This window comes from Watersipora subatra, chromosome 11 (assembly GCF_963576615.1).
Source record: "Watersipora subatra chromosome 11, tzWatSuba1.1, whole genome shotgun sequence".
In the NCBI taxonomy this organism is placed as follows: domain Eukaryota; kingdom Metazoa; phylum Bryozoa; class Gymnolaemata; order Cheilostomatida; family Watersiporidae; genus Watersipora; species Watersipora subatra.
Window position 1 is genome coordinate 6,440,088 of NC_088718.1, and position 72,089 is coordinate 6,512,176.

Here is a 72,089-nt window from a genome sequence, read left to right on the forward strand (position 1 = left end):
CTTTTTTTCTGTCTTAATTTATTTCAACTACACAAAAGATCTCTCTCATGATATGTAGTTTAAAATGTAAGATATGAAAATATATCAAAGAAGAAGAGAAGAACAATTTATTCTCAACTTAATAATTCAATGATGCTGAACTAATTTTGTCAGTCCTAGTGATTGCGGGCGATAGGCATTAATTTGAGAACCGTTATCTCGTTATAGCAAAATTGTGATAAAATTTCCAGTAAAGCCACTCATTTACACAACTTCTGCAATTTATTCATATTAACAGTCATTGCTGACATGCATTGCTATAAACTCAGTCTAAAATGAACAATCTCATCATGTGTCTGGCTTCAAAGTTTATTCTCAAAACCAATGTTATGATACATTGGTCTGTAAAGTGTGGTCGTGCCATTTTGTGTCTAAAAGATAAGACGTATATTTTGGTTAACCTTGTGTGTCACATATACCAAGATGTGTTTGGCAATTTTTATGTTTTGATAACAGTCCCGTGCCATCATAGTTCTTATATAAAATAGCACTCTTAGCTATAGAGAGTCAGTATTTTACATGTGATTGCTAAATGTACAGTGTACATTTCTCAAATATATTATCTTGCTTGAAGTTTAAAGTGAAAGTCTAATTTGAATGAGACTTTACGTCGAACCCATAAGTGTGAGGTCAGCACACTCATACATTTTGATGTCAGAAGTTGCAGAAATAATTGGAAAAGAAAGTGCTAGTCATCGAGGAAGAGAAAATTAGAAGACATGGCAGATCATGACAAGCAAAGAGCTGATAAGAGATGCGAATATGACGCGGAAATCCAGATTATGCTGAGTGAAGTGGAAGCTGAGGTTTTTGTACCATTTGCTACTTTGTGTATATATATATTTTATTATTATTTTCAGTAGTAATACTCTCGCATTTTATCTTGTATTTTATTCCTTTTAAAAATCTTATTTCCAAAGTTTAATATTCGATTTTAATCATAATCAATTATATTTTATAGTTGTTGGCTCTCTTTTTACTCTCTACTAATGCTCTTGGTGGGTGGGCTAAAACCGGCCCTAAAACATAAAAAACATAAACTAATATATAGCGAGAAAATATCCGAAACTGAGCTATTCAATGGTACCAAGGAAATTAAAATTTAACCAACGGTCCCCGAGTTACGAACGTTTGAAGATCGCCATTTTAACTCTATATACTAGTTACTCATGGGTAACCGCGTTGTGTACTTGTTACTAACCAAAAGCGCCACCTATATTTCCTGTTTAAGTATTAACTGTATCTTGTTTTGAGCCTTTTCTTGATTGGCTGTTTTTAGAAACACTGGACTCTGATTAGTCAATCCTGCATCTGTTTTCTTTTTTTCTCAGTGGTTATCGTTTGATGATGTAGTCCAGCCAACCAGAGTAAAATGAGATGTATATAAGCAGCTGCTCTTTTAAGATAGAATCAGAATATGTGTGAACCTCATACAATTGAAAATCTCTCACTACTTAGTAGGTTAAATTGAATTGGCTTTGCACTGCTCTATGTACATGGTCTAGAGTTTAACCAAACATAGACCCTAAATTATTATAGGTTTAGGTTAGTAAAAGTACTGGCCAGGATCTAGGCAAAACTCCTGCAGTAGGAATAACTTGATGAGCAGTGGATGGATTGTCCCCCTCATCCTGGACGCTAGTTTTATTTAGCCATGGGCGGGCACGCCTCACTCAATAATTGGAAAACCGCGGCTGGATATGCCCATTTACTATAGCGCTTAGTGCTAGACTCTCGCTGGAGTAGCCCATCTAGTAACCAGTATAGTAAGCAGGATCTAGCCCCTTGCTTGTAAGCAAAAACTCTGGCAAAACTGGATTAGGTCTATCAAGAGACTGTTGTTAAGTAAGCAAGAGATAAAGTTACAAATTTAGCTGAAGACCAAGACTCTGCTCAAACTCCCATATACATATTTTACCTGTTGTGAACGAGTCTGTGATTCATAACATTTTGGTGGCAGCAGTGTGATTACATCACAACCAGCAATTAATATTGAACTAGAGAACTAGAGAACAACATCTAGAGTTAGAAGCTTTATCTCCTACACCAACCAGTCAGCCACCGGGGAGTCAACCAGAACCCGTTCATCTACCAACCCCAGCAATGACTATGGCAGACCTCATCCTGGCTCTCCAGAACTTACAGACTAAGTCTCGCTTACGTATTGATCCCTCTACTTTTAATGGCTTTGAGGATGAATAACTCTTCTTACTGCAATTTGGTGATGTTGCCAGAAATAACCAATAGGAAACGAAATAAACTCTGCTCAACCTTAGGCTCAGTTTAGTTAAGAGAGAAAACTACAGACTGTAACAGAGGCTCCTCTATCAATGACATCAATTGCACTCTAAGACTCAGGTTTGGTCTTGACCCCAGACAAGCCCGTGAGAAGCTCAGACATTTGAAAAAGACTGCTAAACAAACTGTGTACAAATTTGGCATGGAAGTTCAAAGATTAACTCATTTAGCATATCCAGATTTGCGATAACAAGATAAGGAAGACATGGCCTTAGAGAGTTTCTCGCAAACTTTGGACAACAGAGCTATCAAGAGACACCTCTTAGCCAATCCAGCCTACAGTGCTGCTGAAGCAGTCATCAAAGCGAATGAGTATCTACAGATTGAAGAACCCAGCTCCACCAAAGTTGCCTCTATTATCGAAGATGAAGACTTTTCTCCAGCAAATCAGCCTTGGCTAGAAGCCATGAAAAATACACATATACTCCTGGAAGGACTAACAAAACTTTTTAAAAAGTTACCGAAATAAAGTCATTTAAGTGTTATATGTGTAATAGGCCACACCCCCCAGAAGTTCTGTCCGAAACTTAAGGAATAAAAGGAAGACAACTTCATAGCTCAGGAATACGAACAAGGTCCAGCTGCTCCTAGGGCTTAGGGACTGCTGAATCTCAGCCACCCCAAAAGCCCCTAACAGAAAACCACCAAATATAGAAACTCTAGCACCAGGTGGGACCCCGTCTGCAGATAATTACTTGCGTTACATCAGCAACCATCCAATGTGTCTATATACTCCTGGAAAATTAGAAGGCAGGATTACACTATTCTTCTTAGATTCTGGTAGTTCAGAAAATTTTATTCCCAAACGTCACTTTGACCATCTACCCCAGATAATCCGAGATCAACTCTAGCCCCAGGATGAAGATGCACACCTTGCTGATGGTTCTTGCCTGATTATCTATGAAACTCTGAGTTTTGAATGCAGAATACATACCCTACCCAAAGATATTGACTTCAAAGTAGCTAATGCAGCTGATAATACAGTCTTAAGAATGCGATTTTTCCAAGAGAATGAAGCCTCACTTCACCTCACTCAGGGTACTTTGGAAGTTAATGAACAGATTATACCATGTTTTGATCGAATGGGCCGCAACGTTGCGTCAAAAGTTCAGATCCTCCACACTTCTACACACCCTAGCGGACAAGAAGCCTTGGTGACCTGCCGCATTACCACTCCCACTGCTTACTCTACAAGGTTAATTGAGCAATTCTTTAGAACTGAAAATGAGATTGCCTTTGCAGCCTCTCTTGCCACGGTAGACTCTAGACTCTCAAAACGAAATTACTGTCAGTTGTTTGAATACTCAGCCCAGACTCGTCACTACTAGAGCATGAACAGTGGTTGATCTATACACGCCGGTAAGCAATGAGAACGTCTGTGATGGAACAGCCTCTGATACAGTTAGAACAGACTCTACACATACTTCTACAGTCTAAGAAGATATCTTACCACGGTACCAGAAAGCTAGACTCAGCTGTGAAGGACAGATACAGAAAAGAAGAGTGGCAGATTGGTTGAAAAAGTATGAAGATGTCTTTAGCCAATACCACTCTGATGTAGGGAGAACTGATATAGTGCAGCATAAAATTCCAACAGAACAGGAACGCAGCCCGTCAGACAACCTTCCAGGAGACTAAGATCAAGAAAATCTGTTGAAGTACAAAGGCAAGTTGATGAGCTAGTAGCTAAGAGCAATGATAGAGCCTGCTTCCAGTGCCTGGATCTCACCAGTTGTACTCGTAAAGAAGAAGGATGATAGTTAGAGATTGTACGTGAACTATCGCCGTCTTAATACCGTCACCAGAAAAGACACTTACCCTCTTCCAAGACTAGATGACAGTCTAGATGTATTGGCAGGTAGCGTGTACTTCAGCACTCTACACCTGATCTCAAGGTACTGTCAGGTACTCTTAAGTAAGGATGCACAAGAAAAAGCTGCATTCTTACCATTTGGACTCACTTCAGCTCCAGCAACATTTGAAAGACTTATGGAACAAGTATTGCGTAGATTACATTGGAAAAGCTTATTGCTTTACTTAGACGATGTAATCGTATTTTCACCAATGTTTGACTCTCATCTGGGAAGACTCTCCACAGTATTGCAAAAATTCAGAGACGGTAACCTAAAGCTGAAACAAGGAAAATGTGCTTTATTACAAAAAAAGTCAACTTCCTTGGGTATGTGGTCATCTCTCAAGGAATCTCTATGGATCCAAAGAAAGTAAGTGTTGTCAAGGTGTGGACAGCTCCTAAATGCCAAAAGGAACTCAGAACCTTTCTTGTATCCCTAGGCTATTACAGAAAGTTCTGTCTAGATTACGCTACCATGGCTAAACCCTTGACTCACCTTACTGCTAAAGATGTGCCATTTATATGTATATAGAGACCAGAAAAACAGCAAGCTTTCCAGGAAATGAAAGACTCTATGACTAGTGCACCAGTTTTTGCCTATCCAGATCCACAGCACGACTTCATTATGGATACAGATGCCAGTCTGGACGAAGATGGAGCGGTCTTCTCTCAAATTCAAAATGGTAAAGAATGTGTTGTCGCATACTACAGTAAAACCTTTAGCTCGACAGAGAGGAATTACTGCATCACCAGAAGAGAGCTCCTAGCTACCATCTTGGCAAGCAAACACTTCCATCCATCTACATGGTAAATGTTTTACAGTGAGAACTGATCATGCCTCTCTGCAATGGCTATACAGACGTCAGAATCCCTCTCAACACATAGCAAGATGGCTAGAGTCTTTAGCTGAATACCATTTCATATTGGTGCACTATTCAGGACTAAAACACAGTAATACAAATAGCTTGAGCAGGGTCTGCTCAGATCGTAAGCAATGCTCAAGAATTACAGAAAGAGATGGAGTACTGGATTAAGAAAATCTTCCCATTGTAGAATCTATAGAAATTAAACAACAGTGTCTTAAAAGTCAAGAATCAGAGCCGGTACAGATAGATAGAATCCAAATAAGTTATAACTTAGAAAAAGATCTGCAAAGCCTCCAGGATAATGAAAATATCCAGAGACTTAGAAAAGCACTATTAGATGATGACTTCAAATTGCAAAAAGCTCTAAACCAGGCAGACTAGAACTACACAGACTTCTCAATATGTTGGACTACTCAGAAATTCAGAAAGATGTCTTGAAAGCCAAAATGACATTGAACCAGACGTCTATCGGGGTGACAGTCTGTCCTCTAGCTCTTAAATCAGTGGCTATAGCTTAGATTCACATTCAACATCATGCTGGTATTAACATAACATATCAGAGATTAAGAAGACAAGGTTACTGGCCTGGGGTGGCAGCTGATACTAGAAATGCAATTACTAGGTGTGAAGTATGTCAAGCTGCAAAGGCTCATCATCCACAGCAACCCAAGACAACATCTCCATGCAGGATGCCCTTAGCAAGTACTCTCACTGGATCTAGTGGGGCCCTTCCAGAAAATGCCTCGTGGAAATACCGTGAGATTGGTATTAAGTGATCATTTTACTCGCTGGAGAGACGCTATTGCCGTTCCAGATGGCACCATTCAGAGTATTGTAACAGCACTAGAGACAAGTATTTTGCTATTTTGGAATCCCAGAAAGCATACATACTGACCAAGGCGCTCTATTTGAAGGACAAAATATGACAGAACTTTGTTAACTATGGGGCATACAGAAGACAAAGACTACACCTTACCATCCTTAGAGTAACGGCGTTGTGGAAAAGGGAAATGGAATTCTGTGAGACGCCCTTAGAACCAGACTCATCGACCAAGAAGATACTGACTTGAATCTGGTACTACCTCAGATTATGCGCTCCCTGCAAGCCACACTTAGTTCTGGCATGGGAGAAACTGCCAATTATCTCTTCTCAAGCAGAAAACTGAGACTCCCAGATTCCCTAGTCTCCGGACCCCAATTTCTTCTCACCAGCAGGCATCAGTATGTCTACTACTTCAGAACATCATAGACATCAGTATGTCTATGATGTTCAAGACAGAATGAGAAGTTCATAATAAATTAAGAAAAAAACAGCAGAATATCAGAGATTAAGAGCCATAGACCTATTAACTATACTAGACTGGGCAATGCCAAGCTACGGTGTCCTACTTCAATAGCCACATTCTTTACGACGTAACGTCAACGCTTTGTTCACTTGCAGCTGGTCAGGCAAGTGAGTCGTTATTGTTTACATTGAAAGAATGGCAGAGACAGCTTTGTTGCTACATGTAATTTGACATAACTACTAAAGTACACAAGATATTGGTTTAAAATTTTAGATGCAAAGCTTATACACTATGCATTTCCTACCCTGCAAATTTGTAAACATAAAATTGAACATTTCATATGTAAAGTGCCAGTAAAAATGTATATTGATCTATTCAAAAAATATTGCAAAATTATCAATGTTGCCCTATGCTATGGGCTAACATGTCCGATAGCTAGGTGTACAAATTGATTTCAAAGGCATACACACTGGTACATCGTACACTGATCGCAGTTGCCATGAACATAAATGTTGGGTCTTAGGTGTTATGCAAACAGCATCAGAAAAATCATAGAAAACAAACGACAAATGGTACACTTTCCTAAACATATTGTGACAGGCTACACATGACTAAAGACGACCAGTCGGCTGAGCTTTGATCTAAGATTACTCTTGTTAGCTGCTACCTTTGTAGCCTCATAGTGAATTCTAATTCTGACATATCTGGATGTGATAGTTTTAATAACCGCTGCTCTGTGACTTGAGCATGGAAATTCCTGATGCAAATTGCTTTGTAAAACCAATGAAAGAGTCTTCGTGACTACCAGCTTGTGTATGTCTGCAGTGATTCCTTGTAAGTTGACACACTGCCATATGATCTGTTCTGAGCCTAGACATATCTTTGTGATGACAGGATGAGGTCTAAACAGACCACCTCCATATTTTACACTGATTAGTATCGCATCATCCCTGGTGCGTAAATCTGGACCGAAGGCTATAAAGCTGGTGCAATCATTGCAGTTGAGTTTTAAGCTCCGTACCACATAACCTGCTAAATAAATATCATATGTTAATATTATTATAAAAAGTGTATGTATCAACCGCAAAATAAATTTACCTACATCTCACTGATTTGCTGCAGTATTATTTCAAGCCACTCTGCTACCTGTATATCTGTTCTATACACTAACAATAAGTGAAAGTAGCTAATACCAAAATACAAGTACATACCTAAATCATGTACCACAATATGGGCAGTCATGCAGTTTAGCACATGCAGCAAGGCAGCAATGTGTGCCAGATCTCTTGTTTTGTAAAAAATTTGGAGGAATTGGTTGTATTTACCTACCGATGTACTCCACTATGTCCGAGACAGATTTTGACAGATCAATTTCCAGCCATTTACTTGATTCCAAATAATCATGGAAGTTATCGTCACTTTCTACATGAATTTTTCTTCGTTTAGATGAGAGAAGTAGGGAGCAGGAGCCATCTGAGCTATCACAATCAAGACAGTTAGCACTCTGCTAGGTGTGATGTCTGTTTTCACTAGTCGAGCTTTCAGTGCAGATTTGAAGCTACAGACATCTGGATTATTGTTGAAACCTCCCTTGGCCCAAATCTTTGAGGGCAGTGTTTCTATATGCTCCTGTCCAAGCTTGTACAGAAGTAGATACTTGGCCTCGCTAAATGTTTAAAAAATTTAATTCCCTATTCCAAGGTACGAGGTACGCTTATGTAGAGGGTCGGGAATGATCTCTTCAGATTGCTTGGCGGCTGTTGGCTCTTCATAGCAAAGTGAAGGTTCCAGGACTGGCTCATCTCGGTCTGGTGGAGATGATTTAAATAGTGTTGGTCGGCATAATAGTCAGCTATGCTTTAGTTGAGTCGGTTGTAAATATTTTGGCAGAGAATCAAATCCCCTTGGTACAGCAGTAGGCTTTAGTATGGCAGCCATCGTCAGACCAAGAGGTCTGCAGGAGATCACTGCCGAGCGCAGAGTATTTGGAAGGCATCCAGTCCTTACATTTCACGGCGTCTATCCACTTGTTACATATGTCGCGGTGTTTTTCTTCCGATGGAAAGGTGTGGAAACTGAGTTAACTGTCTTTTGCTGGAGTATTAGAACAACCAAATGCACAGCAACAATTTTTACTCTTGTCCTGCAAAATAATCAGTAAATAATTGCATTCTTATACTCATAATCATATTATGAGTATATTATCATATACTCATAACTCATATATTCATAATCATATTATGAGTATATTATCATATACTCATAACTCATATATTCATAATCATATTATGAGTATATTATCATATACTCATAACTCATATATTCATAATCATATTATGAGACCATCATAAAGTAAAAATCTTTTCATTGGGTTTAACTACACTTCTAAATATAGCACAGCCATCACCATACTCATTTACTAGCCTATGTCCACCTGCCATGGTGATGAAAAACTTCATGAAATGGGAAACACTTCGTCTACTTCGCGGTTGGCACCTCTTTGTGCAAAGCAACTTTTCAAATATTAGTGCCAGCAATGAACTATAAGAAAACATTTTGGAAAAAACTATTATTTGTATGCATATCTCGGAAAAATCCGCAAGATTTCTTGCTCTTCATATCTAGGTACCTCTCACAACCACACTTGATAACAATTGGAGTAAAATTTACCTTCGAATCATTTTCAGTGCTGGTAGTTGCTCCACTCTCCATGGCTTCCTACTTGAAACTATGGCCTGAACTAGGCAAAGTGAACAAAGCAACAAAGTGAACATAAACATATTTTCTGATGCTGTTTGCATAACACCTAAGACCCAACATTTATATTCATGGCAGACTGCAATCAGTGTACGATGTACCAGTGTGTATGCCTTTGAAATCAATTTGTACACCTAGCTATCTGACATGTTAGCCCATAGCATAGGGCGACATTGATAATTTTGCAATATTTTTTGAATAGGTCAATATACATTTTTACTGGCACTTTACAAATGAAATATTCCACTTTATGTTTACAAATTTGCAGGGTAGGAAATGCATAGTGTATAAGCTTTGCATCTAAAATTTTAAACCAATATCTTGTGTACTTTAGTAGTTATGTCAAATTACATGTAGCAACAAAGCTGTCTCTGTCATTTTTTCAATGTAAACAATGATGACTCGCTTGCCTGACCAGCTGCAAGTGAACAAAGCGTTGACGTTACGTCGTGAAGAATGTGGCTATTTAAGTAGGACACAATGCTGAGCCGTGATGCATTGGATTGCCCAGTCTAGTATAGTTAATAGGTCTATGTTAAGAGCAGACAGAACCATTACTATATTGTTGCTAGTAAAATAGTCTGGATAAAATCAAGCAGGGAGAAGAAAGTTACTACACAGAAGTTACAAAGTAAAGTTGTACGACATACAAAATTGAAAATGTATATAACAACCATACCTATGATATCGGGAAAGGTGACAAACTGGTTAGAGAACATGAAACAAAGCTGAAAAGACATACATCTAGCTCCAGTAATTGTAGTAAAACCGGAAACATATTAGAGCCAACAGAACAGCCCTCTAGAACTGGTTATAAATGACCAGAAAAAAGAGTAAAAGAGTTGCTTCCTCAGAAAAGACAACTCCCCAAACTTCTTGATAAGCGCAATAGTGAAACCCCTATTTCCAGTGATACTGTTGAAGAAACTAAGGCTACAGAAATTGCCAAGAATCTGCGGCCAAAACGATCTACTAGGATGCCCCCTAGGCTACAAAACTATGTGATTGGGCAAATGCTAAACAATGAGAAGCCAGAGATATCCATGAATTCTATTCACTGAAATACAATCAGTGGCTTCTTAGCGGCCTCTCAGTACTAGCCAAACACCTTTACGGATACTAACAAATAAACATAATACTCCTCCCATCTATTTTACCAAAGAGTACAAACGTTTAAGAGAGAACCCTCACAACAATCCGTAAGCTCCTTTAAAGAGGAGTACTATGTTAGTAGTATGGCGCTTTACAGTGCCTCGCGTTGCGTGTTCACAACTCGAGTTGTACAACTCGAGTTGCACAACTCAAGTTGTAAACACGCAACGCGAGGCATTGTAAGGTGCCATATTTAACAGCAACTCGAGTTCAACAACTTGGCTTGAGAACATCTCATATGGCGCCTTACAGTGCCTTGCGTTGCGCGTTCACAACTCGAGTTGTACAACTCAAGTTGTGACCCCGCAGCGCGACTTTGTAAAAGTAAGGTGCAATATATTGGTGTTACGGTAGCATAATCGTTGACCTGATTATACTAACAATGGTACATCAATAGGCACCCATTAGCTAATAGAAATTAAAGTATGTATGTATGTACTGTAAAACTAGAGCTAATGGCGAATTATAGTGTGCCGAGTTTGCAACTCGAGTTGCGCAACTTGAGTTATATTTACCAACTCGAGTTTGTAAATATAACTCGAGTTGTACAACTTGAGTTACACAACTCGAGTTCATCAAAAATCCAGGCCGAGTTCTTTTGACAGCAACTCGAGTTCAACAACTCGGCTTGAGAACATCTCATCATTTCTTTTTCTTTAGCTATATTTTCTATATATGGAATTTATTTTGGTGCATCATTAAACGCCGTTGAAATAATTTCTATGTTCATTTTCGGTGTTCATTCTGGTGTGTAATCGTGTTTTGAGGTCTTATGTAGCCTAGCGATGTCTAAGGCAATGGTGAGACAAGTCAAGGTAAGTGATGCTTTTGCCATGGTATTAAAGCTATCAGATTAACAGCTTTATTGGCTTCTCGGTGCTATGACATACAAGCTATACGGCAACTAACGGATCAGCTCATTCTACAGTGTCGTATCAAGGTATGTACCTGCACGTTATTTAACATGGCGTCGTAGGCAGGATTCGAACCTGCGCGGGGAAACCCTCGCGCTAGGTGTGTTGGAGGTGGTTTTTGTTATAGTTGTGTGCTAATTTGGCTGCTAGACAATTAGATGTTAGTGTTTTCCCTAAGCTGAGGCTAGATAGTGGAAATGTCTCTAGTTCTTTTAAATCTTGGCTTAGTGAGTTTGAAATTGCGTGTGAGCTTACTTCGTTTCGTATGGATAATACTGAAGGTGGTGCCCCACTCTTTGCGGGAAGGACTAAGCTATTAGCTTTATTGAGCGCTATTGGTAGTGAAGGAATGGAGTTGCTGAGAAGCTTAGGGTTTCATCTTGCCAGCCAGGCAGTTGATCTTTACCAAACAGCTTTAAATCTTTTGAGAGGTCATTATGAGAGAGAGGAGAGTGTGTTTGTGAGAACGATGAAGTTTGTTACTGTCTTACAAGCTTTAGGGGAAGAAGAGAGAGAGTACTTGGTGAGAGTGGAAAAGTTGAGTAGAGATATGAATTTTGGTGATGGTAATGATGATTTGAGGCAGCGCTTCTGTGTAGCTTTAGCAGTGAATAGTTTGTGGGATTCCAGCGCTAGGAAAGAGTTAATGCAGGAGACTGACATAACTTGGAAGCAATTATCTAACAGATTGAAAGCTAGACATTTAGCTAGAAAATCAGAATCTTTTATCAGTGGTGCTAAGAGAGATATCAAGGTGGAATCTAGTGACAGTAGTTCTGTTGCACCTGTTTGCTGAGTTTTTAGGAAGAGTGAAAAATCTAATGGGGAGCGTTCTAGTTATAGGCTGCCTAGGAGAGATAGTTCAGGTAGTGATAGATCTGACACCTTTTCACCTGGGTGGAGAGGTAGGCAAAGTCATAAAAGGTCATCATATAATTCTCCTGCTAGAAGTATTATTTGCTTTGCTTGTAACAGGGAAGAACATCATGTTAGGGATTGCTCGAGTGCTAGGTGCTATGTTTGTTCAAAGAGAGGTTACATTTCTAAGGATTGTCCTCGCAGCAAGTGTATTGAAAGACAAAAGTCTAGACGTGATTGTAAGAGATATAGCAGCAGTGGTAGTAGTAGAAGCTCATCAGGGTATAGGTACAAGTCTAGTAGACGAAGTAGGAGTTTTAGCAAAAGTCCACATAGAGTGAGATTCACCAAAAGCAATAAAGATGGGCTATGTAGTAGTGACATTAAACAAGTGTTAAAAGTAAATGGGAAAAATGTTGAGTTTACACTCGATACAGGAGCAGAAGTTTTTGCGGTAACAGAAGAGACTAGTAAAATGCTTGGTCTGAGTTTGAGTAAACCTGAACGTAGTATATATAGCGCAGATAAATCTTCTCTATCTGTAGCTGGACTTTGTGAAGTTGAAATTAGAAGCACTTTTAGGTCAGTCGACACTTCTGTGTATGTTTTAACAGGTTCTAGAAAAAACCTTTTAGGATTACATGAGTTACATCAGCTAAAATTTCTTGACATTAATAGTGTGTGCAAAAATGATTTTGACCAAAGGGAGTTTCCTGACGTTTTTCAGGGTTTTAAATAAACTTGAAGGAAAATATGGAACCTAAGTGTTTATTAACACCCAAACCAATGGTGTCTGGTCTTAAGGATCAAGCTAAAAGAAAATTAGACATAATGTCAGCTAGTGAATCAATTTTTCGATCTGGTGCTAGTTATGCCGGTGTAACAAAGAACAGTGGAAAAGTTCAGAAAGTCTCTATATTGAACAAAGTTAATGAGTTTTTAGACGAAATAGAAAGCGACAGCTTTTTGGATGAGAATAAATTTGAGGAGAAAAGGAAAAATATTAGGTTAAAAAGAGAGAGGTTACAGCGCAGGTTTGAGGAGCAGGTTAGAGAGTTAAAGAAGGAAGAAATGGAATTGAGTGAGGAGTATGAGAGCTCTGTCGCCCTCCAAGGGGTCTTAGCTGAAATGGCCAAGATGAAAGCCCGTTTGTCCGCTAGGTTTGCAAAGGCTAGGCCCGTGGTGAACAGCGTTTCTGCCGGCGCCCATGCTTAAGCAGAGAAGGCTGCTGGACCTGGCTCTTGTAATCCAAGCCTGGAGGGTGATTCAGGGAGGAAAGCTTGAGTGCGGAGAAGGCCAGAGTGGAAACTGTAGGCATTGCTAAAAGCTCCCTGGAGGAGTCTTTTGAGACCCCTGGGTTGTATAAAAGCAGCAAGCTTGTCAGTACCCCAGATGCCTGCACTGGTCAAGAGGAGTCCAAGACCTTTGACCTAGCTGCAGATGAAGAGTCCTTGGGAAGCGAAAAAGATGATAGAGTATTCAGGATAAAATGAAAATTGTAGTTTTAATTTTGGAAGTTTGTAACTTGATTGGAAATGACAATATATAAAATTAGGATCTTCTGAGGTGGCCTTTTCCTAAGAGAGAGGGCATGGTGTGTAATCGTGTTTTGAGGTCTTATATAGCCTAACAATGTCTAAGGCAATGGTGAGACAAGTCGAGGTGAGTGATGCTTTTGCCATGGTATTAAAGCTATCAGAATAACAGCTTTATTGGTTTCTCGGTGCTATGACATATAAGCTATACGGCAACTCACGGATCAGCTCATTCTACAGTGTCGTATCAAGGTATGTACCTGCACGTTATTTAACACATTCAGTTTCTTGTCAGGTTCTAGAGAGATGACTCTTTTTTCATTTGAAAAAGAAGTGGCCCATCTCCCACATACATTGTTTTTTAGTTTGCTTTTTACGTTCTACAGTTGTTTTTGTCTCGTTATACTTATAGAAATAAATATGCGCAAATATCGCCAATATATATAATTTAAATGTACATATATATTTAATTTATTATTATAAAATTTCTGTAAATGAGGCATCCCACTTACTCACTTTGCTTTTTTTACAAACCCATGTTAGTTTTGCGTAACACAACTCGAGTTCATCAAAAACCCAAACCAACTTGTACAACTCGGCAACTCGAGTTGCACAACTCGAGTTGCGAACACGCAACGCGAGGCACTGTAAGGCGCCATAACAAACTCGAGTTGTTAAATATAACTCGAGTTGTACAACTTGAATTACACAACTCGAGTTCATCAAAACCCAAGCCGAGTTCTTTTAACAGCAACTCGAGTTCAACAACTCGGCTTGAGAACATCTCATCATTTTATTTTCTCTAGCTATATTTTCTATATGGAATTTATTTTGGTGCATCATTAAACGTCGTTGAAATAATTTCTATGTTCACTTTTGGTGTTCATTCAGCTTCTTGTCAGGTTCTAAAGAGATAACTTTTTTCATTTGAAAAAGAAGTGGCCTAGCTCCCACATAGATTGTTTTTTAGTTTGCTTCTCACATTCTACAATTGTTTTTGTCTCTTTATATTTATAGAAATAAATATGCGCAAATATCGCCAATATATATAATTTAAATGTGCATATATATTTAAGTTATTATTATTAAATTTCTGTAAATGAGACACCCCAATTACTCACTTTGCTTTTTTACAAACCCGTGTTAGTTTTGCGTAACACAACTCGAGTTCATCAAAAACCCAGACCGAGTTGTACAACTCGGCCACTCGAGTTGTACAATTCGAGTTGCAAACACACAACCCGAGGCACTGTAAGGCGCCATAACAAACTCGAGTTGGTAAATATAACTCGAGTTGCACAACTCGAGTTGCAAACTCGGCACACTATAATTTGCAATTAGCTCTAGTTTTGCAGTACATACATACATAGTTTAATTTCTATTAGCTAATGGGTGCCTATTGATGTACCATTGTTAATATAACCAGATCAACGGTTATCCTACCGTAATACCAATATATTGCACCTTACTTTTACAAAGTCGCGTTACGTGTTCACAACTCGAGTTGTCAACACGCAACGAGAGGCACTGTAAGGCGTATGTATGGCACCTTACAGTGCCTTGCGTTGCATGTTCACAACTCGAGTTGTACAACTCGAGTTGCACAACTCGAGTTGTGAACACGCAACGCGACTTTGTAAAAGTAAGGTGCAATATATCAGTATTATGGTAGCATAACCGTAGATCGAGTTTGCAACTCGAGTTGTACAACTCGAGTTGCAAACTCGAGTTGTACAACTCGAGTTACACAACTCGAGTTGTACAACTAGAGTTCATCAAAACCCAAGCCGAGTTCTTTCAACAGCAACTCGAGATCAACAACTCGGCTTGAGAACATCTCATCGTTTCATTTTCTCTAGCTATATGGAATTTTTTTGTGGTGCATCATTAATTAAACGCCGTTGAAATAATTTCTGTGTTCATTTTCGGTGTTCATTCAGTTTCTTGTCAGGTTCTAGAGAGATGACTCTTTTTTCATTTCAAAAAGAAGTTGCCCGGCTCTCACAGAGACTGTTTTTTAGTTTGCTTTTTACGCTCTACAATTGTTTTTGTCTCTTAATATTTATAGAAATAAATATGCGCAAATCTCGCCAATATATATAATTCAGATATGTATATATATTTAAATTATTATTATTAAATTTCTGTAAATGAGACACCCCAATTACTCACTTTGCTTTTTTTACAAACCCGTGTTAGTTTTGCGTAACACAACTCGGGTTCATCAAAAACCCAGGCCGAGTTGTACAACTCTCGGCAACTCGAGTTGTACAACTCGAGTTGTGAACACGCAACGCAAAGCACTGTAAGGCGCCATACACGGTAAGGCACCATGAAAAGCACGATTTCACACCAACATCGACACTATTATGTATTCATTTACATTTATAGGCCTATATCGCTAGCTAATTAATTGTGGCTCGCAAAGCGGTTAGTGGTGCTATAATAAGCGGACATATTAAATTGGACAAGATAAGTTGGTTACAAATTGTGTATTGTCAATCCAATGCATTACCGTCTAGAAGCTCGTTTAGTTTTCGTGCTTTCTTTCGAAGATGGTCTTCTTAGTTAGGTACAATTTGACGTTGTGCTGCTATACATGATTATGTATGTAATTGTCTGCTTGTGTCAATAGAAATGCTTGTGCAAATAATTTTTAGGTCCTGTATTTGTTACTAGTCAAATGCTTTCGTCTCTTTTTTACTATCACTTTGACATATCTACAGTGATAGCTTGTATCAGGTAGTGGGGTGCTAAAATGTAATATTTTATATTCTTTAATAATAATCAGAATCCGAGAATAGATAAATCTTATGCAGTTGATTTAAAGATACAAAAAAGCAATCGGCACATACCTATCAAGACTCATCCCACCCAAACTCAGTCAGCCACATCCTGTGCATAGTTACCCAGTTGCATGCATAGACCTGACATTATATATTTTTTAAACTGAAATTCCTTTGTAATGGCATCAAATAGTCATGGACCTTAATCATTATCCGAATTACTCTTGCCAATTAAAATGTTTTCTTGCAGTGGCATTTGACATGTGATAGGATACTACTGTTACTCTCTGGTCTTCTGATTATTGGTACTGCTGTTGGTGCTGCATACAGTCTTAACTATTAGCTATTTACAGCTCTCAGGCTATTTATAGGCATTGGTGTAGGAGGCACAAGCCTATATTCTGGGTAAATCTTCCTCAAGGATTATCTCTCATCGTCTCTATTTTTCTTATTAAACACCTGGGTTTTATTAAATTGATCTAATACACACCAATTGAATAATTTAAGGTTAACCATTGTCTATTCCTTGAATGTACTCGTATAGCAGGTTACCCCTGCTCCAACCATGGAGTCACATTTGTTTGTTTTCCCGTTATAACTTGGTTAGTGAGGTGATTCTTCTCATTTCTGCACAATGGGTTGGAGCACTCCATACTCAAATTTAAACATTATTGTCAAATTTCTGCGTCGGTTGCATATCACACCACTGGAAAAAACTTGCTCATTGCTACATTGCTTAACAACAAAGTTCAATCCTTCCCTCCCTGATGTGTTCATAAAACTATACATAGCTCCATCACTATGAGAAAAATTTAGAGTGGGAAAAGGGTAGTTATAGGAATGAATGAAAAACGAGGTATGGGTCTAAACAAGACTATAAAACATGTAACGCAAAAGGGTTAATTGTGAAATAATGGCTGATGGGCTATGCATGGGTCATTTGTTAAAATCCTAGGAAAATGGGCTACGGGTCCAATTCCAAACCTAGGTGTGCATATGGTGCCTGTTTTAGAGACTGTCCCACCCCTGGGTTGAAGGTAAGCTTGCCAAATTTCTAGAATCTCTAAATGAAAAAAAAATTGAAAAAATATATCATTAATAAATAATTAAAGGCTGATTGATACAGTGTCAAATCTTTTTATTTAGTGCATTCATCACAAGCTGACAGTGTATTTTGCAAGTGCACTTACGTCCCATCTGCGCCTCACGAAAGGTTCAAGACCAGTTATTGGTCATTTTTGTTAACATAAACCATTCGTAAGTTTGTTTAATAGTGTGGTTTGCATTCTCCAATATTTAATACCTAGCTAAAAGAACCAGTCAAGAAGTGTAGAGTCCAATACGGAGACTTTATTAATTTATAGTAATCTAGTGTATGATTATTATTGTTGAACTATGGATCAATTGAGGTCTATGGTGTTTACTAGTCTTACACTTGCAGGTGCAGGTATGTTGTTCCTGCACCAAACCAAAAACTTAAGACCAGTTCTTGGTTATTTTGTGTAAGTATAGTACCAGTAATGATCAGTACCCTTTCCATGCATATATTATCACTTACATTGCAGTGTGAAATAGACTCTGACAGTATTGTTACAGAAGATACCATAAACTATAATAACTATCAGATTGTTATACACCTACATGTGTAGTCAACCTTTATAGACACAGACAGGAAATCGACACTAAAATATAAACACATAAACATAAGGTTACTAATTACATTGTATTTCCAGGAGATCTTATATGGAGTTGAAACATTCACCCGACATTGGCTCATCAGCTCATGGTTTCCGTACAATGTCTCCTTCCCAAAAAAGTCGTAAAGAGTCAACAAAATCTACCTTCCGGCATAGTATTGGAGCGTCACCGAGTGCCACAACAAGAGACGCGTACATTCAGACTACAGAAAGAAAACTAGCACAAGTCTAGCCAAGAGCCTAACGAAAGCCCATTTCACGGTGCTGTCATATCTCAATTCATTGTTCACATTTTTAATGTCAGAAAAAGCAAAATTTCCTGCATTTATTATTCCGTTGTAATCTCTTTCCTTTCATTTCCCCCCTTCCTGCATCCTCTCTCCAAACTTATCTTCCTTGATTGGCAACTGAAAGGATTTGCTGTAACATACATAACGATTATATAATGCATTTACATGTAATATATACTTATATAACATAGCAAACTTTGAAAGCAAACTCAACCCAAAAGTTCCATCACATGACTAAACATAATTGAAGGACTTACAAGGACCTGTGACAAAAGAAATCTAAAGAAAATTAAAATAAGAGCATTGACCTACAAAGGTAAGACTTCAGTATTTGTAGATGGTTATAATCTGTGTCCAAGTATATTTTATATTACAAATAAGAGCAATAACATAATATGATAATGACCATAATGAGCAAAATATTTATTGTAGTTGGTAAAAGCAAAGCACATATTAGTTGATAGCTATTATTTTGTTGCGTTATTTTGAAAGCTGTCTTAGATCTTTAGCTTTTCTTACTGTGACGATGCTGGAATTTCTTTAGATACATTCCATGATAACTTCGTCCTGAGATAGTTCATCATTTGTGTAGCCTGTGTTGTTACCATGCAGTATTGAGTGTACTTCATTGTTTAGCATTGAATGATACCATGCAGTCCTTGAAGTTGTCCCGTCTGTAGAATCTGGTGTTACCATGCAGCACTTGTGAGCTCTGTCGTGGTTGCACCTGACATCACCATGCAGTGCTTGACATATTCTGTTCTAGGTCCCAAGCATCACAAGGCAGATCACTTTACAAACTCCTAAAACTTGGTTGCATTTTATATTACGTTTTTCTTGCCATGTGATATGCAAATACACAGTAATACATGTATATTAATATTATTTTAACAAACTATATAAATTGATAAAATCCTGAAGCCTTTCCAGTAAGCTAAAGCATTGTTAACTTATGCGAAGTATTTGATTTATGAAGTCATGAGTGATTGTTGGTTTCTTTCTCACTCTTGCAGTAACTACAGCAAGTAACAGTTCACTTTGTGACACCATTCGCTATTCGCTATTCATTCTGTGTAAACCGTGATAGATTTCTTCGGTAAGACAACTAGAATAATTGTGTGATCTGATTGTAAACATTAACAATGTTTTTCCACTCGACGTCAGTTTCTGTGTCTAATATTTAGCAACTGTGGTTGATTTGAGCCGTTTAAAACTGGTCGAACTGATAGAATAACTACATTCATGAAGTGTGAGGTAGAATGCCTGCAACTTTACATAATTATATGAAAGGTTTTACAATCGAGGTCACTTAAACTTGATAATAACTTTTTATAGAGCTTCTCAAAGCATTTATTGATTATATTATATTAAATTGTTATAAATTTTATTACAAAACAAATTACTCTTCAAATCGCGAGTTTGTGTAATAGTGTGGTTGGCATTCACTAATATGTAATACCTAGCTAATAAAACCAGCCCAGAAGTGTAGAATCTTATACAGAAAAAGGAAGAAACTTGATACATGTTTTACATAAAAGTGGTAAACTTTATTCATTTAAAGTAATCTACTGTATGATTATTATTGTAGAACTATGGATCGATTGAGGTCTTTTGTGTTTACTAGTCTCACACTTGCAGGTGCAGGTATGCTGTTCCTGCACCAAACCAAAAACCTGAGACCAGTTCTTGGTTATTTTGTGTAAGTATAGTACCAGTAATGATCAGTACCCTTTCCATGCATATATTATTACTTACATTGCAGCGTGAAATAAACTCTTTGACAGTATTGATGCAGAAGATACCATAAGCTATAATAACTATCAGGTTGTTATACACGTACATGTGAGTAGTCAACCTTTATAGGCACAAACAGGAAATCAAAACTGAAATATAAACGCATAAACGTAAGGTTACTAATTATCTTCAGGAGATCTTATATGGAGGCAAAAAATTCCCCCGACATTGGGTCATCAGTGGATGGCTGCCTAATGTCTGCTCCTCCAAAGGCACAGGAGCCTATAGCAACTACCTCCCGACGTTCGATCGGAACATCCCCGACACGAACTGCAGGAAAAGATGCATCCATTCAGGTTCCAGCCACAAGTCAACACATGCCCCGCCAAGTAGCCATAAAGTGCCCAGTTCGCGGTGCTGAAGAAACCATGCAGGTTACAAGAGCTTCAAAACCACCATCAATGTGCCCACAAATGCTTCCACCAAGACAGCAGCCGAAACGGAACAAAGCTGTTTTAAAACCATCTTCTATGTATGCATTCATGCCTCCAACACTACAACAACAACAACTTAATGAAGCTGTTGCGATGACCTCTGAAGGTAGGCTGTAACAATTGTAAACATTGTAATTTGAGTTCAGAAACGTTTCTATTACTCATATATTTGTAATAATAAATTTCAGCCATGAAAAATGCAAAATGGACTGAGAAGCATCACGCTCTTCCTAAATGCACGGTCACGGGAGCTACAAAACAACCATCAGTGTGCCCGCACATGCCTCCACCAGAACAACAACAAAATCAGAATGAAGCTGTTGCGATGACCTCTGAAGGTAGGCTGTAACAATTGAAGACGTTGTAATCTATGTTCAGAAATGTTTTTATTACTCATATATTTATAATTTAAAGCCTTGAAAAATACAAAATTGGCTGCACTTATTATTCATCTATAATCCCCTCTTTCCCATTTATTTTCTCTGTAGTCTGCCTCCTATTTTCAACTTGCCTTCTCACCTTCTACTCCCTTTTTCTCTCTCTTAAACTCATCCTCTTTTCACCTCCATCTTGAATCTTTTTACTTTTTACCATATTACCGGCTTCTTTCCTTCTCATGAAATTCTCATGATGAATGATTCAAGGTTAGAGGGAAATTTTGCAACAAATAATGTTGAAACCATTTGCGGAATTCAACTAAAAATGTACGCCAACATTAACACCACTGTAACCCAAACTGATTGTTGTCATTGTAGAGGTTCTGAAAAAGCTTCGGGAATATGTAATGTAAGTACTGCGCGCTACTGCTTGCTCAAATGCCTAGTTAATACTGTCACTTGTTTAAAGGAATCTACTTTGACTGTTCAGAAACTACTAATAACTTACCTCTAGACATCTAATGGTGGAACTTTAGTTCTATTACCCGTAGTGCATCTCATCTTCCACACTAGTTTCAACATACACCTGCATCTCTTCACTCACGATTAGTTTAAACATTAACTAAACTAGCTCTTTTCTACTTCACCTAAACAGGTCTCCTTTCCTACCTTTTAGTGACGTGACAGGAGATGACACCCTTGAATATGCCAAGATGATAACTCCTCAAAAATATCGGGATCAATCGTGCGTGTCAAAAGATTCGCAAGGTTATTTGTCTGCTGATGGTCGCGGAGATGGAAAAACCCGTTTGATGATGTAATTTTGTGTCGAAGCATAAAGTGACTTGGACTATTGTACATATTAGTTTTATTTTATCCTGACAATATAATGATTTCTTTCTCACCCAACACGACCATCTCAATTTTTATGTAAAATCTCTTTTGCTTGACTGAAGCTGAAGCAGTCTAAATGCACACTGCTACATACATATATTGCACCATAGAGTCATCATGGACAGCATGGCTACAGACTTCACATATGTGGAGGTGATCCCGGATAAGCCCGTTTGCTACTACAGGTGATATATTCACATGTTTGTCATCACTGTAAGAACTATCCACTAACTTCAAACAAGGCGGCACCATGAGTAAGGTCAAAAACATAGCCATCGGTATTTGACAAGCCAGAACATCATTTTACCTATACGTACCGCAAAAATGTTTATGAAATGTTTCTTATTTAAAAAGTGGCATGTTTACAAATGTAAAGAGGAAGAGTCCAATCATTAGAAAAGTAACGGTGCATCTTAGGTCGGTAATACACGCATACAACGCATGCGCAACAGACATACAACGCACTTGCAACGTACAAACATTGTGGATACACCTGTCATTAATGATTCTACTCGCATCTATTACATAAATGAACAACAACAACAATGAAGAACAATAATATATAAGTCAAATTAGAAATTATATCCAAGCCTGTCATTTGTGACAAATAGTTAGTTCAGGTGTGAAGTTAACACCTATTTGATAAAAATACAACTAATGAACACTTGTGCACATTTGTTAGTAGATGAAAAATGGATTAATTTGACTGGTTTTCACCCTTCCTAAACTCAATTGACTATTGATCTTTATAAGATATAAATATCCTTCAATATAAAACAGAACACCAGATTCTTAGCCTCTCAATAAAAATTTCCCTGATTAAATGCAATGAAAATAAGTTATTGTGGATTCCATGAGCTCACACTCACATATTAAAACAAACAGAGAATAGAAAAAAAACTTCAAGGAAAAACAACAGTTAATTTAAAATAATGCTCTGGTGAACCGGAGAGATATCACAGTTATAAATTGTTGCAACAAGCCCACACTTGACGTACTTGTGTGATATCCTGACGATCTCACTACTGAGTGAAAAAACAGTAAACTCGCAAGTAGCAATGGCACAAATACTTATTATGAATAGAGATAAAAATTAGTTAAAACTTCCTGGGGCCTTTGTGGTCAGGGTAAGCAACGTCTGGCCATTCATACATGTTGGGTACAAAATTCTCATAATCAGTGCTGTATATCCCATCCCTAAAACAGTACGAATTCTCATGGTCAGTGGTGTATATCCCATCCCCAAAACAGTACAAATTCTCATAATCAGCGCTGTATATCCCATCCCTAAAACAGTACAAATTCTCATGGTCAGTGGTGTATATCCCATCCCCAAAACAGTACAAATTCTCATAATCAGTGCTGTATATCCCATCCCTAAAACAGTACAAATTCTCATGGTCAGTGGTGTATATCCCATCCCCAAAACAGTACAAATTCTCATAATCAGTGCTGTATATCCCATCCCTAAAACAGTACAAATTCTCATGGTCAGTGGTGTATATCCCATCCCCAGAACAGTACAAATTCTCATAATCAGTGCTGTATATCCCATCCCTAAAACAGTACAAATTCTCATGGTCAGTGGTGTATATCCCATCCTCAAAACAGTACAAATTCTCATAATCAGTGCTGTATATCCCATCCCTAAAACAGTACAAATTCTCATGGTCAGTGCTGTATATCCCATCCCCAAAACAGTACAAATTCTCATAATCAGTGCTGTATATCCCATCCATAAAACAGTACAAATTCTCATGGTCAGTGGTGTATATCCCATCTCTAAAACAGTACAAATTCTCATAATCAGTGCTGTATATCCCATCTCTAAAACAGTACAAATTCTCATGGTCAGTGGTGTATATCCCATCCCTAAAACACTACAAATTCTCATAGTCAGTGCTGTATATCCCATCCCCAAAACAGTACAAATTCTCATGGTTAGTGCTGTGTATCCCATCTCTAAAACAGTAAGTCCATCAGTATAACAATTCTGGGCGTTGGATGGTTAGAAGCCTTTTGCCCGACACTCTCTTTATAAAAACATAAGGAATCTGGTGTATTGTACAAGGAAATAAATTTATTTGATACTTTTTATGTTGTGACAGAGCTGCTTTGACTGCTGACTTGGTGGTATGAGTGACAGCGATCTTCATTGAATTCATCTATGATAAAAAACTGGTACAAAAAATATAAAATTATCAAACAATTTTAAGAATCTATAAGCTTTCAGCGCCCACTATCTGGCACATGATCAGTGTTTTGGCATACCGTCTCATGATATCAAATACTAACTCCAATTATGATCACAGCAACAATAAAACTTTTAGCTATGGGAACTTCCGATCCCAAAATTACAGCCCAAAAAAAATTCTATATGATTGAGTAGAAAAGAAATGTTCAGCTCAACCATGTGTTACACGGTTACCTTATGTGTTGCTCTTTATCTATTGGCTCCGGGTAGACGAGTGCCATGTTCTCTCTGTAGGCGAATCCCCCGATTTGTGTGGCCATCTTAATAGAGACCTGCAGTATGTGACTGAGGGGAGGATAAACCCGTCCCTCAGCCAGATCATGATCGCTCACCATCTCAGCTAAATACTGAAAGGCACAAAGGATATCAAAATATTTGATAGGAGAGCAAGCCTTTATACTGTGATCAATATGCTAGCACCCATATCAGCCATAATGCTACTTTCCTCAAGGAGCAAATGAAATTATCTAAAACTGAATTTTTAATCTGAGATCCATTAACATGCTGATGTCACCAGAGAAATCAATAACAGGTTATAAAATCTGTCTAAAAATGTTGGAAAAACTGGGAACAACATGAGCTGTGAAATACCTGCACCAACTGGTAATATTGAAAACAGGAAATACCTTAGCAGATGCAAGAAAGAAAGATTCGGGGAGATGTCGGATGTCAAACTGTGTGACAGCAAGGGCTATTCCGGGGAAGACATAGGAGTTATTTCCTTGACTAGGATGATAAACCTTTCCATCATATTCCACTGGAGAGAATGGACTGCCACTGGCAAACACAGCTCTGCCCTGTGTCATATAATTTTCTGTCATTAAAACAGTTGAACAATTATACTATTACACTATTACACTGTTACCTATAAAGGGACGGGTCAGACAGCAGCCTTATTAAGCAAACTGCACACAGAAAGCAAAGGCAGTTTTGAGTTGTCGCCAGTGATGTACTACAACATATGGTTGTAAGCTAACCACCCACATAATGACACAGGAGACAGTTTGACAGAAGGGTATAACTTACAAAATATACAGTCAAACATGGATAACTCGAACTTCAAGGGACCGAGCAAAAGTGTTCGAATTATCAGAGCATTCTAGTTATCAGAGCACTGTCACAAGTTCATGTATTTACTTATTTATTAGTAGATACATGTACATATGCAAACTATAATATAAATCAAAAGCACAAATGGCTTGTTTCGAATTAAATGCTTCTAATGTAAAGTTTAAAACGTTTTTATCAAAAAGTATAGAGATTTTTCTATCACTTGAGATTGGTTTGTTGTTTGAGGTGATGTTATTGCCAGGACGTTTTTTTTAGCTTGACATTGGCAAAACTTGATCGTTGTTGAAATGCTCAAAAGAAAAAACATCTTTTTCTTTTGAGCGTTTTACCCACGATCAATTTTGCCGTTTTTTCTTGAAGTTTATGCAACTTCAAGAAAAAGTTACCAAAGAAAAATCCCTTACTTTACCTGGGATTCGTTAAGAGCAACACTCCGAGGCAGTTCAATTAAAAGTTTTACGAGGTTTAACGGTACATTGTATATCACTCACGCTTTTTGAATGGATAGTTATTGAATGTACACACGTATTCTGTGTTTAGGTCAAACGATGAATAGTTTTTTAGCTATGACAACGTATACGTTTAATAAAAACAATTTTAAGACGTTTTAAACATTCTACACTCCGACGTTGATTCAACACGGAATCAACGTCGGAAAACTATTCGTCACGGGCTAGCCGGGTCACGCACTCAAGGATTTTCGCCACGCACATACAAAACAACATGCTGTTTTTGTTTTGTATGTGCGTGGCGAAAATCCTTGCGCGCGTGACCCGGCAAGCCCATGCTATTAATCGTATAGCAGTATAAATCAAATTTGACCAAACCTTTAGAAAAGTCGTTGACAAAATTATTTTGCCGATGGTGGCAATAACAACGCTTATGAATTACGAAAAGATGAGGTTTACCTCTATGGCTTTGAATAAAGTGATTTTCTAAAGCGATAACAACCGTTTCGGTAGCCGTTGGGCAAAAAAACAGTTCGAATTAACAGTGTTGAGTTCGAGTTATCTATAGCAATTTATCATTACGTGGGAACGGACCAAAGAAACCGTTCGAATTAACCATGTTTTCGAGCTATCCGTGGCCGAGTTATCCATGTTTGACTGTACTAAAAGTAGCTTAGATTAGATACTGAAAATTCAGTTAGTTCACAGCATAGGGTTGTAAAGTAAATGTGTGTTCCAGTAGACCAATGGGTGGTCTGCTGGAACAGTTGTCAAAGTGTCAGTCTGCCATGCTAGAAGCTGCAAGTTCAAATTTCGTATGATGCAGTTTTTCCCAGCATCCAATGATGGATGTTAACCTCGGACAGACATGCAACATATGGGTCTTATTATAGCAAAGATGATTTTGTAATGTAAAAAATAAAGAAGGCTCCTGCCATCTATAGCTCACTTCGAATTAGTCATTAAAAAATAGTTCATGATGCGTGTACGTGTAGACAACTCTGCAGCAGACATTGTGCTCATAAATACAATACTCGCTATAAAGCCTGTTTAACTAACATATTGTTTCCATGATGCGCAAATTGGAACCGATCCGCAAGTTAGCCGCATCATTGAAACAGCATAAATCCGTAAGCTGCTCGCGTGCCGAGTGCTACACGCAAAACCTTTTGCCATTAGCACTCGATTCGAGCAAGTTTTGCTACTCGCAAAACTTTATCGAATCCATAATGCTTGCGAATAATGGAATCAGCACTTACGAATGATAGGCATTAAAATACCGCGCCAGCAATTCAATTTTCAACATTTTTAATACTGCTGTTGTCTTTTCTCGATTGAGTTTCACGTGCCTGTGTCGCTAACACGTGCGTCAATAATTATTAAGTTATAGCGTACAATTCTTTAGCTTTGTTCGACATGGCACCGAAGTCAATCCACATCATGCTAATGTCTATAGATACACTTAATTCGCACGGTAACACAACTTACGCACAACTCCGAACCCGCATGATGGGCGTCATGGAAACATAATGTAAATAAACACAAATGCTTAGAATAAGTAGTTGGCCAACTCTATCAGCACAGACCTGTGTGTGAGTATAGGCTTGCTCAGCCGTACATTCAGCATAGGAGGTGGGATTGCTGAGAGCGAATATGACAGGTCTCTCATGATAAGAGGCCATAGCCTTAAGGATTCTCTCACTGAATACTCCTGCCACACCAGCTGCACCTGCGCATAGACAAACTTACCATATTACTAGAAGAGTTTACAAGCCTCTTATAAATTAAGGCTGAGAAATACATAAGCTTGGATCTGTTAAAGATCAACTTACACAAAATTTTAGTATATTTTAAAGGAAAGTATCAGTATTTTTCTATTATTTACAATAGTTTTTGTTGTTTGAGATGATCTGACTGCCAGGATGTTTCAAGAATAAAATTGACAAAACTTGATCATGGTTAAAATGCTCAGATCAAACGAGAGTGCGATTATGACATTTATAGTTGCTAAGAGACCAACAGAATAGAGACGCATAACGCTGCAACTTGAACTCAATAGCCGATATCAACTATTATAGTAATGCTAACTAGTAACGTAGCTTCCCACATATTTTTCTGCTGAGTGTTTTAACCATGAGCAAGTTTTATTGATTTTAATATTGAAACATCCTGGCAGTCAGACCACCTCAAACATAAACAATCGCAAATCACAGAAAAATACCAAGACTTATGATAAAATCTACTAACATTTGATGTAAGTTCATCTTGAATGCATAAAGCATGAAAACTATGTTATTAAACAGGCTTGTTTTTGAAAATATGCTCTACAGTAGTGCTGGGCACGGATAGTAATACTGGTTGAACGTTTATTTTCTCTCGAGTATCGGGTACTAGAGATTTTGGGTATTCCGGTCTTTCGGGTTCGGGTTTTGGTACACGGATCCGTCGGGTACTGTGAACATAAACTGGGCATATTGCGCCCTGCGTTCTTAGTCTGGGGGCCACAGGGCATTTCTGTGTCATTTTGCTAAGGAGGCACGACAATGGGGTATAACAGTCTTTAATTTAATAGATAGAATAAAGCATCTCATACCTTATTTACCATACCTACCGGAGATATTGCAGTCAAGCAGTGATTCCTTGTCATTAAAAGGTGCGTAGAAATACTTAAATCAAATTTTATTTGCGCAATTAGCCAAATCGGCTTCGTAAACAAATCTATGTCTTTATTAATATGGCGCGTGTTCGCTTTCACCGATAACACATAGGACCTTAGTCTGTTTCCGCTATCGCGTTGTTAGATGTTTGTTTATGAGATTTGGAGCGCCATCTACAAAAAGTCAGAGAGGTCCATAGAACATGCTTAAAGTATTAAGCTACCATAGACCCTATCTTCTGCTACCTGTTGACGTGAAAATGCCCTGTGGCCCCAGGCTATCTTTACTGTTTAACAATTCGCCTGTTAACGCTGCGAGTACGAATGTCAGTCGATAAAAACTGTGAAAAATAATAAATAAATTGAAAATAAATATAATTGCTTTGTAAATTTGAAGATATGTCTGTTTAGAAAATTTAAACATAAAATCCATATCAACAAACCCGAAACTCGAAAAACCCGAACAGAAGGGGCGGAGTCTAAACCCGTTGGCCAAGAAGTACTCGTGCCCAGCACTACTCTACAGTGTTCCCTTGATACTTAGCGTTTCAGCTTTAGTGGCTTCAGTAGTTCATGAGGTGAAAACAACTATTATTCATTAAATTTCACTATTTATTTCACTATACACTCTTTATTCATTAAACACTAAAATGGATAGAAATAAAAATTACTTAAAATACAAATCTATCTCCTACTCTCGCCTAGTGACATCCCTCCGCGGGTGTCATTATGATGACAGTCGTTTCAGTTCGCTGTTTTCCTGTAATGTTTTGTTGTCAATATATACATCGGTATGAAGGTGAGGCTACTTTGGCGATTTTCCCCTATTGTGGGGGGGTTATTCTGCTTCCCAATATCCATGATAAATGAGGGACTTCTGTACATAGTTATAACACTTTCTAAAACGCTATCCAGCACACGAGTCCACACAAAAGCAACTTGTCGCTTCACTAACAACTAGACCGGTTTGCTGCCACAACATGATTCTCACCTATGATAGCATTGGGCTTGATAAACTCGACAACCTCGTCTAGTGATGTCATATTAGGAACACCAGACTTGGCAAACTTAGCATTGCTTTCACTTAGACTCCCTTTTGGCCTGTCCTATGGATAATTTACAGATCAGCAAATCAAAATGAACATTTCAACTTTATTGCATTTTACAATAGACTTACATCCTTACAGTCTACAATAGCCTTACATCTTTACAGTCTACAATAGCCTTACATCTTTACAGTCTACAATAGCCTTACATCCTTACAGTCTACAATAGACTTACATCCTTACAATCTGCAATAGCCTTACATCCTTACAATATACAATAGCCTTACATCCTTACAACCTGCAATAGCCTTACATCTTTACAATCTACAATAGCCTTACATCTTTACAATCTACAATAGCCTTACATCTTTACAATCTACAAGCGCCTTACATTTTTACAATTTACAAGTGCCTTACATTTTTACAATTTACAATAGCCTTACATCCTTACAATCTACAATAGCCTTACATCCTTACAGTCTACAATAGCCTTACATCCTTACAGTCTACAATAGCCTTACATCTTTACAGTCTACAATAGCCTTACATCTTTACAATCTACAAGCGCCTTACATTTTTACAATTTACAATAGCCTTACATCCTTACAATCTACAATAGCCTTACATCCTTACAATCTACAATAGCCTTACATCCTTACAATATACAATAGCAATACATCCTTACAATCTGCAATAGCCTTACATCCTTACAATATACAATAGCAATACATCCTTACAATCTACAATAGCCTTACATCCTTACAATCTACAATAGCCTTACATTGTTACAATCTACAATATCCTTACATCCTTACAATCTACAATATCCTTACATCCTTACAATCTACAATAGTTTTACATCCTTACAATCTACGATAGTCTTACATCCTTACAATGATAATTATTTTATCTCGTATAAATATATTGCGAAACAAATGCAGAAGGGCTGGTTTCAGACATGTATAATCTTTAGCACCTTCATGGTGGGTAGAATAACTAGCAAAAAATGGGCAACCAACTGCGGATTTAACTTGGTTAAAAGCAAACTTAAATGAATGGTCTAGTCTAATAATAGTAGACATCAACCTCTAACCTGAGTAAGAAGTCCGTGGATGTCAAACAGGTAAATTTTTTCCAAAGCTTGTTGCTCAGGCAGACCTGAATCTATAAGTGCTCTCAATAGTAAGTTCGCTATGCCTGTTGATGCCTGAAAAGTAGAGAAAACAACTTAGTCACATGCAGAATGAGAAGATAACTTTAAAGTTGGTGAAAAAAGATGGCAATTCTCACTTTTAGTTGCGGAATAAAACAAATCAAAGAGCAGATAAAGGCCAACTTATTCATCAAGCGTGCCAAATTTACTTTAAACCAAAGGTACAAATTAAATAAAGTCAAATTAAACTGCTTTTATTTGTAGCCATCTGATTTTAGGTTAGGCCAACCAAATATATAAAATATTTGTTATTATATCGTATTTGTTATTACATGAAACCCTTCATATAATAACAGCTGTGTCCATACGAGTCGGCGGTTGAATGTTAAAAAAAATATTGCATCATAGAGGATTTGAACTAACAACATTCCACTTGATAGACTAACAATCTAATATTTGCACCAATCTACCACCTTCATTATGTGAAATAGTTGTGCATATGCTGAATCTCTGCACTATTTTTGCATACTCAGTGATTTTTCACAACAAATTATACTGTTAGGGTGCTGGTATCTATGATATGACTGTGAGGAGTATTTGCCACAAAGTTTTGCTCATCTCAATATACTGTGATCAATATTAGTCATAAAACTGGTAAACTTCACTGACAATCCTTGACTGTCTAAAATATTTATATATAACTTTTGATTGTTTTATTTTATTTCATCATTTATATCTACAGCTAGACTAAATGTTGGATGACATGGTTTTGACAACTCATGTACAGCAACATTTTTAATTTAGGAATCAAACTAATTAAAATTAACAAGCACAAAATAAAATTAATTTTCTGAAATAATTTTGGCATTCTCTTAAAAATTAAGATTCCAATTGTGAACATATGAGCCAATTAAAGAAATGTTTAAAACAAATTATGAAATATTTAAATATTCATTAAATTAGCTTCTTAGTTTTTGAATTGAAATAAGAAAACTATGTATTCAAACCAAGTAAAAATTTAAAAGATATTTCTAACACAAATGATTGAAACCAAAATTGATGGGCCTCATGTTTGTAAGAGGAAATGCAAGAAGTAACAAGTAGATGGTGTGTCAACAAGTAACTTGTGTCTGTATTCAAAGAAATCGTAAAAATTATAGCCTAAGGATTTGAAATAGAACACATTTGTTAATGTTCGGAGGTGTAGAATATCTAATGGCATTTTCTAGCTATTTTGTGGAGACAATAAGCCTCATGAATATTAAAAACAAGCTCCACAGCAGCTGACAACTCCAAATTGATGTACATAGAAACCTTACCGAACCAGCACCTTGAAACAAGAATGTGTACTCTGACAGACGTTTCTTTGTTACCCTCGTACTAGCAATCAGACCAGCGACCGCTACAGCTGCAGTTCCTGAAATAAATTTTGCGTTTACAATGGAATTGGTAAACTTGACACAACTGTTCTAATTAGTAATAGGGGCCATAAAAGCGAGATAATTTTGGTAATCATAATCTAATACATTTCGAGAAAAATGTAAATGATTTACCACAAAGGTATCTAACATACTCAAGGTTTCCAGTAAAGATCTGGAAACCTTCCAATTTAAGGTTTGAAATACCATATATTGCTGATTACGATAACTTTGATAAATCCATTAAAGGGTTACTCGCATCAAATTTTAAAAAATTGCATCAGAAAAAATAAAAATTTTAATATCATTTGAGATATTGTTTTACGTGAATTAACTGCCAGAATGTTTCAAGACTAAAGTCAGTAAAATTTGAATGCAGTTAAAACGCTTACAAGAACAAGACCTCACCAAAATTGACGTGAGTAGTCGCATTTCCTGTTTATCCCTCTCATTATAAAATCGGCTATGTTCAAATCAGTGTTACACATCTCTATAGACATATATTCTATTGTGTAGTGCTTATGATCGTTATATCGGTAACAATCATGAGCATACAACACTGTTTCCAGGTTAGAATAAAACTGCAAACATAGCCTCAGATACATTGCTGTAGATGTTTCAAATGACTTAAAATATGTTGGTTAGAAATTTTATAATTGTTTTCTTTTAAATGTGGTGTGAACATATATAAGTACCCGACACTGATAAGACCATATATTTATCACTTATAAACAATATGCACAACCATTAACATCATCTTTGAAAAAGACTGGGCTGACTTTTTCTTCTAAGCGTTTTAACCGCAATCAAGTTTTGTCAATTTTAATTTTAAACCATCCTGGCAGTCATATAACCTAAAACAACAACAAAAATTTCAAACAATTAAAAAACTATCTATACTTTCTGATAAAATATTTTATAATTTTTAGACAGTGACACTTTCACAGCAAAAATACAACAAAAGAGGACATCCTTTTTGAACTCGAAACACCTACCTTGAATATCATCATTGAAAGTACAATACTGAGTCCTGTATTTGTCTAGGAGTCTGTATGCATTCTGGTTAGCAAAATCCTCAAATTGAATAAGGGTGTCTTGGCCCCAGCGCTTCTTTACGGCCCGCATGAACTCGTCTATGAGGGCATCATACCGCTCTCCCCGTATTCTCTCATGTCGCAGACCTATATAGAGTGGATCCTCAAGCAGGGCCTATAGAACATTAAAATTACTAGAGATAGATCAAAATAATTCATGGTTTTGTTTTCCCATCAGATCCTGTGCAGGAGAAACTTGACTCCTCAGTTTAGCTTGGTTTTCTCCAAATTTAAATTTAATTGAAATTACAAAAAAATTTGAATTGCGGTGTTCCACGCTTAAAGGTTGACTTGCAACAAAATTCACATTACAGTTATTTGATATCAAAAGATTCACCATGTCTTACTCTGTTGTGTTGTAGGTGCAAAATATGTGGGAATATGATTACAAGCTCATAAAAGCTAAAAAACGAACAGTTAATCACAGCCACACGAGACCGCCGTAGTTTGGATTCTCTTTCCAAAATGGCTCAAATGTGACATAGTTGTGGTAGATGGTTTCTGTTTACACTTTCTTGCAACCTTATTCGTTGAACTATTTTCACAAATATACTTCACGCATTCAATAAAACCATGTCTATTGTTCTTACGCGTCTATTTTATAATCATTGTAATGCTGTCATTTTGAGCACTGATATCTTATAACTTACCGTAAAAACTCATTTAATTTTTAACCTTAGCTCGAAGGAGTACGTATCATTGTCTGATAATCATGACGAGCCTGTTGGTCACCTGTGATACTCAAAAAGTGCTGCAGAAATTATTTGCGAAGTATTGGGTCACATGATCAGATTACGACTTGCCGATTAGATTAAGCCGAAACAAAACTGTAAAGTAGCGAGCATCTATATTTGATACGGGGTCTTCGGTAAAATCCGAAGTGTTGTTATAAACTAGTGTGCTAAAATGTGTTATTAGTACAATTAATACAATAAAATAAGAGTGTATAACACTGGACCTACTGTCTGATAAGTAGAGTTGCCCCGATTCTAATATCGGAATCGGTATCGGTGCCGATATGGGTGTTAAGTATCTTAATCGGTATCGGCCGATCTTTTCTTAAAAAATCGGAAACTTCTGATACTTTTTACAGATAAACTATTTAGCAGAAAACCGTATTTTAGCCTGCTACACTAATAAAAAAATCATCAGCTGCTAGTTCCTTACTTTTACTTAATGAATTCCGGGCCTGTCACACAATATATTTCATGTCTATAGCCTAATAAACATCCACACAGCTGAGGAATCTTTTGGTTTCAGTCAGGACGTAATCACAAAGTGCGGTATTTCCCAATTACAGCGATATGATTTATTGCAGCCAATCACGAACATAAGAACAATGATGAGAAACAAGAATGCGGTGTGATGTTTCTATTTACTAGCATTATGAAAGTAATTTAAGCAGTCGATGCATAAAGTTAACTATCTCTCTCTCTCTCTCTCTTGATCCTGACGATATGATGTATGATTGTATCGCATAAAATAACCTCAGTGGCTTATCGGTATTTGGCCTGTCCGCCATCATCTGTGGCAAGTGAGTCTTTCTTCAATACGACTGGCTACATCGATGGTGATAGAAGATGAAGGCGCCTCACTGAGATAATTGAATCACTAACGGTAATTAAATGAAACATTTATTTGCTCTAAGCATGTACAGGTGCAGCAGTTCGTTCAGCAGTAGAAGAGAGACTTAATTATCACAGATAAAGCTGTACCACTAACAGTAATTACCAATATTAATAACAGATTTCAAGAAACATGGACTGTTATGTTACTAGAAGCACGGTATGGCAGTATGTGAATGTATATACATGTATATCTTTTTTCCATAAGTACAAACAAATAATACATCAATATTTATATTTTCTTTGCATTATATTTGTATTTGCATAATAAAATTAACAATTATCTATGCAACGCAAAAGATCTGAATCGGTATCTGAATCGGATTATTTTTCAGTAAGAATCGGTATATCGAAGCTGTATCTGAATCGGTTGGTGAAATTAGAATCGGGGCATCTCTACTGATAAGTGACCTTCGATATAATTAAAGATATGCAACACTTTCAAATAACTTGTTAATGTAGATAAGGTTGCCGGTATGCCTAACTAAAAGAACATGTTAAACTTTTGGAATAATTATGCTAACTTCAAGATGTTTAATTGTCATACACGAAAACTTACTCAACCAGCCATTTTGGAGTTATGTTCTCATTCTAAAAGTAACAATCTTCTACGAGCCAGTGTGTGACAGTTACTACAGGGAAAGTTCCCCTCACCTGAAAGCATCTATTTGCTGACATCAGGCAGTGATACACACCTTGTTATTTGTACCAACATCTAACATGATTGGCAGGCACTGGTCTGGAGGGATGCCGGCGAGAGCTGTGTACAGAGCAAGCTTTCCAACTGGAATGCCCATTCCGTTTGCACCCAAGTCACCCAGTCCAAGAATTCTTTCTCCGTCCGTGACCACGATGGCCTGAAGAGTAGGGAAAATAAATTCATGTAAAAGTCTCAAGTTACAAGCAAGTAGCAAAAAGTTGTAGAAGTGTTGGATCAATTACAGTATAGAATGTTATATGCTACAGTACAGAATGTTATATGCTACAGTACAGAATGTTATATGGTACAGTACAGAATGTTATATGTTACAGTACAGAATGTTATATGTTACAGCACAGAATGTTATATGTTACAGTACAGAATGTTATATGTTACAGTACAGAATGTAAAATGTTACAGTACAAAATGTTATATGTTACAGTACAAAATGTTATATGTTACAGTACAAAATGTTATATGTAACAGTACAGAATGTTATGTTACAGTACAGAATGTAATATGTTACAGTACAGCATGTTATATGTTACAGTACAGAATGTTATATGTTACAGTACATAATGTTATATGTTACAGTACAGAATGTTATGTTACAGTACAGAATGTTATGTTACAGTACAGAATGTTATATGTTACAGTACAGAATGTTGCATTCCCAAACACTATTTTTCATGTAAATGGTTAACTTGAATTTGGTTTTATTATCATATCGAGTTGTTTTTAAAAAAAATTTCTCCAATATTTGTTTTTGATGTTATTTATACTGTATAATATCTATACATGATACTCACCGTGATGATATCTGGCTGAACTTGAAACTCGTAATAATATTTTCCAACAAAAAATATATTTACTTCTGTTATCTTACACGTTAATACTTTGTTTATAGTGACAATTGGAGAGCACAGTACTCAAAACGAGTTAATCGCATTCTTGAGAAATTGCTGCTAAAAAAAGTAAAAAACATGTTAAACATGACCAAGTTGATTTTCAATTTATAATATGACACGTATGTGTGGAAAATGAGCTAGGTTTGTTTAAAATGGCGTTTACATTTTATAACTCAATTTTCTCACTCATTTTTAGCACTGAGATCATGAATTGTAACATACAATTTAATTGATTTAATGTTTACAACATTGTTTTTCAAGAAAATCCATTTCAATCAACATTTTCATGATATATTTTTATCCATCTCACTTGAACACTGAATATCTACTATATAGACGGCAATCGTTGTCTGTCTGCGCGTTTGATTGAGTGTCCGCCTTATAGAGTACCGTACCTTTCAGACTATCAGCGGCTACTAGGTATCTAGCGCGCATTAACGGGAATCTCCGGTTAGTACACGCCTCTATACATAACCTATTTATCGTTTGCCGTTTTCCTACAAAAATGACGTAATAATTTCAACTCGATGGCTTTCTTTTAGCTTCATGATACGCGATGCTTTTTTGTCCTCGACGTATTAGGGCTAATTCGTTTTCGGCAAAACGATATCGACAATATACTCTCTCGATATTAGAATTTGGCGATCAAATTTTATTAACTCTATGAAACACGACGCCGTTTTTGTGAACCTCTATTTCTGGCTTTTCTTAAGGTTTAATTGCTAAATCGCAGCTAAGGTCACTACTTTTCACGTGGACAATTGTATTATCTCGAGCGGGAATAGCATCTAGATTCTCTCACCTTTACGATCAGACAAAGACACTACAATATTTTATTTTTACATAACATATCGTCGTACTGGAATCGTCGTATTCAGAGTTCTGTTGGATAGCTGTTGGTGAAACAGTAACTTTTTTGTACACACACTTCTACGCAAAAATTGTTATTATTAATTCAACATATTCACGAATTTTATTTTGTTTTCTCAGTTCGTATTAATTGTATTATTACCGAATCATCTCATATTGTAATCGTAGCAAAACAGACTCAATTTAGCTATTACTTGCTAATTATTTCGCTGTTACATCTAAACCTTTTTATAGTCGTTTTATTTTTAAATTTTATTTGACCTGCACGAAACATTTTTCTCGTGATATGAAGTTTGAAAGTTACAGTTGTTTGACAAAGTTTGATTAACTTTACAGTTGTTTTTATTTTCTCTTTATTTCAACTACACAAAATACTTTTCTCATGATACGTTACCTATCATGTTTTCTCATGTTACCTATGTAGTTTGAATGTTAGAATGGCAAATGTTGTTATATATATGTTAAATACAAATAGAATTTCTGTGCAAAGACTTTTTTATTACCCAGGTACAAGTACAGCTTATGGTGTAAAATGTTGAAAAAATACTTTACCGAAGTTGTTTTCTCGCCTTGGAGTGGATTAAAATTTACATTATTTTATTTTAATTGGCAAAATTGTTTCGGATCTCGAACAACTCGGTTTTCGAACTACCTTCTGGAACTGATTATGTTTGAAAACTGAGGTTCCACTAGACATTATCAAAAGATACAGGTCACTGAAAGTTATGAAATTTTAAATTTACATTGGTTTGAAAAACTTTAGTTGTTTTATTTTTTCTCTTAATTTATTTCAGCTACGCAAAACACTTCTTTCATGATATGTAGTTTGAAAGTTAGAATGGCAAACGTTGTTATATGTTAAATACAAATCAATTTTCTGTGCAAAGACTTTTTTTACTACCCGGGCAACGCCCGATAGCACAGCTAGACTTGGGGCCACGCATCACTCGCATCACCCACGCATCCCACGCATCCCACGCATCACTCGGGGATGCGTGGGTGACCCTTTTTGCCCCAAGTACAGCGAGAGTGTCCAGGCCCGGTTTTCCGGATGAAAGAGTTGGTGAGTGCGAGGCAATTGATTGCAAAGCGATTGAGTGCTAGGCGATTGGTTGTGAGACGATTGGTTGCGAGTGCAAGGTGATTGATTGTAAGGCGAGTGCGAGGTGATTGATTGCAAGGCGAGTGCGAGGCGATTGATTGCAAGGCGAGTGCGAGGCGACTGATTGCGAGGCAATTGATTGCGAGGCGAGTGGGAGGTGATTGCGAGGCGATTGATTGCGAGGCAATTGATTGCGAGGAAAGTGCAAGGCGATTGATTGCGGGGAAAGTGCAAGGCGATTGATTGCGAGGCGGGTGCAGGCCGATTGATTGCAAGGCGATTGATTGCGGGTGCGAAGTGATTGATTGCGAGGCGAGTGCAAGAACGCGATTGTCAACTGCTCGGCAGGTAAAGACTGGTCAGCCGAGGCGGGGGCTCAGCGGCAAAAGTGCGCGATTGTCAACTGCAAATATAGACGAGGGTGAACGGATGCATGAATCTAGACACATGAATCTAGAATATTTACTAGATTTTACACGCATCTAGCTGTAAGACACATTGCAGATTTCCATTGTTCTCCCCAACATTGACATGTATATGTGCATGCATTCTCTGATCAGGACAACAATTTCAGTAGACTGCATATTTAGAGTTGTTTTACAGTATGAAAGACAACTCTCAATAAACCTTATGCTGCACGTGAATCTGTTCCTGTAGACGGGTAATGCAGCTAGTAAAAAATAAATCGGAAAAGACACAACAAGATACACTTAGCTATGGACGAGTCAATGGGGTGAAAGAGTTTACTCTAGCTTATAAAAATCCAATATCAAACTGTAAGAAATTGTGTTAAAGATGTGGTTGCGTCAAAGAAAATTGATTTGATGAATTTAAGACCAATAAAAGGCTAAAATATCAGCTACAATTTGATGTCATTTTTGTCTTTATTGACTAACCATGTCCAGATATATAAGCGTTTGCATGAGGCCATCTTTTAAAAAGCTCAGATTCGAGTGGGTGCTTCATTTGTGACGTAATGAGTGATACATGTGAAAAGAGTCCGCGAGCGATAAATATAAGATCTTTTCATTAGTCAATCATCAACACGAAATTTTTGTATAGGTCATAATAAATGGTATCGCTCGTAAAACGGTTTGTCTGTGATTTCGAAGATTCTGGTTGTTAGGGATTTTACTCTATTATTACTTAGTTACGCGCATGGACTAGTAGTAGATTCTAGTAGCTACGTGCATCGCCATCAATATTTTATTTATTCATTTAATTGACATCGTGATTTTCACTGAATTACTGCACTGACAGGTCTTTTTGACGAACAACAGAATTGTAACAATGCTCAGTTCAGCGAAGGTGACTCAAAGTTTTCTGAGCGTCAGATGATTAAAGATTGGGGCAGACAGGTTATGGTTAGAGCTGACAGGCGTCAGCAGCGTTATGCTGCAGAGAAAAATAGAAAAATGGAGGTAAATTTATCTTCAACTATGAGTATCCTTTACATATATTTTAAACTAACGGTAATAATTTTAGTACTCATGAATACATCTACTAATAAGTAAAATTATAACTTTTTGCTATCACGAATCATCGTTTCATAACTTTTTAATCGCTTCACAACTTTTTATCGTTTCACCTAGCTATAGCATTTGCTTAAAATTTTCTTTGGCATTTTTAGCTAGCAAATTAGATTTATGATTAGAATTTATGTGCATTTCTCCCTTGTAGAAAGTGAGGAACATCGATTGACCAATGTAAAGGTGAAAACACACTAGGAGGTATTTAGAGCGATATCGCGCTGCGTGGCGCCAATCTGCGATAGAACTCACTCAGCGTGCTCATGCAGAGCGATAACGCTAGACATTCTCTACACAGCTTTATCGCTAGCGAGATGCATTTCGATTGGTTGGTTTTTATCAGAATGCAATTTTTTGGTGGGTAATTATTTCTTATCAATGTTCACCAACGTACAGCAGCGACAATTTGCTATTTTATTACGATTGAAACATCTTCAGAACGAACACTGAATTGTTCATAAATTAAATAATAGCACTCCCAGTCCTGTACACCATAACAAACAAAAATTACAAAATATCAGAGTTGAAAACCAACATTTGGAGTCAATCGTTGCGCAGGTTGACCATCTTGAGAACAGTAAGCATTTAAATAAGTACAGTAAATATAAAAAACCACTACAAAATAAAATATTTATAAAAATCGTAAAAATATTTTACGTTTTTTCTTGTGTCTTCTTGTAATGTAAGCAGTGTACAATCCGTGAAAGTGAGATAGGTTTAATAACAAATGCGGAAGTTGTTTACGATGTTGGCAAGACGGTGCCATATTGATTTACCTAAATTTATTAACAACATCGAAGAAACTAGTGATACGGCATTTTATCGGCAGTTTGTGAGCGTGCCCATTATATCATTTGCTAGCGAATCACTCAAGTGTGTTTAGGCACATGCCAGTTATATCTCCGCCTTCCTCATGACGCTCGCGATAAAATCGCCTAGTGTGATTGGACCTTTAACCTTCACTCTCAGAAACAAAGCTTCAAATTGTAAGCTTTGTGTATTTATGCTTTTGTTAAACATTTACTCATTTTGAAAATTACACTCGCAATCTATTTAACTCTCAAATTGAAAGCTTACAGTAGATAGGCGTTAGAACGACATATATATGAATGACATTTATTACATTTGTTTTATTGTTACAGGATGTTTATGTGGTTCACTAGGGGAGCAGTCGTGTAGGTCTGGAAAGTGCCATAAATGGGAAAAATAGACACGAATGTGTGCTGCACAAACCATAATATGTTTTGTTTGAGTTTGCTGATGTAGATTAATTTGTCCTATTATATGAACTGAAACTATGTGAATGGTCACGATTTGGATGGATGGTTTTAATAAAAAATTTAAGTGCTTTATAAAAACTTTCAGCACACATCTGTGCTGAAATCTTCACTGATAGAGGGATTTATGAAGCGTAATCAGAGATGTATTGGCAGGTACTTCTGCATAGCTCGACTCAATTCCAACGGACCAAATATTACGTTCAAAAATTTTATGCTCCACACTACCAAGTGAAAACAGGTGAGTCCACAAACTGCCAACCAAGTGCAAGAATGGCTTTAGTAATCCTTTGCCAGAATCGGCGGGTTAATTGATTTCAACGAACTTGACGTTGTTTTGCGTTCACTATTTTGATCAACTCATAAAACCATTCGTTTTGTACTTACATGAACTAATTGAATGCGACTAGTAAATTTTTTCTACAAATTAATACTGATAATGACTAGACAACGCTGACTATACATGACTTTTTGGGATACAGATGTTTCCCCATATATTCGAACATATTCGTTTCAAAGATGGCAGTGCGCTTATTTTGTTTGGTAGCTAATTTCCGGTGTAAGTAGCAACTGAGAACTTAACTGATACAAAGGCCGCGATGAAATAAGTTAACTCGACGACCTAATTACTGTACATGTAGACCGGCAGAATCGTGGTCGGTACTCAGATGATTACACAGCGTTTAGAGGAAGCTAATATGACAAGTTTTTAATTTCCCTTATTTGAGACATTCACAATGTATCTGTAGCTGGATTTAAAATTGTATTCTAGCCAACATGAGCAAATACAAGATAAAATATATGCTAATAGAGCCACGTAGGACTAGACTTTTATCCCAATAGCCAATGTGGATACGAGAGATAACGACAGGTTGTATCACTCGTTACATCATTTTGGGCAAGTCTGGGCATGTCTTTTGGCCTGAGCGTTTTTACCGCGGTCAATTTTTTTCGATCTTAATCTTCGAATATCTTGACAACGAGATCGCTCAACACAACAAACAACATATTAACTGATACACAAAAAGATGCTTTCTTTTAAAATCAATTAAAATTTAACGCAATCACATCTTTAACAATGGAATACCAGAGGCTCTAGTTATTCATAGCCCGAGCCATGAATAACTGTTCTCATTCAATAACATGCTAATAACTAATATCTATGAATGAATCTACGAAGTCGGGTAAAGTGTTGCAAAATTACGTTTTTTGTCTCTAGTGCAGTCTCAAAACATTTATTTAATAGCAGTGCAAATGGACATTCATAAATGACAATACATTTTATATACAGTTCAAACATATACATGAGCTCCACCCAGTTGTGTGGATACAATCCTACAAATAATTCAATACTCACTTTGACGGTCTCAGCAGGCCAGTTACACAGTATCTCATAAACATGGCCAAGATCATGTACCGTTACGTACAGTCCTCTACAAATAGTATCTATTACAGCGTATTTCAGAGAACTAGTCAAGGTCAAGTATTGTCAAACCTTAACAATAATAATGTCTACCTTAAAAACCCTACAATAAACATCACATTACTATACATATGTATTTCCTGTGAATAATGCCAAGCCCAAAGCCAGGGTTACAGGTTGCAAATTACTATTTAAGTCTTTCTGCTACTTTAAAAAAGAGCCCATCAACAAAAAACTTTAAGCATTGAGAATCGACAATTTAAAGCAAATCATGTGAACTTATTAGTATGAAACACTGATAAGTAAAAAACAATAAATGTTGTGAGCGTTTGGGATATACCAAGGTGCCTTTTGACCCTTGGATGACACATCATCCCACTTTTTCACATTTCCTGTTTGACTGCAAACTAGATAAACCTCACAGTTTATAGCTGCACAGATTCATTTACCAGAACTAAAAAGTGTGTAGAAAATAAGTACCATCAGAATCAGTATGGTCACCCAAATAACCTGAGTTCCTCATTATGGTCACCCAAACACCATAAGGTCCTCAGTATGTTCACCCATGCAGGCCTGAGTTCCGCGGAATGGTCATCCCCACACCCTGAGTTCCTCATTATGGTCCCCTACATACCATGAGCTTCTCAGCATAGTTCTGTACACAGCTTGAGCTTTTCAGCATTGTCTCTCACACAATTTGAAGTCTTCGTTACAGAAAACCAAACGGCCTAAAGTTTTTGGTATTGTCACCCGCACAGCCTTAAGGTCATCAGCATAGTTACAAATAAAGTTTACGATTTTCAGCAGTCACTACAAACTGAGGTCGTTGGCATGACTACCCAGACAACCTGAGGTTTTCTGTTTTGTCAGCAATACAGCCTGAAGTCCTCTACAAGGTCAACTACATAGCTTGTGGTACTCAGCTTCAACATAGGCTGTGGTCTTCAGTCTAGTCACCCACATGTAGCCTAAGATCATACAAAACCCAAGAATCGTAGGCAGATAAATATGAGTAAGTGAAAAATGGGAGAGAGAAAAAGATGAGCACCTCAAGTTTGATTTAGAGGAATGCACTAACTTGTTAACTAGTAAATTTGTACTAACTTAGTGACTGTATAATGATCACTACGTAAGACCTCACAATAGCGACCACTTACTTGGGCTTCCTGTAGATGAGACCATAAGATAGACACGCTAAGCCAACAGTAGGAGTGTATACTATAGGCAAGATATTCTCTATGTCTTCCTTCAAGATTCTATAGAATAGCTTTTCGCTGCGATCCTGCAAACATTATCATAAACAGATATCATATACATTCCATTATAACATTCTTAAAATCTCATTAAGATAGTTGATAGATATAGATAGGAAAGATACTATAAACTATTCTGTGACAGAGATGCTATACTGGTATTAGTTAGTTAATTAGTTAAACACCACAAAACATTTTATATATAGTATTGGAGTATTAATATCACAGGTCCTTTCTGAATGTATGTGTATATATGTATATATATATTATTATATATATTATATCACTATTATATATATATAATAGTAATATAATATATAAAATAATATATATATATGAACTGGCTGAAATGCTCGGCAAAGCAAGCTAGAATCTAATTTTGATTTTGTAAGACTGTTTTTCCATGAAATGTTTTTCCTTTCTTCTGTGGGTCATACACTACTTTGAGACCATGGTAAAATCCCTTCATATTATTTCGATCTGCAGTAGTCTGTAGGTTTCTCAATTTTTCCGCCCACCAATTTGACCTTAAGTTCTCTGGGATATTGCTTGAGTTTGCTCCTCATTGCTGAAAGTTTTGCTTAGTTCGCTCTGGTGCAACATGACTCTGGTGCAACATGACTCTGGTGCAACATGACTCTGGTGCAACATGACTCTGGTGCAACATGACTCTGGTGCAACATGACTCTGGTGCAACATGACTCTGGTGCAACATGACTCTGGTGTAACATGACTCTGGTGCAACATGACTCTGGTGCAACATGACTCTGGTGCAACATGACTCTGGTGCAACATGACTCTGGTGCAACATGACTCTGGTGTAACATGACAAATATCAACTTTGTGCAAAATTTCACTGTCAAAGCGGCTGGTTTAGCTTCACATCATTTTGTCTACACCAAACTTGGTGTACGGGATGAGTATCTGGCTGAGGGCTGGATGTACCTTGGCTGAGTATTCAACTCAAATGCATGACATTAGTGGTTACTACAAATTTAAACCATTAGTTGGATGGTAGATCAGTGATAATAAAAAAGAGTACCTGCAGAGTGCTGAGATAGATGTGCTTCTGCAAGGGGTCATCATATTTATTTAAATTAGCCTTCAATCTCTTCACTTGTGAGTCCTGAGACAAAATAGCGGGAGGGAGTAGCCCATGAATTCCAAGTATTTGCCGCTCCGCGAGAGAAAAGGCCATCCCCTAAAAAGAAGATAAGATTAAGAGAACCAACAACGGAAACGCTCTAATGTTATTTAGTTTATAAAAATCAAGGTGAGATATAAACTTATTGTCAAGTGTTACTAAATAAGAAAAGATATGTTGTGAAGAATCAGCATGGCTTGAACTAAAATCTAGTCGCGACTATGCATATATAATTTGTAATGCAGATGTGACTAGCTTGAACAATCGTACCCTCTAGAAAGCCACACTAAATATTAGGGTACCACTTTAATAGCAAATATAATCCTATTGAAATATATAAAACTAAACATAAGCAAACAGTTACAATTTAATTGAACAAGTTTTTAGGAATATTTGTTAGTAACAAAAGTAACAAAACATTTCTGACAAAACCAAACATGGATGATTTAGAATATTACCTTATTGATTTCTGGTTTTCTGAGCACATCGATTCCTCGCTGTCTAAGGTAACCAATCTGATCTACCTTATGTTCACCTCTCAAATGGAGGGTTCCATGAAAACTTGCTGCTGGTATCCATACAACCTTTTGCAAACCTGAGCACCGAAGACAGGGCAACAGGCCTCTCAAAGAAACTTGTCCGGACATTCTACATAATAACAAAACAACAAATTATTGAAGATCTAAGTAGAGTGCAAACCAATTGTTCTAATCAGATAGCTCCACTTAATCTATTAATAATTGGAAAAGCTTGTCAAGCAACTACGCGCATAAATAGGTCTCAAATCTGCAGCAGCAAAATTGCTAGAGTCTTGCAGCATTAAGGTGAGTTTTTAAAATGAAACCTGACAAAATTGTTGATCTACAGCACTATCAACTAGGGCTAAAACCTAAAGGCAAAAATTCTATTTTACGATAATATTATATTTGTGATTAGGCAGAATCTGAAAAATAATTTCTGTATTATGTAAATATCATGTACATTGGTTGCAAGACGAAGCAAATAGAAACTTGCTAGCAGTTCAATGATTTTAAACTGAAAGAGTCAATAGAACAAGTAACACCATCCATGTTAGAATGCTGAAAGACTCAGATTAGTGCTGATTTTATGAGTATCAATTCAACTAGTCAAAACTACTCGTGATATGTGTATTTTGAAATAGAAATTTTACAACACTGATAGTTTCATCTTCTACCCTAAAAACTCAAATTTAACTTGACCTATTCCTACCCCATAACATAAGCTCAACTCAAAATACATTTTTCACAGCCTTTAAACTAAAAAAGTTTATCTAATCTTGTAGTTTAGGTCAAAGCATTTAGATGTTTAATATTATGGAACATTAAGATATTAAGTTACAGACAAGCAGCTGCAAATTCTTGTCAACCCTTTCAGTGCCAATTCAGAAAAATATCTAAGAAGAAGTTGTTATTCTCTAGGCGAATCCAGAAGTGATCGGAATCAACTTTTTAAGCGATTTGTGCAAGTCGTTCACTATATCATAAATCTGTTACAATATTCTATAAGTACACATTCAAAGCTTTTAAATGAGTACCAGTTTGCTAGAGTTTGGAGCTTGTAAAACAGACCAACAAGGTTTTTTCTGTTAGGTTGTAAAAAAATCCACACTTTCGATCAAATTTGAGGATTTTTTTCAGTAGTATCATTATAATTTCAAAATTATATTCCAACACTACAACTTTATCACTTTACCACTAGATCTAGATAAATCTAACGAGCAAATACGATTATAACATTTACTTACCGGTACAAGTAAGCGCTAGACTTTGAACAAAGGCTGAGCAAGTCATACCAAATAATAACGATATTTTATACTATCTGACTGAAAATGATTGTTGTGACAGAGGGCTTTGCGAGTTTAGTAAACTTTGGTGTAGCATGATTTCATTTTTAAGCAGCTTTACTACTTGCTGCTAAAATCGGGTGTATAGACAATAATAATTCCTCAATAGCAGCTGAAAACAATCAGAAGTAGACCAAGCACAATTTACATAATCACAATTATCTCAGCGCATAGTGAATGGATCTTGATGATTTTTCCACTACTCATCCTAACAAAAGTGCCTACAATCTAAACTTATGGTTTAGTAAGTTAGATTGATTGTTCACATTTTTAGTAAAAGATTTCTAATCATTTAGCGATTTGAAGCAATCTTTTGCTCTGCTCATGAAAAGTTTCTTTGCCTGTAGATAGTCACATTATGTTAATATAGAAATGTTGCTTGAGATGCCTTCTAGAATAAAAAACAGGAATAAGATAAAATTTATAGAAAAGGAGACACCAGCAAATTAGTAGCGCTGAGTCTATCATGTGAGAGCAGCTAATTGATTAATTGAGCCTGGATGTGCACCATAGAGTTATTTAATTGGGTCTGAAAGAGTTAAGAGGTCATCATTTACTATCTTGAACATCTCAATGACGGCATCAGACCTAGGTTTCCCTGAAAAGATTTAGACTTTACACAATATTTCCTAGTATTTTTAATTGTGTTTTATGAGTAATAGCATTTTTAAATGTTGGTTTACGAAAACTACAGTTGCCTTGAACATACATCTGCATTAGCATTACGTTTATCTCATTAGCCAGATAACGATTGGGCTTGCACAGTTCGATATCAGCCTCCATTTCATAACAACTAACCCTGACTAACGTGTCTACCAATTTAAAGCTTGCCATATGGCAGTGACTAGCTTTGCAAAAGCAATATAAAAGCATAAATGAACATGATGTTGTCACTCACTAATATATTTACATCTAGGTTAATAGAAGACTATTAACCTATTTGACAATGTTTAGAATGTTTTTCCTAGCAGAATGAATACAACGGTCAACTATATATGTTAATAGTTTCCTATCAGTGCCCTGTCACATCATAACTGATGCATTTCAGAATTACGTCAAATGAATGAACTGGTAACTTGGTTACTCTATCTTTGATTGCTTTGGAAAACAAAAATAGTAATAAGATGTTCAAAAATGCAATATCATTTGTAAACTTGTCTAAAATGACTCATTAGGGATTCATCGCCAAAAGTGAGATCAGACCTGCCAACCCAAGAGTGGGGCAATGCGTGAGATTTGGTTTTGGGGCAATTGATGTATCAATGATAGTATATATAAAATTGTGGAAATTGGGGCAAAAATCTCACGCATTTTCATTTTTTCTTTGGGGTGATTGCGTGAGTCTCACCCCCAATAGGTGAGAGTTGGCAGGTATGAGTGAGATGGTTTAGAAAAAGCATTTACTTTCCTTGTTTAGTTCGCGTGTGTTTCTTCTCTAACTCATTATGACGTTCGACATTGGGTTTTAAATACAATGGTATATTATTTATTAGAGCAATGCTGACTGATTTACCATATGTAAAATTAATTAAAATGTGATTTTTGCTCCATCTCAACTCTTCTTCCGAATACAACCGCTTGACTTAACACGAAACTGCTTGTGGCTGCCTGCTGGGTCAACGATACATAAGCAATTTAGAAACCCTCTATTAAGCATGAGTGCAAGTAATTTGGTAAAAATTACTGAGAGAACATACTGTTTCATTAACCAGGCGCGTATCACTACTATGTTGAAATAATTATTATTTAATCAAAATAACGAACCTTCCAACCTATACCAGTCTTGAAACGAAAACTCTTTAGCGCAAACTCAATTTTCGATAGGATACTCAATTCCGATTGGTTAGAGCGGCTTAAGAAAAGGCTAATGTTTTTGTCTTTGCTGCCGTACGTAAGAATTTGAGGCCTTATTTGGTTTCACTTTACGGGAACAAAATGCTAAAAGGATGAAAAAGTTAAGATAATGCGGTGCTGTTGAATCATTGTCTACTATTGGAGTGCAATATCTTAGTATTGGAGCACAATGTTTTAAAATGTATTCGATTAATTTTAATTTTTTATCGAGCGATGGGTATGTGTACTGGTTTTTGTCTTGGTCTACCAGTGTACCTAATGGCGACCTGACAGGTCGGCTTACATTAAGCTTGCCGTGCCTATAACTGTATGTGATTATAGAAGACCACGTCAACCCTAAGGTCCGTCGTCTGATTAGCTTAGGTCGACTCCTCTTCTATAATTAGGTAGACCCAGTCAGGGCACCTTTAGCTGCTGACCCCGTAGTCAACTAGCTGACCGATGATGCCTATACTGGTCGTCTATCCGGCATTAATTCTTTTGCTGACTGCTCAAGCAAGAAATGAAGAGAGAGTGTATGTTTGTATAATTGTATTGACTATATTACAAACAACTGCCCCCACTGCAGGCTGTGCATTCCTTTATATAGGTTGTGATGTCACGCGTGCAGCTCGCCCATGTAAGGGCATAATGACTATATATGGTAATAATGACCATATAAGGATTAATGAATATGAGTAAGCATGCGCTGTAACCGAACTGTATAATATGGGTAGTAACAAATCTGCCACATACGCCGCCCCTATAGACGGCTATCCGTTTATATAGACATATATAAAAAATAATACTAAAAAAATAAAAAAGAATAGTAATGAGGTGATAAAATAGAGAAGGAAATGAGTCTAAACCGCTTGTTACTGTCACAGTTACGGGCTGGCCTCTTGCTGGTCGGCCAGCTTTTCTAAGTATGCGGCCGTCCTACGCAATTGCTGAGCCTTTAACCTCAACCGGTCAGCGGCTGACATTGACTTCCTTGGGATCGAGATTTCCAACCTCTCTGGACGTACACTCACAGTCCGAACGGAAATCTGAGGCTGGTGTTGACTGAATGATTGGGGCATGGCGGCACATTTTAAACTAGCCGCTGCCGATGACGTAATCGCTCCCGAATTGTTTAATTGGATACTGTTCAACTCATACTCCCGCAGGTGCGGAGGCAGATTCCTACTCCTCTGAGGCCTGCTAACATTGTCTGGCTGTCGGTGGACAGCTGACTCTCCTGCCTCCGCACTTGCTGGAGTGCAGTTTTCTGTATCTCGGCTTTGCTCATTGGACGGCTGGCCCTCTGGGTTTTCAAAAGCTTCCTTTGGAGTTGTCCCATCGTCACCTTCGGAGTTGTCTTTCCTACTGGCCTTTTCTGCATTTTCAGCTTCTAAGACGGGCTCTGCCTGTGTTTTTCTGTTGTTTTTCCTTACTCCACGCATGTTAGGCCTCCTACTAGGCTCAAGCAAGACTGGGGCTTTTTCATGATAATTACTGCAGGGTTTGTAAGCTCTCAACCGGTGTTCAGACTGTACAGAACGCTGTCCCCGGCGTTCGATTGTGTACGTGTGATTTAGAAAGCTTTGGATTACCCGGTAAGGCCCAACTCTCTTGGCCGACAACTTCGAGTTCTCCCCCTTCCGTCGACGTCTGCGGGTCATCCAGACCAGGTCGCCAGCCTTGAACAGTGGTGGTTCAGTGGTGTCTTCAGCCACGATTTCTAACTGCCTGTGCCTGAGACTCTCATGGGCTTGTAAGAGCCGATCTTGGATTGCAATAGCGTACTCATTCGTACTCTGAAAAGATTCCACAGAACTCCCATTTTGGAGTTGGTCAGGGAGGCGCAACTCCCGACCGAGCATCATGTAGTTTGGAGTTTCTTTGGTGGCTGAATGGGGAATCCCCCTCAGTGTTCTCATTAAATGTGGTAACACGAGATCCCACTCCTCCTGTCCTCTTCCAGTAAGGAGGGCTCGCAGGGAGTCTCCGAGTATTCTGTTATTCCGTTCAACTATACCGTTACCTTCAGGCTTGTATGGAGTCGTCCTGGACTTCTCGACTTCCCAAAGTCGACACAGCTCCTGGAATAGGTCGGATTCGAACTGGGCCCCCTGATCAGTATGGATTATTTCTGGGAATCCGAAATAACTGAAAACCCTTTCCTCCAGCGTACTGGCCACGGTAGGCGCGGTGGCATCTGGGATTGCGATAGCGTCCGACCACCTAGTGAAGTGGTCGGTCATCACAAGAGCCCAGATGTTTCCTCGGGCGGTTAAGGGTAGGGGGCCGACCAGGTCTACAGCCAATCTCTGCCACGGTCGACCAGCGTAGAGCCTCTGTCTATTGGAGGTTGTTTCACCAGTGCCATGTTTGGCCTGTTGGCACACTTCACAGGACATTACCGTCCGACGTACGTCACTGGTCATTCCTGGCCAATACCAGTCCAACTGGACCCTTTTTAGTGTCCGATCTACGCCACTGTGGGCCTGTCTATGTGTCTCCCAGATTAGGTCTTGCCGCACAGGTAAAGGGCAGATGGTGACTGCTTTGCTTCTACCATTTCCTGGGATTGTCGCTGTCAAGACCCCGTCGGGATCAATCCGTAGCTGCGAAAACATGTTGGCTAGCCTCTTCAACTCTGGGTCGCCAAGTTGTAAAACTTGGGCATCTATGGGTCTACCAGTCAACACTGCCTGGTAAATTTTCCCGATTGCCGTCTCTGCTCTCTTTTGTAGTGCAACAATTTCGCCAGCTTTCGTCTGTGCGGAGGGCCGTTTTTCTATAATAGGGGGGTGCTGACCTAAGCCTTGGTCGACCTTCTTGTTTACACTAAGGTCGCCCTCCTGGATTAGCGTGGGGCCGGCCTCCTTGTCTTTCCGAGGCCCGCTGTTGGGTCCGATCTGGTCGATTTCCACATCTGCCGGGATGCCCACTGCTTGGTTCCTCCATCTCTGGGGTTGTTGGGGCAGAAGTGGCCACTCAATCTCATCCAGATTTCCCGTGGGTACTCGACTTGATGGAATCGTCCCCTTCTGTAATTCTTTACAGATCTCCGAGCGGGGAGGCCCACCATCTCGTCTATCTATTGAGGCACATTGCTTGCAGTCTTCACACTGTTGCCTACTCAAGCCATCAGCATTTCCATGCTTCTCTCCCTTTCGGTGCACAATCTTGTATCTGTGTTCCGACAAGCTTTCCAACCACCGGGCTATCTGACAGGAAGGTTCCTTCCTCCGGTGCAGCCAGACTAGGGAAGCATGGTCGGTCCTGATGACAAACTCTCGACCGTACAAATAGGGCCGGAAATGTTTCACGGCTAACACCACCGCCAGGAGTTCTCGCCTCATGACACAGTAGTTCCTCTCCGCAGGGGAGAGCGTCTTGCTGTGATAGGCGATAACTCGCTCCTGTCCTTGTTGGACCTGGGACAATACGGCCCCAGTTCCGACGTTGCTGGCATCTGTGTCAAGTATGTACTCTAAGGTCGGATCTGGGTAGCCTAGTACAGGGGCATGCGTCAAGAGCCACTTGAGGTGACTGAAAGCTTCTTGTTCAGGTTGACCCCACTTCCAGGTGGACCCTTCTGCCGTGAGTAGTGTCAAGGGCTTGGCAACCGAAGCGTAGTCGGGCACGTATCGGTGGTAGTAACCGGTAGTGCCTAGAAAAGCCCTCAGCTGAGTTACATCGGTTGGCTTCGACCACCTGTGGATCGCTTCCACTTTTTCCGGATCCATGGCTACACCAGTTGAACTCACCACATGTCCGAGGTACTTCACTTTTGTCTGCATGAGGGTACATTTAGATGGTTTTAGTTTCAAGCCGGCTTGTCGAAGCCTGTCTAGTACTTCTGACAGCCTAGACAGGTGACTCTGGAGGTCGGCTGACATGACTATGATGTCGTCCAGATACAGCAAGAGCGTCTTCCAGTGGAGCCCTTGCAGCACTCGCTCCATAAGCCTCTGAAACGTGGCAGGGGCCGACGTCAGCCCAAAAGGCAGCACTTTCCATCTCCAAAGCCCACTTCTCGTGATGAAGGCTGATTTCTCCTGCGCTCCCGGCGACAGGGGTACCTGCCAATAGCCGCTCATCAAATCGAGTGCTGAACAACTTGCTGTCTGACAGAGCATCCAGACTGTCATCGATCCGAGGAAGTGGATATGCGTCCTGTTTAGTGACCGCATTCAACCTCCGATAATCAATGCACAGTCTCCAGGTTCCATCCTTCTTCCTGACCAGGACCACAGGAGAGCTCCAAGCTCCATATGCCTGCTCTATCATTCCTTGTTTGGCCAGCTCAGAGACCTGCCAATCTATTTCCGCTTCCTTCTCAGGGCCAACCCTGTATGGGGTCTGCCGAATGGGTTGAGCATTCGTTATCGTGGGTATCTCATGTTGGACCAAGGTAGTCCGACCCACATCTCCATCCCCTTTACTGAAGACATCGGCATACTGATCAAGGAGCCTAACTACTTGTTGTCTGTCGTAGTCACCCCTACAGTGCACTATAGCTTGGCTATACAGCTCTTTCACGTGAGGAGCCACCTTTGGGTCAGACCGGGTATCCTGGCTTGGTCTCGCTCCCTTTGGTCCCCCCTCTGTCCAGGGCTGGCCGATTTCAGTTTCATCAACTCCTGTGTAGCTGCCAATCACAGTTCCTGACGCTACCTGTACAGGGGAATCTGTCGGGTTCAAACAACGCAGGGCGACTCTTCCCTTCTCATCAGGTAGGTGGAGGCTGGCAGCCACCATGTACCGATCTCCTGATCCCTCTACCATTCCTAAGGGTTGGTATGTGTGGGTCGTGAGGCGGCATGTAACCACCATCTCCGACCGAGGTTGAAGTGTCATGGTACGGACAACCTGCACCTTGCTCACCAAGGGTCGTCCGTCCCGATCTGTGCAGATCAGCTTCTGACCATTCACTACCAATGTGGACTCTTGGAAATTCATCTCACAGCATTGGTCTGTCAAGAATGGCATCCCGATGATGGCATCTTCTTTTAGGGGGCATACAAGAAGTGATACAGTCACTTGTACACTTCTGACTCGGATGGGTACGGTCAACATGCCATGAAAGTTTAAGCGAGACCCGTCAGCCATTGTGCCATAGTCTGTTCTCTCTACCAACTGAGCCTTCAACCCCGCGGGAAGCCGGTCAAAGACATGACGGCTGAGTAGGTTGGAGGTGCATCCACTGTCTATCAGGAAATGAGCAGGTCGGCCCATAATCTTCCCAGGTAAGAAATAGCTACTACTGTACGGTTTCCAAAGGGTGTTCTCTCAGGACCGACCTGCTGAGTCGTCCGACCGGTGTGCTGCCACCTCTTACGCCGTCTCCTTGTCTGGAGCTTTTTTGTAACCACTGGGTTTGGGATTTGGATTTCCTCTGTTTGCTGCTCAGTTAGTGAGTCAAAGGAGTTTTGTAGTAGGACTGAGGTCGACCCATGGGGGGTCTGAGGTCGACCTGTCCGACGTGGGGTTTGCCAAGGTGGCTTTCTCTGGTTTGAGGGTCCACAGTCAGTATGTTCCCCTACTGCTGTGGACGATGCCTGTTTCCCTGCTGCTGGTTTCTTGCTGGCTGGGTAGCTGCCATCCGAGGACACTGTCGTCTGACATGTCCGACTATTCCACATTCCCAACAGCTGGTCACCCTTCTGATCTGCTGCGGCTCTGGGGTAGTAGTCCGACCTTGGCTTCTGGGTCGGCTACCATTGACCGCCAGTCCTGTCGTCAGGGTGGTCAGCTCCTTTAGGGCTACAAGGACATCTTCCAACGTAGCCGATTTTGTAGCTTGTGGGAGGTCGACCTGGGCTGCCTTGGGGTCATCCTCTTCCTCCCCTTCTATAGCCATGATGGTTGACCTTTGGGTCAACCGAGGATTAAATGGCTGAATTTGCAGAAAGTCATTTCCAGCCTGCACTGCCTCTCCCAAAGTCCGTGCTCCCACCGCTAACAGATGCCTCTGTAGATAGGTGTTGCCCAATGTCAAGGAGAACGCATCTAATGCCATATTTGCACGATGGTGCTCAGGCAGATCAGCATAAGCTATATTGGCTAGTCTTTCTATTTCCGCAGCATGATCTTGCAAGCTAACCTTGACTTCCTTCTTGAGGTTCAATCGACTCCTGGCCTCTCTAACTGTCAGACCAAATTTGGTTCTCAAGGCTGCAAAGATGGCATCCGTAGTTTCTCCCCTGCCACAGCTTTTAGCACTGTCCTTCAGCACCTCTCTGAGGTGTAGACGTGCTGACCCTGTCGACCATTGATTAGCTTCAGCTACTTCCTGAAACTGACTGATGAACAGTTCAACATCATCACTGCCATCAAACTTAGGGGGCTTGAAGTCCCTCTCTGGTCGAGATTGCCGTAAAGCCTCAGTTATGGCGTCAGCCAACCGCCCATACTGATCAGCTTGATGGAGATCAGCCTCAGCTGCCTCTCTCCTAGTTGACCGCCTTCCAGGCATGGTCAGACGATCCCACCGCTGCCACCAGTGTACTGGTTTTTGTCTTGGTCTACCAGTGTACCTAATGGCGACCTGACAGGTCGGCTTACATTAAGCTTGCCGTGCCTATAACTGTATGTGATTATAGAAGACCACGTCAACCCTAAGGTCCGTCGTCTGATTAGCTTAGGTCGACCCCTCTTCTATAATTAGGTAGACCCAGTCAGGGCACCTTTAGCTGCTGACCCCGTAGTCAACTAGCTGACCGATGATGCCTATACTGGTCGTCTATCCGGCATTAATTCTTTTGCTGACTGCTCAAGTAAGAAATGAAGAGAGAGTGTATGTGTGTATAATTGTATTGACTATATTACAAACAACTGCCCCCACTGCAGGCTGTGCATTCCTTTATATAGGTTGTGATGTCAAGCATGCAGCTCCCCCATGTAAGGGCATAATGACTATATATGGTAATAATGACCATATAAGAATTAATGACGCGTGGGTTGACTAAGAATATGAGTAAGCATGCACTGTAACCGAACTGTATAATATGGGTAGTAACAAATCTGCCACATATGTACTCGTTTGAGCTGACGAAGCTTTTGTCAACTGCACGATATTAATTGTTTGTTTGAAGACAAAATAAAAGCATAACATTAATAAAAGCAATGGGATTTCTTTTTGTAATAAAATACATTTGATCATTTTATAAAACAAAATAACTATTGTCACGACACAAATGAAGTTGTTGGGTCTTCGCAGCAATTGTCGATGTCTTCATTTTTATCTATGCTAGCTATTAACGGGAGGATGCGTAAATCCCCGTGGTTCTAAGACCTAAAATATAGGCTTCAGCGGACGATGCTTGCAAAACTGCTCGTTTTGACTAAACATTTGGCAATGTTGAAAATAACATCGCATTACTGCTTCAATCGAACCCACAAGTTAATGTATGAATTAAATAAGATTGATATTTACTAACTGATTTATACTGTTATTAAAAGCTGATTCCTACAAAAGGTCAAATGTAGAAACATATTGAAACGTTGAAAATATATTGATAGAGACAGGCAATGTTTTGGGTATTTGGCTTGGAATTCTGCTATTTTTAAGCTGATATAAAGCTAATTGAAAGCTTAATTTGTTAAAAACATTGTCATAGATACAGAAAACACTATTTTTGCGAAAGTTGCTAGACAATTCAAAGAAATTATGTGATTATGTTGATTACAATTTGTACTAAAGCTATGGAAATGTACACACTATTGCTTAAATAATTGTGCTAATTGTAATTGTAGGGTTTTGCAAAAAAAACCGAAAACTCGAATTTTTATTTGGAATTGCATAATTAAGGATACTTTACTGATCTGGAAGGTTACCTCACAACTGATTTATTAGCAATAAGTAAGGCATTATCCAGTGCCGTGAAGCCTGCAATTACATAGTACTAATTAGATATAATCCATATTTGAAGTTATATAACAAGCAAAAAACAAAGCAGTAATAAAACAAATAGTTCATTTTTCAAATTTGACAAAAACATATGGTGTAATTCACTAACCTGTTCTTCTTTCTACTACAATTCCAACTAGTCTGACTTGAAAATAAACTATGAAGCTATATATATATATATGCATGTAGTGGTCAACTAAGGACACTTGAGTAGTTAGTGCAAGAAACACTGGCCATCGACATCCTAAGGACAGCATGATTAATCCTACCCATCTGGTTACATCTCAGAGGTGACATCAGGATTCCGGTGCAGCCGCTGAGGACAACCCCATTAATAGAAAGTTTAAATAAACAAGATCCGTTTTAGTCGTTGTATGTGAATGGGTAATTGCAGCAAATGTGATGAGAGCTATCTAATTTTACTACAGTAATAATCAATTTTCTTGTAATGCAAGACTGTTATTTCATTAAAAATTTATGGTCAGTTATAGTCACTTGTTCCTTGTTATTTTTTATGGCTTTTGCTTATTCCTTTAATTTGCATCTGTTCCTAGCATGTCAGTTTTTAGTTTCAGCAAAATAGATGACCATAGTGCTTGAGTAATAAGCTGCAGTGAGTTATCTGTATTACAACTGCATGTACTATTAACTGCTAAAATTTTATCTGCCAATGCAGAGTCTGCTAGCTTAAGCCCTTTTCACTGGTTATTTGCTGGGTATTAACCAAATAAGGCAAACTCAAAATCATTAACATTAATCGTGAATGTGACTAGTGTGTAGGTATTGCTGGTCTATCTTTGCTAGTTATACACTAATCATAATCTTGATGCACCATAAATTTCAGTGTTGCAATGTAAAGGCTGAGCTACATAATAGTATTTATTGAGTTTATAACTTCCCATTATCACCACCACTCAACTCATATGAGAGCTCTGAGGATGCCATTGAGATGTCAGTTTGCTCTTGATATTTTTCTGAGCTAAATTGTTTTGGTGTAAAATCACAATCATCAATGGCGCTTTCCTCTTTCATTGTTTTTAGCTCTCTCCATAGAGCAGAATATACTTCCTTCTTAGTCTCATACATGGATTCAAGCGTATAAGAATCATCCTTTTCATCTTGTTCAGTTTCTTCCATATCACTTTCTCTAAATATAATGGTAAATATAGAAAGGTGTGTCGTTTGAAATTTTCAAATGTTGAAAATTTCAAAATTGCAAAGTTTTGAAATTAATTTCAAATTTATTTCAATATTAATTTACAAATTAATTTTACAAAGTGCTCACAAAATTAATTTCGCAAGATTAACTATTAAAAAATCAATTTTGTGAAATTTCTCAAAGTTTCACATAGAATTTCACAAAATTTGGTGAAAATTTCACAAAACTCTCATCTTGTTCAGTTTCTTCTGTATCACTTGCTTTAAACATAATGGTAAATATACAAGTAGAAAGCTCTGATAACCAAGAGCGACAAATGGCTTTTGGTCTCATAGCCAATCCTCACGAGCGTAACAGGAAATTAGGATAAACTTTAAACCTCTTTGTTGTAATAATTCTTATGTACATATATGTACAGCTCACTAGGTTTTGAGGTTGCACGCAATAGTGATCAAGCACATCAGCTTTATGTTGACAAAATGAAGTTAAAAATGAAAATAAAGATCGTTGATAAAGATGAAAATTAAGTCATCGTGAAAGTCCAGAACCAACTGATGATATGTACACATTTGAAAATGCATAGCAGATCAACAAATACGTTCTTTTTCAAACGTTGTTTCAATAAAACTTTATACACATAAATTTTATGAACTTTCGTAAGCTAGTTTTAGTACTGTGAGTTTTAACAGCGTTTACATATGCATTACTCTTTGTGCTATTAACGTTACCTGGACTTGGAAAAATCTGGTTGAATTAGTTATTATGTAACATATCTTGGCACTCTCATAATTTTGATTAGTTGGTGATGGAAAAGTTATTTCTCTGTCAGTTTTGAAATTTTTCTAGTAATTTTGCAGCTACCAAAGATACTGATATTAAAACTGATTTGTTCACAGCGTGAGCATGATATATAGGGAGTATCTAAATCACATGATAAAGTATTCGATGCATTATGTAAGAAACATGCTAAGATACTTCGATGAGCAGTGCCATTCTAAAGTTTTTCGTAAGTAACCTACTTTTTAAAGCTTTTTAACTTACTGCTAAAATTTCACAATAGTGGAGAGAGAAGAATATATAGAGGCACCCATAATGCTAACAGCAACATGGCAAGCTACTAATATGACTCAAGATTATTAATAATGTTTCAGACCCTACAATTTACACAATCACTGTTCACATGTCTCAAAAATTGATTTTTTTTTAGTATCATTTGATGGTTTTCACCCTTCACAACTTATTTGTCGATGAGTAGGTCCTTCGAAAAAATTTTTATAAATGAAAAATTTCACTTTTTAAGACTGTACATGTATGTATGTGCTACGAGCAATATCCGATTTGTATTTAAGACTATATGCTGTAATTACTACTGGCCAATCACATTAGTTTACTGCGAGAATACTAGCTTACTACTCATAAAACAAAAAGTTAATTTTATGTAATTGTAATTTAAATCATGAACTGTACAAGTTTTGTTTACTACTTTTACCGCTAAATACAAATAAAAGTAACATAAATGTAACAAAGGAGTCTCTTGCATAGTAACTTGACAGCGATGAATAACTGGAATAGACTAACAACTATTGAACATGTACTGGACAATTAAATATTTTGTTAACCTACAACAATCCATTATTTCTTACTGAAATAACGGGATCCTCATATGAAGGACATTTCAAGATCATAGAAACACAGGCTATAGAAACACAGTCTCAAACCCTTAGCCTCATTATGGCTTGCTTAAGAGCATGTCACAGCTTTTTTTATCAATAAGCTATGTATGTAAATGATGAAGCACAAATTCGTCAACCTAGCCTTTTTGTCTGCCTTTTGCCTGTTATTCATGTTACACTCTTGTCTAACATTACTCACGATGTTAAAGTGTAATCTTGCACATTCTGTTGAAACTGGCGATGGAACTCAGGCAGTATTGGATTTGTTTCTTGGTTGCCAGCTTTGTCTGATACTATTCTATGGTTTTCTTGCGAATCTTCATCATTAGGCGAAATAGTATCAGCATCGTCATATAGATTCTTCTGAGAGGATTGGTTATAAAGGAGAGGTGCAGGCTTTGTGATGGTTCCTGTACTTGTCCGTAAAGTAACTGCCTCCAAGTCCCCTGTGCACGAAGTGGCTGTTGTCTGAATGGCTACATGTTGTTTGCGTTCAATAGCCTGAGATAGATTCTTAGATCTAGACATATTTGGTGACACCAATTCATCAATTGGAGATGTTCCAGTAGATGTCTGTGGTACGGATAGCATTGTAGAAGAATTTTTGTGAGATGCTCTAACTGAAATACCCTTTTCATAAGTTTCAATGTAATGTTGGGATGTTGCATCCACTGGAAGCCCAATAGCTCCAAGAGACTTCTTATTGTTTAGCTTAGCATCTTTTGCTATTGGCTTCTCATCAGATTTTCTATAACAACATTGAAATAACTGTTTTAACGTATTAGTTTTTCTGTTGTGCTACATATCATGTTTGCATATCATTTAGAAGCTTTTTTGTGTGTAGTGTTTCCTAGAATTTAATAATTTTTAGTAAGTTAAGAATGAGTGTGTTGATCCATCTTCATTATTGTTTCGTGTGTTGTTTTCATTTACATTTAAAGTTGTTACATAAAAGCAGTAATTTATTTCATCAGATGTAAAACAGTTTAGACTTTTCGTTATTGCAATATGCAGTAATCGTCAAAAAGCTTTGAAAAAATCAGTGCAATCTCTGAGACACACACTTCTACATGTCTAAGTGCTTATTCAATGAAGTTCTTCTCCAATTGCAGAAGAATTCACAAATTTGACTCTTGCTTACAGTTTCTACCATTATATTGCGGATGCATATAAATTGTATTTTAAACGCGATGGTAGTTGATCAGTATTGTTAATATAAGCTAGCTTTCCATGTTTTGCGCATCCTGTGCCTTGTCTAAGCACTACAATGTTATACGCAAGAACACTAAACTTATTAAAACAACTTCTGATTTCCCTATAACTTAGGGTTTTCTAAATTTTGCCAACAAATTGATTCAGCACTACTTACAGTGGATTAACCAAATCCTTGTTTTTGCTTAGATACCAGATGCCAGCACCCAATCCAATAATCAAGCCCGTTCCAACAGTCCATTTGTTTACCACATAATTCATTGCTCTGCAACATAAACTCACAACTTTACTGAAGTCGTGAAAGAATATTTCACATTTACAAACTCTTTTCATTGCTATTAGTAACTATTTAGGTGCAGTAACACTGCTGCAACTGTAGTTCTATCACCTAAATTTTAAAGAAAACTCAAGCTATCAACTGCCATAGTAAACTGTTAACTGCTGTTAACTTTCTATTCTGCACATTTTAATAAAATCTTATTTGGTGATTTTAATTGGTTGCTATTAGTATATTATGCTATGAATGATCTTTTTCACTCACACAGTCATGTCATTTTGTTTAATTAAATCGAGTGGATTTCGGGACTAAATTTGAAAAGGTATGTATATATGCTTTGCAACAAAAGTGTTGAGGGCACAAAGATTGTATAGGTTTTTGTACCAGTTTGTTGAATCTAAAAGGCTTGCATCACGAATTACTGTAGAAGTGCAAACTACTTTTGGCAAGTAACATTGATGTAAAAGACTCACTAGTTCTTACTAACTAATTACTTACTAACATTACTGAGTTATCTGACTGTATTAGAGCAGACGCTCAGTGAGGACAATATTGGTCTCGCTTGTCAATGCAGCCCGATGTAATTTTAAATTCTGGCACAGAAAATACTCCAGCTCTTGATAATGCTGGTTAGCTTGCAAGAGATATGAGAAACGAGCATCCAAGTCATGGCTTCATAAACCAAATACTTTAATTAAATTTCATAAATATCTTTCAACTAAAAACTATTCTTTATTCACTAAAAACTAACAAATTTTAATTATCTAAATTTAGTGCTTGCTATAAGTTTTTAGTTTGATTTATTTGAATTAAATTGAAAACTTATATTTAATTGTTATTTAATTTATTGCTACTCCGCTGAAAAAATGCATAAATATTGTAACATTAATATTTCGTCATGAAATTCTTTTTATATGTCATTCAGCTCAGTAACATAAAGTTACAGCAATGTAAAAAAAATCTTTTACTATCATTTCAACAAAATGGCAGCTTACAAATCTACTTTTGGGCTCTGGGAAAAACTATTTGATCTAGTTCAAGTTTTTTTGGCTCTGTACACAATCTATGCTATGAGTTTCTGGTGCTGGATATAAATCTCATTAACAAAAAAAATTTTTCAACTGACTAACAAATTATTGTCATATTTATTATCAGAAGATGCGTAACACCAGTTCGGAGTCGGCTTCTCCTGCTAATGACCGCTGTCAATTTGATTGAGTCGCTTAAATATTATGATTTATGGATGGCACACACCAGTGAGTGCTCAGCCATGCACTCAACATAAGCTGTGCAGTAGCATGTGGCATGCGGTCGGTCAGTCGTTACAGCACCAAGGGCAACATGGAGATGAATATAATTTCCTTGTAACGGTATGTGTTTATTCCTTGCTTTGCGCTTCATAGCCGTGACTTAGTTTATTTTTGCTAACTTCTATTTACCAGTGCTATTAAAACAAATAATTATGGTAGGAATACATTTTATCATCGTTAAGTGTCAACTTGTTAGTTGAGTTACAAGTCGAGTTGTCTTTGATATAGATGGATATAGATATACAGATTTTTTTTCAACAGCTTTAGGAAACATTGCTTAGGTTACTCAGCATTTTTGATGCCACAATTTAGCTAGAGTTTTATACAATATCACACTCTAAAACTGGCTCCCTTTATATCGATACCAGAAAACTTCTAAACTCAGCTCTTACACACATATTTATATGATGATGTTTATTTGACAGCTCGATTGTGGCTGACTGCTAACTTGATGGTCCAAGACATTAGATACAAAGCTCATCAAGGCCTTGCTCTGTTATGGCTCATACAGTAAGTTATTTAGACTTATTTTGACTCTCATAGATAAATCTAGTTGGGCATTTATAGATTCATCCGCTTATGCATCTCGGTATTGACTTTGTGTGTTTTGCTGTTAGTAAACCATTCACAAATGTCAAACTCAGCGCACCATAAATTAGAGCTGCTCCAGAGGTATTTAGACTCTTTCTAATTGAACACACATTCTCATTAGATTTACTTTACAAATTTTCACATAAACTCCTTGGGGTTTAAAAACATATTTTTTTGAAGAATGTATGCAATACTCACTCGTCTAGGTTTACAAGTATCCATACACTTGGAGGTATCTTTTAAACCCCGTTGTGACAATAATCGATTAACATTGGAGCATGACTTGCGAGTGAATTCAATAAAAATATTTTAGCATTCGCTAAACAAACATTAATTGTGTATAGAAAAAGATCTCTGGCCATGGTTTTAAAGATGGAGCCAGAAGCTGCTGAAATGCCTAACCAATTTGGTTGTTGCTGATATTTTGTACCTCGATCAGTTCGTAAACTACAATAGTGTTTAAGCAGTTGAGATGGATATGCAATTAGAATCTAAATGCTTCATATGGACCCTATACTCGTACCTTCTATGCAGAGAGAATGTACATGTAAATGCATCTTAGTTTCTTTACCACTTTTAGAAAACATGCTCAGAGGTGTACCAACCAGCAAATCATTTTGCATGAAACAAATTAGATAAGCCTTGCTTTGAATAGGCGACTATCAAATTAATGTTAAGTGAGCCATCTGAATAACACAAAGATAGTCTTATTGTAAATGGCAACAGGCTGATACAGTTAGACTTGATTTCGACTACAACAAAGTCGTATCAGTATTTTGCTATTTATTTTGTTTTCTGGAAATCTGGTTGTTTCAAGGTGAACATGCCCGAAAACTCCCGTGCAGTCATCGACAAAACTGCCTTATAAAATAGAGAGCTTTTGCTCTCATCACGTCTTTTTTAACATGAAACGGCTCACTAACGGTACGTCCTACTCAGCAGGGCATGCCAATTCGACTCACCCCATGGTGGTCCAGGTAAAAACAGTAATCCTCAACGCTGGAATATTTGTCGGAGGTTAGTTGACAAAAAGTTTCATACTGCCGACACTTGAAACAAGACCCGCCTGTGTCTCGATGCAAAGGAGGAAGGCGTACGTAGTAGAGGCATCAAGAAATGATGTGTGTTATATATAATCAATGACGTAGTGTTTTTATAAGTGTGGAAAGTTAAGACAGAAACACAAAATGTTAATGCAAGCATTGAGGGTCAGGAGGGAAAGATACCATAAAACCTCTATTAGAATGCCACCTCTATTAGAATGCCTCTATTAAAGGGTTGAAAAATACAGCGCCATAGCGTTCAAATAGAGAGGTTTTATTGTAATTAGTGATAAGCAGGATAAGTCATCTTTTTATTGCATATATAACCCAAGTATGGTAATAAAAGTTAATTTATTCTTATAAAGTTGACATAGTTGTCAAGCTGATCAGACATACAGACAGCAAGAGAACGAGCAAGTTTATTTTTGGTATGGTGCAAGCTGGTTTTCTTTTACTTGTTTGCGGTGAAAAACTTTCTTTTTGCTTCTTATTTTATACAGGAGGTTGTTCTCACAAATTATGAGTTGTTTCTTCCTGATGAGTAATTTTATGCATACAGAATTGACAGGTTCAGTAGTGGTTTACTGCAGTCCGGAATACACTCTGTATTAATGGATTCTACTTGTGGATTCTAGAGGGATCCATGTGACAAAACATCAAAAAATATCCTTTATGGAATGAGTTGCGCAATAAGCACTATTTTAATCCTTTTTCTTCATAACTTAGAGATAAACTTGCACAAAATTTTAGTAGATTTTATCAAAAAATATGGATATTTTTTATCACTTGTGATTGTTTTTGATGTTTGAGGTGATCTGACTGCTAGGATGTTTCAATATTAAAATCCACAAAACTTTGGATTTTAATCTTGCAACATCAAGAATGCTCAGAAGAAAAATGTGTTTCTTATATAATTATAGTCTCTTTACAAAAGGATTCATTCTAAAATAGAATGGTGCAGCACCTTGAAAATTAGAGGAACGGGTATCAAAAGATATTAAAAATCTGGATGTACACTGTCCGCATGTCATCGTTAATTTGTAGCAAAAGCAATTACAATAACAGATTGCTGTTTTTTCTATGAGTATGTAAATGTGTTGTAATCTACATTACTGCCATTGCTTCTACAGTTTACATGGATATTTTTTGGTGTGTTACACACTAATAAATGTGTTAGACATGGAGTAAAGCTCAATTTACAGCCAAAATAGTCTAACAACAGACGTTTATCTTTTCTCTCTACAGCTACACGTATGCTTGCGTAAAAGGGATAACATTACACATATTAGGTAAAATAATCTTTGATATAATAAGAGTTCTAGATGTTCATTATCCGAAGCCATGTTTGAATGTTGAAAAAGAATTTGCATTGAATCAAATTCAAATCAGCGACAATTGGCCTGGCCACCAGGCATGCCACAACCGCACCTTGCATATTTTCAGAATAGTTGTGCACACACTTATTATGATGATCACACCTGATGATCTCTCATCGCACATCAGGGTATGACTATCAGGGTACAGTACTAGTATGTATAGTATGATATAAAGTAACGATAGCATAATGTGTTTGCTATCAATATGTTATATTATATTGATAGCCAAATTAACTGTGTATTTTTGTTAGCGATTCAGATTTTATATCATTTTCAGGGGAATATCTTTGCTATATGCACACACTTAAAAAAAACATTGTGGTCGCTTTGTAGTTCAAGCTTAGTTTAAATACATGTTTATATATCTTTTTCTGGTATTCCAAGGATTAAATAAAGATTACAGTTAGTGGAATGAGATACTTATCATTCTAAGCCAACAATAATCAGATACACTCGTTTCATCTTAGCATCATGAGCATCACGCATTCATCATATCTTGCTAATAGAGGAAGATTACCGTGTAGAGGTGAAGGATTAAAATGTTTCAATTGGTCTATGGGAGGCTGCGGGCGCGTACATGGGTTACATGTGTGCACACTTGCAACCATTTTTTCCGCTTTTAATCAATTTTGGTGATCATCGTCAATCTTGCTACTCATTTCTACTTCATGTAAAAGTCACATCATTTGAGCCTGATGCAGCTTGGCCAGTATTGTTTGGTATACTGTTATTGTTTCACTCCATAAACTGTACAAAATCAAACTAGCTCCTACTATAAGAGGAGGTAGCAAAATTTGACTGTTGATTTCTAGATGTAATTTTTTTTGTTTCTGGGATCACGCTACTTCAACTTACATTTTTTTCTTTTTTTACTATGTAGGCTCAGCTCACGGGCGGTTTAACCTTACGGTGGTTTATCTTTGGAATTTATTCTCTCACAAATTTAATTACTTCTGTCAGTGAAATTCACAGCGGTGGAATTGAAATTACGCTGAAGAATCCTATAATTTTGTTTAAAGCTTTGCGCTAGCGGCTGATGTGCATCTTATAGCACAACTACTACCAATTCTGACCGGTTTGGACATTCAGAATTTACTATGATAAATCACCCAAGACTTAGCACAGTTCATTGAGCAAGTGTCATGCTAAAAGAACACGTTAGTGTTCAACGTTCTGCATATACTGGTGACTTATTAGCATATGAATTGGTTACATATGAATGTTGCTTCAGGTTTCGAGGTAACTTAGTATGGAAGTATTATGACTCAAATATTTGGTAATAAAAAATTTGATGACAGAGAAATAGGAATATAAATAAAATGTAGCTAGTTGACATGTGATATACGGTCGAATTTTATTTTATATACGGTCGGTATTTGTGAGGGAAGCCAATATACAAGAGAATTAATTCATAACTAAAGCTCTAATCTATCTGTGCTTCAAAACAGCAAAAACATCAAGGTTTGCACTGGCTCATGTGCTGCTTACATGTTCTGAAGTTATTTTCTCTAAAAATCCAAACTTATTTTTTATTTGCTACGTTTGCATCTCCACATCAGCAGTTGATTCTCATTTTATCACTTAGAATCTAAAGCATTTGTCAAACCAAAAATAACACCCTAGGAACCAGAAACCTTTAAACCGCTCTACCATCTACAAATCCTTTTTGGGGTAGACCATATATCAGAGAGTAGAAGCTACATTAAAAGGTATGAAATTAAGTAAAAATATGGTAACCCTAACCTGAAGGTCTTACCTGCAGTTTCTCCCGATCCTAATATGAAAGTTAGTGGCTTACTAGTATACAAAGTGAAAATGAACTGTTTGCTATCTGATAGCCAAGCAGGTAAATACTTAGCTGAGCATTTTGCCCTTCTCCTTTTTCCTCCTTGATTTGTTCCTCTGCCTAAACGCAAGTTAGTCTTTTCAACGCCTGTTAAGTTAACTCCTGAATAGGGTTACAGACTTTTTATGAGCTGTATGGCCAGTATGAATCATAAGTAAGAATCTATGTTGCAGAGGTGCGCAACCGAAGTTTGCGGTAAGTGAATGCATAGGTCCTACCTGAAGGACATTCTTAGTTTAAAACTATGATAACGAATAAAGAGCAAAAAGTTGCATTTACCAATTAAAAATAATTGCGGAGAGTGTTTGGGTCTTAAAATTTTAGCATCACTCGTGAGTTTCATGGTTTATTCTTGAGTGATTCCATTGTTAGCAAACACGCAACAAGAATGATTCAATAGCGAAAAAACAATGTACCAATTTCATTTGCCAGCATAGAGCTGGTTAATTAGATGTAAACTTCGGTGGGCGTAAGCGATACAAATTGAACCTCAATGAAGCTATTTGGTTGCAAGCTTTTACACTTTGGTTAGTTTTGCTGCTTTTTCAAACCAAAATTCTGATGAGCAATTTGACCTGCACCTCTCAGTTTCTTACCATGTAGAGTTCGCACACAGACATCTTTTATAATAATTTTAAATAGCCAAAGCATCCCAGTTTTATATATCAGGTGATGATGTATCCCTTTAATCACTTTTTTTAATAATATCAGGCATTAGGACTCTTCCGGAACCAGTATGCTGTCGGAGTGGTTTCCGGGGTGTTTATGTGTATGCTTACACTTGCGCTATTCCAATTTCACACAGTTCCTCGCATCTCAGGCACTCTCCAAACTACTCTCCGAGGTATGTAACTTCTTATTCAGTTTGGTAGCCTCAGGCTCGTAAGATCAGCTATGATGAGCCAAATTTCTATTTTAATGTCAAGGAATTTTTCACATGCGACATAGACTTTCAGTAAATAATCGCCTCCAATTCCAAAATACTTTCTAACATACGATGTTCAAAATTTCTTGAGATGTCGCCGTTAATTAGATCAGTGCATATCTACATGGTTATCCTTCTCATAGGTTGTTTTACATTGTTCCAATTAATATTAGATGGTGCTTCATACATTTCTATTTTGGTTTTAAACTCATGAATTCTAAGAAGGCTAGAACGTGTAGTAGTAGGCCTACTAGGGTTGGAAAAAACCAGGTTTTTTGGTTTAAACCGGTTTTCATGGTTTAAACCGGTTTTTATGGTTTTTATAATTTTACCAAGGTTTTTGCAATTTTAAGTCTAATTAACATCACTTACTATAGCTGCATGATTGAGTATTGAACATACATATGTGGAATCATCTGTTAAAGATGGTACTGTGGGAGTTGTTATATATGGGAAAAAAAGAGAGAAAACATGGAAATTTCAGAATGAGTATAAATCAAATGTGATCGATGAAATACAGAGCAGAAATCTTATCACATAAAGTGAATATTTTACATACAGCTCTATGTATAAGTAGGAACTTTAATCCCAGTGATTAGTCGTGTGGTAGTGTAGAGCAGAGCATAATGCAGATGCTTTGCTAGTGTTTGGAGCTGTGGCAGATGACTCAACTTCTATCACCTGAATATTAGCATCACTGTCTAAATTGGTCTAAATTAAGCCTATCTGCGTGACCTCGCGTTACGACAGCACACCTATTACGTTTTGCCTTAAAACCTTTGCCTCTATAAACACAACAAACTTGATAAACTGAATTCTAACAATCCAACGACTGGCTTGTGCCCAATAAATGAAATATTAGTTTGCAAACTTAAAGCTTTTGCCCAAAAGGATTTTATTGTTTTAATTTCTAATTATAAGTAATCCTTTCTCACTGGCCAGACTGGAGAAAGTATTCATTCATTATTAGAGACGATGATTGGATTAGTATATTTAACATGGTTTTTATATTTCATCAGTAAAGAGATCATCATATCACTTGATAAAACCAATTGAAAATTAAATTCACTAATTCATTGTTGTGCTAGAATTTCATGTAGGTTCAACTTGAGCTCTGCCATCAATTTACTACTGTGTCCTAAATAAATTTCCACAACTGATAATTACAAATAATTGCATTTCTACCGCACATGAACCACTAGGAGCTTAAAATATTATGTTTTTCACAAAAAATAATGAAAAAACTATAAAAACCGGTTTTTTCGGGCTGGTTTAAACCACTCGGTTTAAACCGAGCCAACCTTGAGGCCTACTATTGAGAAAAAGGAGGATGCAATGATTTCTTTAAAATTATTACAAGAAGTTATATAAAAGCATAAACAAGCATCAGATTGATTCCATAAAAATCTAGGACGCTCTCCAGTAATTATCATTAGGAAGAAAGTATAATTCGTAATAGAGAAACATTTTGAAATGTGATAATTAAAGGTGCAATGTAAAAATATATCAAATATAAAAAAGAAAAAAAGGTTATATTAATTTAAAGCTTATGTAGTCTAAGCTAGGCCAGCTCTGTATCTCTTTAGCTATTTTTATCTACACCATCCGTTTTTTGCATCATCAATGCTGCATTCCCATTTGCTTGTTTTTAACATAAAATAGAACGGAGAATAAAAGTTCTTATTAGGTATCACTCTATAGGTTGATCTTTAGAAGCGAACATGGTTTAGTGTGTAGGGGTCTAGAAGGTTTGACTGGGGAACAACAGCTTGCAATTCGATTCCGGAAAGTTCACCGGTGGTTTAAAAAATGGCATTCGACCTTAAATTGCTTCTCTGCCAAACCAATAGTGTAGACTAGTTTGCTGTGGCTATATCCATGATAGAAATCTGCTAAAAGGTGTTACGTTTGACGTAAATAGTTCAGCTTATCACTTAAAATTTAGTTTTTCACTTTAACTTTTTACATAGTTTTATATAAAATATTTGCTTTAATGCCATTCACGATTACCTAAAATATTTATCATTATTCTTTTAGGCTGCATTAACAAATTAAATGAAATATGAATATATGCTCCAAAATACATCTATTTTGACAGTTGCAAAAATTTAAGAAAAGATTAACTTCTTATGTTGACATTCGCTTTACTCATTTGCCTGACAGATCAGTGCTATTAGGCTGATTTCATTGCCATATCATATGTTCTACTTGAATGGAGTTTGTATCTCCTGGGATAGGTTTGTATCTCCTGGGATAGGTTTGTATCTCCTGGATAGGTTTGTATCTCCTGGGATAGGTTTGTATCTCCTGGGATAGGTTGAAAAGAAGCTTAATGGGGACCTTTCAGTTTATAAATCAACCCGAACACTCAATTAAAAGGAAATTTTTGCTACAATTGTTTCTTAACAATAATGTGGTGAAATAGTATACCTCGGGTGTTTTGTCATAAGTCTATGGCATTTTTATGCACCATAAACTGCAACGATTAATTTCTTTCAATTTAATATAGATCTATTCCATATTATGGAGGGAAGTAAGGTAAGTATAAGTAAGTATAAGTAAGCAAGTGTGGGGTTTTACTCAAACCATTTTAATATAAAATACAATTATTAAAAAAAGACACTTTTGTTTTTCTCCATGTCAGGGTTTGCTTTTATTATGCTTTGTTTTCTTTGTCATGCAAGCTGTACCATGGTAGACCAAGTGTCAATTTGTAATAAAGAGAAGCCAAACACAGCTAAAATAAGGCTTCACTGCGGGGCTGTTCCTATAGAATTGAGGCTAAATAGTCTCACAAAAAAACTCTCATCGTGGAAAGTATGGACTGCCTAATTGAGTGCAACATTTTAATTTTACCAGTTTGTTTGAAATTCCCGTGGAAATGCCCAGCTTTTTTGACCTTACTATAGGATTCAACAAAATGGAAAACTGTGTCAAGGCTTACGCGTGTATCTCCCAGAGACACACACAAAGTATTGATGACACCTGCAATGGCATGCTGACCCTTCGGATTCCATATCCTTCTTAAACCCATTTTATGGATTAAAAGCTTTCCATTACAAAGCATTAATGGTTCTTGTGGCATGACATATTTCAGTAAACCTGTTCCATTTGCTACCAGTTAGCTAAACAGTCATCACGCTAACTTGCTATATACATATCAAGAACCTATATTTATTTCTTAGACATATCGTACATAGAGAGATCTGCGACCAAACAAGAATTTCCTACTGACACCGTTTCCTCAGCGCAAGCACTGCAGGTGTCCAAGAACTTAACTCAGCCTAGTAACGTAATACCAGAGAAAGTAACTACAATTTCTTCTACTACCACTAGCACAACTACGACACAAGCGCCTATTCCATCCTGCATATCAGCAAAGCCATCGACAAGAAAGCCCAAGACCTTTAGTCCACTGCCATTAATTGATGGAGTTCTACCTCTGATCACAAAGAACTATCAAGGTTAGAACCAGTTTGTGACTTCACACATTTTTCCATCAGGCTGTTTGATAAGGTCTTAGTAGACATGGCTGAAAATTAGTGTGTTAAACACTATTTTTCCAAATTTCATGGCTACGTCATCGAAATAAATTGAGTCCAATCTACGGCGGTTTTGTGATAGCTGCGATTAACTGTTTGTTTTTGAGCTTTTAAGAGCTTGTAATCACATTTCTACATATTTTGCACCTACAACACAGCAAAGTAAGACACGGTGAACCTTTTGATACCAAATAACTGTAATGGGAATTTTATTGCATGTCAACCTTTAAAAGTTAATGGAAATGACTTTAAAATATAATGACAATTAAATACATAATTCTTTTCCATACTTTGGTTCTGTGAGGTCCGTCTGTTCGCATCATTTTGGTAGTAGCCGACGGGGTTCACTATTTTCCTGTTACGTTTTGTAACGTGTAAAAGTGAAAAGTGCTTGTGACATTCTTTAGCATTGACACCTTTCATCACTCTTGTCTTTCAAAATTGTTCATTGAAACTAAGAAAAGAAGGTAAATGCTTACGATTAATGAAAATGTGACTTTACTATATATGAGTTATATGAGATATAATAGCTTCTATTTTACAAGTTGTCACTTATCACTCGAACAGCCGGCTAATCGCAAGAAGCGAAGGATTACTGTAATTGGATAAGTTGGAACATTTTTAAACCTTCTATAACTGACACACTTATGAGTTATTTCAAAACGCAATGTTTCAATCTGTAAATTTAATGTGCCTTAATTTGCTTCATAACTCCTAAGTAAGTGCACATTAAG

The 72,089-nt window shown here is 37.5% G+C and overlaps 2 protein-coding genes across 2 annotated transcripts in view; one reads left to right on the plus strand and one right to left on the minus strand.

Moving 5' to 3' along the window:
* Positions 1–22,328: 22,328 nt before the first annotated feature.
* Positions 22,329–48,454, minus strand: LOC137408746 (NADP-dependent malic enzyme-like). Its single transcript, XM_068095326.1, has 14 exons — positions 48,430–48,454; positions 45,260–45,449; positions 44,700–44,858; positions 43,562–43,686; positions 42,339–42,414; positions 35,291–35,452; positions 32,872–33,085; positions 31,778–31,875; positions 30,399–30,512; positions 29,251–29,365; positions 27,190–27,332; positions 24,710–24,880; positions 24,258–24,430; positions 22,329–23,026 (listed from the first exon to the last, which is right to left on the minus strand). The coding sequence occupies exons 2-14, from the start codon at positions 45,446–45,448 to the stop codon at positions 22,927–22,929; spliced, it is 1,839 nt and encodes a 612-aa protein (XP_067951427.1). The 5' UTR covers position 45,449; positions 48,430–48,454; the 3' UTR covers positions 22,329–22,926.
* Positions 48,455–61,975: 13,521 nt separating this feature from the next.
* Positions 61,976–72,089, plus strand: part of LOC137408310 (glycoprotein-N-acetylgalactosamine 3-beta-galactosyltransferase 1-like) — a 20,591-nt gene continuing 10,477 nt past the window's right edge. The window contains exons 1-4 of the mRNA XM_068094793.1: positions 61,976–62,092; positions 62,458–62,542; positions 67,600–67,732; positions 70,999–71,277. Coding sequence (XP_067950894.1) covers positions 62,531–62,542; positions 67,600–67,732; positions 70,999–71,277 — 424 coding nt within the window. The 5' untranslated portion in view covers positions 61,976–62,092; positions 62,458–62,530. The remainder of the gene's footprint in view (positions 62,093–62,457; positions 62,543–67,599; positions 67,733–70,998; positions 71,278–72,089) is intronic.

Excerpts from the sequence above, each read along its gene's own strand:
- LOC137408746 (XM_068095326.1), bottom strand. The coding sequence starts at position 45,448 with ATGTCCGGACAAGTTTCTTTGAGAGGCCTGTTGCCCTGTCTTCGGTGC. Across the intron at positions 29,366-30,398 it reads TCCACGGACTTCTTACTCAG|GACAGGCCAAAAGGGAGTCT; the intron begins GTTAGAGGTTGA and ends AATTATCCATAG. Across the intron at positions 27,333-29,250 it reads CAAGCCCAATGCTATCATAG|GTGCAGCTGGTGTGGCAGGA; the intron begins GTGAGAATCATG and ends GTCTATGCGCAG.